The sequence below is a fragment of the Mauremys mutica genome, chromosome 3 (assembly GCF_020497125.1).
Source record: "Mauremys mutica isolate MM-2020 ecotype Southern chromosome 3, ASM2049712v1, whole genome shotgun sequence".
NCBI classification, from domain to species: Eukaryota; Metazoa; Chordata; order Testudines; family Geoemydidae; genus Mauremys; species Mauremys mutica.
The window spans coordinates 177,078,015-177,150,103 of NC_059074.1; the positions used below are offsets into that span (position 1 = coordinate 177,078,015).

Below are 72,089 nucleotides of genomic sequence, written 5' to 3' on the forward strand. Positions count from 1 at the left end.
GTGTTTAGACATCAAATAGCCACGATGTTCAGACTTGTTTAATAAATCTTTAATTTCTGGGTCTTGTAGTTGCAGCTGTACAAGATCTAGCTGGATGTTCACATCTGATGACTGGACCTTACAGATTATATTATTGGATTTATCCCACAGGCTTTCAGGTCCTAACAGGGCAGCTTCTTTTGCAAGCAGATCCACCTTGTTGTTCCAAATAGAAATTTCTGCTTGGTTCTTTCTATGCGCATGGACTTTAAACAGGTAAGTTCTTCCAGTTCTTTTCTCTGCCAAACACCGTGCATGCACTAAGTATTTGACATATGTGATGGGCTTATTATCCGCTGACATCATCTTAACCAAATAGGCATCCAATTAATTAATGCTCAAATTACTCAATCCGAGTCAGAGCAGATTAATAAATCTATGTCCAAAGATGCCTCATATAAGGTGGCTAACACAGCAAGAACTTCTGTTGCTTGAGCAGAGCTTTGCATTACAGTCCCTTGGAGCGTTCTTCCCGTTCTTATTTGGAGAGAGGCATACCCTGCCCATGGTTTGCCTTCATGGAAGTGGCAGCTCCCAACTACCACCCAGATATCTCTGTTGAGTTTTTAGCAGCTTCATAGGCGGTCTCTGATAAGAAAGGTGACTTGCTCTCATTTGTGTCTTTTGATAAGGGCCGGCTCCAGGCACCAGCTAAGGAAGCAGGTATTTGGGGCGGCTAATACAAAGGGGCGGCACTCCGTCGGCTATTGGGGCAGCCTGTCCGGGTTTTTGGCGGGAATTTGGCGGTGGGTCCCTCAGTCCCTCTCTTCCTCTTTGAGCAGTCGCTGAAGTACTGCCAAAGAGGAAGAGAGGAAGTGAAGGACCCGCCGCCGAAGTGCTGCCGAAGAATGGAGTGGCGCGATTGAGCTGCTGCCAAAGTGCCGCCGATTTTTTTTCCCCGCCGCTTGGGGCAGCAGAAAACCTCAAGCCAGCCCTGCTTTTGATAGAAGAGGACACTCGTGGTCTCCAGATGTAAACAGGGAGTATGGAATTGTGGATGAGGACTGAGCTTTCTCCACTTGGACATCTTTATTGAGCAGGCTCAGAGTCCAGTTTGTCAGCCGTGGGTTTCATTTATTCTTCCAGACAGGACATGCCTGACTGGACTGTGTATTGTTCTCAGGACTATGGAGACATCCTGACTAGATATTCCCAGTTATTAATTGACCAGACTAGAGCTAAAAGCTCTCGTTCACATGGAGAGAACGCTTTTTCCACCTCACTCCAAGTTTTAGAGCCAAAGGTGACTAGTCTAAGTCCTGTGCCAGTGTCCTGCATTAGGACTGCACTGAGTCCATTCTTTGTTGTCACAGTTTACAGAATAAAGGATTTCCCTGGTTGCGGGCACATAAGTGCTGGTGCTTCCGTAAGGGCTTGCTTTAATTTACAAAATGCCCTTTTTTCTGCATCAGTCCAAGTCCACTCTGTCCTTTTTCTTCAACAGATTATAGAGGGGCTGTGCTGGTTCAGAATAACCCTCTAAAAAATTGTGAGAAAATCCCATCAGCCCGAGAAATGAATGTAGCACAGTAATGACCTTGGGGGGCAGGTAGCTTGCTGATCAACTCAACCCTTCCAGCATCTGGACGAGGGCCTTGAATGCCTAGCTCCATTCCTAAATAGGTTATCTTCTGCTGGAGCATCTGCGCCTTGGTGGGACTGATTAGGAATCCCATCTCCTGAATCCTTTTCAGGATGGCCGCTAAGATTTCCCTTTCTTGTAGGTGTTGCACTAAGGATATTGTCCACGTAGCTTATTATTTTGTCTTTACCTTCCAGATGTTCCCACATTTTTGCTACATTTTTGTGGCAAAGTGAGGGTGGGTTATTTTACCTTTGTGGGACATGGGTGAGTGATAGCTGCCTGTTACCATAAGTGAACACAAACTTATATCAGCTGCCAGGATGGAGTGGGATGGCAAAGAAGGCATTACTGAGATCAAGAATGGTGAACCACTTGGTGCCTGCCGCAATGGCCACCATTATCTCTTGGAATTTGGCAACTATGGGAGTCATCCTGGGTGTTACTCAGTTGAGCTCCTTATAGTCTACCGTTAACCGCCAGTTAACTTTATCAGCTTTTAACATGGGCCATATGAGGGAGTTACATACACTTTCCAATTCTACAAGTACCCCTTGACCTAGGAGGGATTGAATGGTGAGTCTGATCCCTTCCTCTGCCTCTCGGGAGTACGTGTATTATTTCTGTGGTTGAGGGTCCGGACCGACCACCACAAGTTCAGTGCTGATTTTCAGACATTGGAGTTTGTTCTTTGCAAAGGAACCTTGAGTATTTGTTGGTAATGGTGATGACAGCTGGCTCCCACTCAGGGATGGTTAGTCTTTCACATGCCTTCAGGGTAGCAACTCGGTGTGAGGCAGGTATTACAGTTCCTCCTCCTGTGTCAAAGGCTTGTGTTAGCACTTTATTGGGCAGGTCAATGATTACATTCAGCTTTTTAAAAATGTTGATATCCAAAATCCCGTGTCCGTCAAGTGTACCCCAAAAGATGTTCTTGTGGTCCGGCTTCCCACAGTACACTGGATCAGCTGAAGAAATGGTACAGCACTCTCTCTGCCACTATATCCCTCCAATATCTTCATTTCTTGAATCAGAAAATTCATGATTTCTGGAGCTTCTCTAGAACAAATCAACGAGAGTGCAGCACCCCACCCCTTTAGGTAGATTCTTTACCCACTGGTATCTATCATCCAGGCTCACTTTGAAATTCAAAAAAAGGAAAGGAGATAAGGGTGTAAACAAGTAAGGGGTTTATTAAGAAGGGAAGCAAGATAAACAGACTAAAATAGCTCGGTGGTTTATCTCTGATGGGCCTAAAGCCCAGATCCCACAACCCCCTTTACAAAACTATGGGCATAAAAACAACAAGAGTCAACATTACTATTCTGAAGGACAGGACCCAGGTGGTATGGCATGCTGTTTTAAGGTTTGCTTCTGTCTCTCTCCAGATCCAGACCTACTACTGTGATGCCACTTGAAGTGGAAGCACAGGTGGAACTCGGATCCTTTTGGAAGATGGAGCTGAACCATGTAAGATACAGATGATGGTGATCTCCTGCTTTCCTTGGCCTTGATGGTCCTCTTGCCTCTCTCAGACTGCGCAAACTGAACGAACATGGGCTGCCTCTAGGACAGACAGCCCTGAGGGGAGGGTGACTTCCCCTTAAATAGCCTGGCTATCTCTGGGCAGATCAGCTTGAGATCAGGTGATCTTTTCCCACCTTTGTGGGTTATCAGGTAAGTTAAACCTACATGGCAACCAATTAGAAAAATCATACTACAGAAATGGCGCCAAACTAATTGGAGGAGATGGAGACAAACATGGAGGGAAAACAACAAAGTAAAAACAAAGATGGCTAAACACCCAACAACCCCTTCTCCCCAGCTGCTTCCTGAATTTGCAGCCCTTTCCCCATTGTAGGGAATAATTTAGCTTTAGTCAGTAGTAGTGAGGTAGAGGATCCTGGGAGAGATCTGGGAGTTTCAAGCAGTAGGAAGAGTCAGTTAACTAGTGCAGAGTATGAGCTGAAACTTCTCTGTTAGTAAAATCATTGTGTTGTTAACCCAGCTGTTGGAGTGAGTTGCCATCAATATGATAACATGCCAATGACAGTGTTTGTACAATGTAAAACATTATTGCGCCTGCAGACATCTTAGACTCCATTTCTGTAGAAGTTCCCTTTTCTAGATAGTAAAAGTATCTCACAAATTTAAATCCAGAGCTATTGCAATTTATTTTTAAAGTGAATACAGATGTTCATGAACAGTGTGTGTCAAACTGACAGCACTAGAGCCTGGAGTACTCTGCCACACCATTACTACTGAATAGGCTATGATAGAAGCTTGCAATAACCGTTGTCCCGTTAATATGTATATTCTGTTCTGTAGGGATGATCATAAGGATTTTATCTTTGTCCTCTCTGTTGAAACTGCTTCACAGGAAATCAATTGCTAAATGTTTTTGTGTGTGTCCACTATATGTCCATTGGAAATTGAACTGAGTGCATCCAAACCTTTCAGATAGTAATAACTTTCAGTCATTAGCAACTGTTTTGGAGTCAAATAAGTGACCTAAAGAGAAACAGTCCCTACTATATTCTATTACCAGAGCAGTGGCTTTGTTGCATGGCAGCACAAATTCTGTAACGTCCCACTTAAAGGGAAAAAAATGGCATTACTCGCCTACTGCTTATTCTTAGGAAATGCAACTGGGAGCTTCACTTTAAGGTGCCTCTCCCCAACTTTGGGAAATCAAATCACTTATTAGGTTTCTTGGTGATGGGGCTGTGGGAGGAGGCATAACACTTGATGATCTGAAAGGGTGAAAAGGCAGAGCACCTGAAGTGATCAATGGCTCCATGTCTAGTTGGCAGTCGGTATCAAGTGGAGTGCCCCAAGGGTCTGTCCTGGGGCTGGTTTTGTTCAATATCTTCATTAATCATCTGGAGGATAGCGTGGACTGCACCCTCAGCAAGTTTGCAGATGACACTAAACTGGGAGGAGTGGTAGATACGCTGGAGGGTAGGGATAGGATACAGAGGGACCTAGACAAATTAGAGGATTGGGCCAAAAGAAATCTGATGAGGTTCAACAAGGACAAGTGCAGAGTCCTGCACTTAGGATGGAAGAATCCCATGCACTGCTACAGACTAGGGACCGAATGGCTAGGCAGCAGTTCTGCAGAAAAAGACCTAGGGGTTACAGTGGATGAGAAGGTGGATATGAGTCAACAGTGTGCCCTTGTTGCCAAGAAGGCTAACAGCATTTTGGGCCATATAAGTAGGGGCATTGCAAGCAGATTGAGGAACGTGATCATTCCCCTCTATTGGTGAGGCCTCATCTGGAGGACTGTGTCCAGTTTTGGGCCCCACACTACAAGAAGGATGTGAAAAAATTGAAAAGAGTCCGGCGGAGGGCAACAAAAATGATTAGGGGGCTGGAGCACATGACTTATGAGGACAGGCTGGGGGAACTGGGATTGTTTAGTCTGCAGAAGAGAAGAATGAGGGGGGATTTGATAGCTGCTTTCAACTACCTGAAGGGGGGTTCCAAAGAGGATGGATCTAGACTGTTCTCAGTGGTAGCAGATGACAGAACAAGGAGTAATGGTCTCAAGTTGCATTGGGGGTGGTTTAGGTTGGATATTAGGAAAACTTTTTCACTAGGAGGGTGGTGAAGCACTGGAATGGGTTACCTAGGGAGTTGGTGGAATCTCCTTCCTTAGAGGTTTTTAAGGTCAGGCTTGACAATGCCCTGGCTGTGATGATTTAGTTGGGGATTGGTCCTGCTTTGAGCAGGGGGTTGGACTAGATGACCCCCTGAGATCCCTGCCAACCTTGATATTCTATGATTCTATGGTGCATTTTCCATGGCTGGGGCTGGTTGATACCCACAAGCATCTAATGGCAGACTTTCCAAATGGTTCACTGACCCTCACCAGGAAATCTGACTTGGACATGATGCACAGAGTCCCAGGACAAGCCTGTGATCATGTTTAAAGCTTTTTAATATGGAGTCACTACCTTATTCATTAACAGTCCCCTTCCCCATTACAAGATCAACAGTAGTGCCCATACAATTCAAATATTAACCGTCTCCTCAGTTAGACAAGGACATCTTTAAAGGTACCTGAATTAAAACTGAGCAACTTCATACATTTCCATTAATGTAGACATGCAATTTCTTTCAAGCTAGCCATCTGATGCAGTCTAGCATTTACACTACAAATGTCACCTTCATTTGAAATCACTACAAAATATTCTTCTTCATCCCACATGTTATTCTCTTGCTGCTTTTGCACAAATCAGATCAAGCTACAATTTTTCTCCAAATGTCAAGAGTCTTCTTACAGAAATTCCTCTTCTGCTTTGAGGTTCTTGTCCAACTAATTACAGAGCTCTTGTCAGAATTAGGCACTTATGCCTTGCCTTCAGCACTATGCAGGCATTCTCAATGGTCAACTTTTCCTGACATGCTTCATACTAATTTAGAGATAGGTCAGAACTGATCTCAAATCCAGCCCCCTTTGCTGGGGAGGAAGTTCAGATTTGAAGCCCCAGATATGAACTTTTTCCAGTGTTTGTGGTTTTCTGTGAGATTTGGCATTTGGAAGAAGCTTATTTTCATTTTTCAGAGCTCATGCTGGGGGTAAACTAAATAGGCAGCTGCCTAATTTTTATTGATGGTTCCTACCCATATGCCATTCCTCCCTCCACCTCAGATGCCCCCTTGCACCACCATCTGAGCTGGGAGCTATCACTCCGGCATGGCTCTCCCTGGGACAGCTTCAATGGGGGACACAATCTGGCTCATTAGGCGCATGCCCTGTGCCACCAGGTTGTAGTGGCTTGAGGCGTAGATTTGTGCCTAATGCCTACCCTGTTCATGTCCTGGTTTGCATGCAGCTGAAATCTTGTGGACTTAAATCCCTAGTAAAGCCATTCTCCCAGTACCAAAAATCTCAGAGGATCAGTTAGCCAGACGTTAACATAGTCAGATGTGACTCGTAACCCTGCATGAACCTCAGACCCACACATCAGCTGCAACATGATCTGAACTCTGCCTCCTCAGTGCACAAAATAGAGGCAATTGTTTCTCCTGTGCCTTGAGTGAGTCCAGGCCTCCTTGTTCTTCAGCAGGATTTTTGGTATGCACCCCTAGTGACAGCAACACTTTGGCCTCCTTCAGTTTGTAAGTAAATTCTATTTACTCTGTTTTCTAAAGCATCATTCTTTATATATTGGTTACAGGTGTGGGCTGAAATTACTAAATGATGCACATTACGTAATAGTAAAGGACTGATAGCTGTCAAGTCTCTGTCTGTTGGATTTGATATGTTGTACCTGTTAAAATGTATTTGAATGCCGTTCTCTGCCAGATTAACACTTGATGTCATTGGACTTGATTGACTGCAATTGAGAGCAGAACTTGGGCCATTGTTTGGAAAGTGGCAGTCTCCTCCCCCTCTGCCAAGTGAAAGTGCTCTTGAATGTAAGTTAAGGGTATGGCTACACTTGCAGCTGTACAGCGCTGGGAGTTAAACCTGTCTTTGTACAGCTGAGTAGGGAAAGCGCTACAGTCTGTCCACACTGACAGCTGCCAGGGCACTGTCGTGGCCACATTTGCAGCATTTGCAGCGGCGTTGGGAGCAGAGCATTATGGGCAGTTATCTCAGCGTTCAAGTGGCTGCAACGTGCTTTTCAAAAGAGGGGGTGGGGTGGGGTGTGACAGGGAGCGTGGGGGGAGAGAGAGTGGGTTTTTGGAGTGCTGACACTGTGTCAGCACCCTGCCTTGCAAGTTCCGACCCGCCTCCCTCCTCCACCCCTCTCTCACTCACTAAAAGCAAACAGCAGCTGTTTGTCTTTTTCTCACAGACCAGATAAGCAGCCCCTCACCAAAACGGACCCCCGCCGCCTCTCTCTTCAAGCAAACATTAGCTGTGGGCGTTCCAAAGGGAGCCCCCCTGCCTGCCTCTACTCATTCACAGCAAACAGGAGCTGTGGTTTTTTTTTTGATAAGCAGCTCCCGGAGCCCGGAGTTCACAACAAAACAAAGAGAGGCATCACAACAAAACAAGGAGAGGAACCTTCACTTAAAAGGATTGTGGGGAGTTTCCGGAGGTCAACCACTGCGTAATAAGGTTATTCCCCGTTTACACTGGAGCACCAGCATCTTAGCCACTCCGCAGCAGCTGTTAATCCTCTCGTGGGGGTGGAGTACCGGCAGCACTGTAGCCACGGAGATACAGCGCTGTATGTGCCTTGCCAGTGTGGACGGGGAGTGAGTTACAGCGCTGTGGGCGGCTTTATTGCACTGTAACTCTCAAGTGTAGCCAAGGCCTAAGAGTGACATCTCTGGAGCACAAAGAGCTCTATAATCCCAGCATTAATTCAGCATGGACAGTGGAAATGCAAGTTTCCCCACATTATGCCACCACTAATAATAATTTTACATATCTGTAGTCCAGTACTTTTAATCCCAAGCAATCCTAAACCACTGTGCAAATTGTATAGTACCAGCAGTAGCTTTACTCACCAGTGAATTCCAGCTGTCTCCGGAGAGGATTGTGGCAACCAGATTAACATCTCACAGGAACACTCCATAGCAGTTTAGAATGGGAAATTAAGGCTAGCCTACCCAATTTAAATTGGGAAAATTTACTATCCCTTTTGTAATTATAAAAAATTGCATAGGACAACATGTACAATCTTGACTTTTGCATTTTCTAACTTTACAGTGCTTAACCATACATCCTTGACAGTCTTCTCTTACTGTATCTTTTTGAATGGACTTCCCTAGCTTGTTTGTTGTTGTTTTTAAAGGGAAAAAATACCCATGTCTGAGGCTTCAAAGCCCTGCATGCTTGCAGATCAGAGTTTGACATTTATATTCTGGAACTATTTGGCTAAACACCACCTTATCCCAGCTGCTTTTGAGTGAGGTGTCGATCAGAATTTCTCATTTATAAACACCCAGTGAATATGGGTAAGGAATGGTGTCCCTAGCCTCTGTTTGTCAGAGGATGGAGATGGATGGCAGGAGAGAGTTAGGTTCACTGCCTCTGGGGCACCTGGCATTGGCCACTGTCAGTAGACAGATACTGGGCTAGATGGACCTTTGGTCTGACCCGGTACGGCCGTTCTTATGTTCTTATCAGTAAATTACTTTGCATTAAACTTATGTTAGGACTGTCACAATTAAGGGACAGTCATAGGCTGAGGGCTTCTCTAGCTGGGGTGCCACGCACTAGCTGGTGCTCACTAGAAGTTCCCTCGTGTGCACTGACCTCCCATTTCAAAGCAGAGTAGATCAAAGTGCATTAGGAGCTTTTAGTGTGCGATAGCAGGGTTAGGGTGACCATATGACCCGTTTTGGCCAGGACAGTTCCTTTTCTAAGCCCTGTCCCAGCCGTCCCAACTTTTTTTTGGCATTTGTCCTGTTTGCTCTTGCCAACTGATTTGTCAAAAATATGGGGTGCAGTGCAGAGAAATATGCAGGAGGTAGGTTGGGCTGGATGGGGGGCAGGCAGGGTTCCAGTGAACAGCCACAACCTTGAGCAGGGGGCTGGCAGGGTTCAAGCGACCAGTGACAGCCTCAAGTGGAGAGCTGGCAGGGTTTGAGTGACCAGTGACAGTGGGGGAGGGGCACCTTGGTTGAGTGGCTGGGGACAGCCCCAGGAGTGTGGGGGTTGGGACAGCCCTGCACAGAGACTGTCCTGTTTTCCCTTTGGGAAATATGGTCACCCTAAGCAGGGTCCATATAGATACATAGTGCACAGCAGGCTAATGTATTGTCGATGTACACTGCAGCTTGCTATGCACTAATTGTTCACCTAGACAAGCCCTAAATCATTTTTCTGGAGAACATCCAAAGAACACAATAACACCTCCCATTGACCAGAACGTGCTGTAATATTTTACATTTATGTAGAACTTGTCAATCTAAAACATTTTACACATAGGCTAGATTGTGGCTGGTACATGTGCGAAGTGCAGAGGGGAGAGAGAGAAAGCAAGGAGCCCTCCAGGTCTGTTCTGACCACAGTGGCCGTCTCTCCATTCTCCTGAGCACAGGAACACCCCCTCCCGTGTAGTGCTAGCCAGGCAGACAGGTGGGGAGAGGCAGACAGGCTCTTGGTGCCTTGTGCATGGGAGAGTATACAGAATTATAGATGTATTTCCTCTGCATGGTAAGGAGCTCCAGGAGGCACTGGGCTGCCTTGAGGAAGGAGCTGTTTTCAGCGATTTGAAGCTATTTTTCTGGGAGGCACTTCAGTATAATAACTGAGACATGGGTCTTTCACCCCAGAGCTGGCTTCTGTCCTCAACCCTGCCACAAACTTCCTGTGTACCATTAGCAAGTGATTTACTCACCTCTCCATGCCTTATTTACCCCATCTGTAAAATGGCAGGAGAAAGGGTAGAAATTCGGTGCAGCACTTCCCATTGGCCCAGCCCTGAAGACACAACCCAGGAAAAGGGGGTCAAAGATGAGTAAGCCTCCTTTGTTCTTTCAGCATTGTGGGCTGCTCTGGGGCCAGCATAATACTTGCTATACATCAGAGCAACCCAGGGCTGCTCTAATTTACATAAGCCTTTCAAGAGTTGCTTATGGACTATCTTTGCAGTCCAAAGCAGCTCAGGATCATCCACAATTTTCTGCCCCATGTTCCTGTCCCCTGCATCATGGCTTGTAAGGGGACCAAAATATGGCTGCTTATGTCAGCCCTATGCTGTGCCAGAGGAATTTTCTCCTAGAGTCCCTTTACAGAACAGTTCTGGTCCCTATATATAACTGGAGTGGCACAGAAGGGCTAGGCTGGGAGGCAAAATCTGTCCAACTGATATGTACCTATATCCTAGGGTTGTGTTGGGAAGCTTCAGTAAATAAAAATCTAAGTATCAGGAGCCAAACTGTAGCCTCAGTTACACCGTGCTCAAGCAAGTGTTTATTAGTTCCTAACTTTCAGTAGCACTAAATCCACTCAGACATGTATTAACAGTAGCGGGGAAAGAAACTACGATAACTGCATCATCATAAAAGCCCCCAAATGTCCATTTTGTTCAGCTTCTGACCCATTTGCTTAACTTGCCAAAAATGTGAATAGGATAATAAGGACGAGGTATAAAAGACACTCTGAAAAAATTGCACAGTGTATGGCACACCGATAGATATTCACAGATCAAATAAAACTTGGCATTGTGATTTGAAGTCAATGGACTGCAAAATTGTATTTGTTCTAGCTGGGTAGCACACTTGCTGAGTTCCAAGCTACTTATCCTTTACTTAGGAGGATGGTTTGTACTGCAAACTGCTAGGACGATTGTGTAATAAGATGTAGCATTTCCATTTTCAAAATAATTTACAAATATTAAAATGAATCTCACAATGTCCCTGTGAGATACAAGTAGTAGTATCCCACTTTTACACATGGGAAAGCTGAGCCTGAAAGATTAAATGACGTTTGAAACCATGAACTGAGTCAGCGTTAGAGCAAGGATTCGAACTTGTAAATTCCTAGCTGCCAGTCCTGTGCTCAGACCATTAGACCACACCTGTCTCAAAAAGACTTCTCAGTATTTGTATTAAAAAGCAAGCAAATCAGTGGGGTAGGATAACAAGTATAATATAAGTGCACAACTAACCTCTGGTCCTCTGGTTAGTTGAACCTCTTGGTTAACCAAAAGGTCAGTCACATCATGGAGGACAATGAACACCATGCATTGTTCCTCCCTCTTGCCCCAAGCCCACTTTCTCAGAGTGGTTTCTCTCTCTCCAGAAACCCTAGGAAAACAAGAGCTACACTGTAACGCCATTAGATTAGTCTATTTCAGCTGTGCTATGTGGAATAATGAAAAAATATTGCTATTATGAGTATCACATCACAGTCAAGAAGTCTATGAGATCTTTGGCTGAGTAATAAGATAAAAGGCAGATTCCGCCCCCCCCCCATTCTGTGATGTATTCATAATGAATGATTCATATTACTGATGTAAACAAATAGTTTTTATGTAACTTGTCATTGATTTACACAGTATATATTAACTATACAAAGGCCCAAGCTCTAGATCTACTTGTGTGAGTTGAGTTTTGCAGGATCAGCCTCAGCATTCTTAGAATGTTTTTATTCAGTTTCACCTCAGTTCAGTAGTTACTCAAGGTTTAGACTCCCCCCATAAAAAACCCAATCATAATGCCCTACATAAAAGCAATCCTATTACTTTCAGGGAAAAAATATTTATGAAATGTAAGACAAAGAACTAGGATGGGGTGGCCCTTCCCAAGCCGCATGCCACAATCTTTAGAAGTTCAAGAGCCAGGGCGCACCTGCTAGGGCTTCAGCCCCATGTGGAGGGGGGTCTTGGGGCTTCAGCTCCATGGGAGGCACCTGCTGGGGTCAGGACTTCAGCCTGTGGGGAGAGGGGTTTTAGGGCTGAAGCCCTGAGTCCCGTGGGAGGCACCTGCTGAAGCCCCCAGCACTGGCAGGTGTGTCCAGTGGGGCTGAAGCCCTGAGACACCCCTCTCTGCTTGGCAGAAACCCTGAGGTCCTCCCCCCACCAAGTCTGGTAGGCAGAGAATGGGAGGGAATGTGGGGAGCTTCGCAAGCCAAGCTTTAACTGCAAAAGAGCCACATGCGGCTCGCGAGCCTTGGTTTGGCCACCTCTGCTCTAGGAAGTAAAGGAGAAGTACCAGATAATGACAAATGCATCAGATGTATTATTTCTTCTAATGTTTTATTTCGCTATTGAAAAAAATGATTTATCCTTACAGGAGTAAAAGACCCTGTTCAGATTTGACTCGCATTAGCACTTGCAAATCTACCTAAGCCTTCACCACATTATTCTTATGCAATTGACCTGTACATTAAGGTCAAGATCCTGCTCTCATTGAAGTCAATGGCACATCATCAATGAGAGCAGAATAGAGCCCTAATTTTTTTATGTACCTGTCTGACTTTTAGATAAATAAAATACTACATGAACTTAAACTCAAACAAAAACTCATCAATTTAGCGATAAGAATTTTTATTATACACTTACATTGATTTAGAAAACTCTACTGTTATATTATGCTTCACAAGTATAACTGATTTCAAGGGATGTCATTCACTTTAGTCCTCCAGATACCTATATTCCATACCAATGTGGGGTCCCCTCGCTTTTTTTGATTAAACTCTCTGCATCAGAAGTAAAGAATGAAACTGTGCTCATAGAAAGTTACTGAAGGAAGAAATCCCACAGAATTTAGTTGTCTTGTTTGAATAATTTTTTTGTTCCTTATTTTGGGACCTTGTCACACATCATGTTCCATATTTGGGCCTTTGCAGATATGAGTAACAGTCTTTAAAAACAGTCAGTCTGTATTCAACTGAACACTTTTCTGGTTGACCACTGCTGCATTCAATGCACATTATACAGGTAAGATAGTGACATCTAAACTGAGCACATTTTCCTTGTCTTGATTTGAACACTGATCCTTGCCAGTTTTGGTTGGATGTATTCCTGGAGGTTTCATCACATAACATAATCTTTAATTAAAGACTAATCTTTAATTTAAGGCTGGCAACCCTATGCTTGAGGTCACACTGTGGTAACCAACTTTTTATAATGTACTTGTCCAACATACTTCTGAGAAGGAGAGCCTGCACTCGTGTATTTAAGTATTGTAATGTCCTTGGAGGGTCTGTCCACATCCCAAAAGGTGCTCATTTTATCTGCCACTACTGTCCAATTTAAATGATGCAGTTTATGGAAATAACTCTCCAAAGTTATGCCTTAGGAAGGGTATGCTACAGGAAACAATTCTTAGAAAATAAATACCAGCTCTCTCATTGATTTTACTGTAGGAGAAATTTGAACTACTGGAATCAAATGTGAAAAAAAAGATGCTACTATTAAATATATATGCATATACATTCTTTTGATTGTGGAAATTATCAGAAGAGTATTGAATGTAATTAATTATTTTGTGACTTCATCTCTTATAAGTGAAACTGATTAAACAGTAGAGGATAAAAATCTATCATTGACTATTTAGTCTTGCATTAATTTCCATGTTCTTTACTTAAAAGAGTTCTTATTTTAATGTTTATAGTATTACTCCTTTTTAGCCAGAGTTAGCCAATTTTCAGTCTTGAGGGTTGTTTCAATTAGGAGGAGAAATTGAGGATGGAGGTGGATATGTCTTTGGTGCAATCCTGTTTATTTACAAAGAAGGAATCAAACAGCAGGAGACAGTTTATTTTCTCACATCTCAAGCCTCTTCCAGACAGCACTTTACTCAAAAGCTCTTTCTCAGCTTTTTCTCAAGGTCACACTGCCAAGGCATCTCTGGCTGTGTGTGGGGCGTCTTTGTTCCTTCTCTGTGTTCTCCTGTGATGTTCTTGCTACTTTTTACACACACACATAGAGGCAGATTAAGATTTATTGGGGCCCTGGGCACAAAGAACATTTGGGCCCCCCACATTTCCCCCCACCATGGAGCCCTGTCGCCGGTTCCTCCCATTCCCTCAAGGCCTGGCCAGAATCCAGGCCATGGTAAGAGCTGCCTAGGGAGCCTGGGCTGCTGCAGAGAGCCCTGGACCCTCCACCTACCCTGGGTGGTGCACCGTGGGGGGCATGGACATGGGCAGGGGGCTGCTCTCAGCCCCCCCCCGGTCCTCCCACCCAGGGCAGGTGGAGGGCCCAGGGCTCTTCCCTGGGCTCCTTGGGAGGCTTTTACCACAGCCTGGGGCAGTGGTCCCCAAACTGTGGGGTGCACTGCCCTGGGGGCACTGAGGAACACTTGGGGGGATGCAATGGGGCCAGGATCAGCTCCCATGGGGGTGGGTGGGAAGGGAGCACCACTTAGTCCTGCTGTGCCCCCAGCTCTGCTCTGGCCCCACCTCCAACCCCACCCGTGGCTCCGCACCTGGCTGCGGTCCCAGCCGCACCACCAGTCCCACTCCCAACCATGGCCCCTGCTCCACCATGGCCCCTGGCTCCTGCTTCCTTCCCTGGCCCCACTGCTGGCCCCAGCTCCCAGTGGGGCATGGAGTGGCTAAAGGGGGCCGTGACTGAAAACGTTTGGGGACCTCTGGCCTAGGTTAACCATACATCCCATTTTGGCCCCAGACATCTTGACATTTTTGGCAAAACTGAGCATTTGTCCCATTTGCTCTTCCCAGCTGATCACCAGTTGGCAAGAGCAAATGGGACAAATGCCCAGCTTTGCCAAAAAGAGCCTGGGGGAGGGGAGTGTGAGGAAGAGGCTCAGGCCAGTTCAGCGCAGCAGGAGGGGAAGAGAGCCTCAGACCAGCTGGGGAAGGGGGGTAGGGGCTCAGGCCAGCTCCATGCAGGTGCGTGGAGTCAGAAAATGGAGAAGGCCTTGGGCCAGCTCGGCACGGGCAGGAGGGGTGGTGGTGGAGGGGAGGGAGAGAGACTCCAGCTCCATGTGGTACAGGAAAAGGGAGACGAGCCTTGGCCAGCTCTGTACAAGAGGGGAAGGAAGAGGGGCCTCAGGCCAGCTCCGCATAGGGAGGCTGGGGGAGAGGGAAAAGGAGTGGGGGTTGGGCGACTGGCTCTCCTATCTCCGCATGGGGAGGGTGGGAAGAACACACTATCCCTCCCACATCTCCGTCTTCTGGCCTGGCGGGGAGCCCTCAGGAGAAGAGGAGCAGGGCAGGGAGGTAGGCGAGGAGGGGCAGGGGGCGGAGCCAGAGTTCCAGTGCTCCAGTGGGGGTCCCCAAATTGGCTGGGGCTCCTGTCAGCCCATGCGGTAATCCACCACTGCACACGCACTCCTTAGATTCAGCCCATCGTGAAACCCTCTTCCCACCACATAGTTCAGAGTCCTAAGTGGCCTTACATGTGGCCTGTGTTTCAGGTGATGGCTCCTGTTGTTTCTGCTCTCTCTCAACAAAGGGGCATTTAATTGTTCCCTCATTTAGCCTGAATGGAAAGCAGGTGTTACACCCACCAGCTTCAGTGAGGTTTTTCCCAACCCCCAGCATAACATGAATATATTCTGGAAAAACAACAAAAATACTTGGTTAGAGGAGTTTTAAATTCCACCACCACCACTTTCTCTGTGTTGTGAACTTGTAACCTGGAGATTGTTGTTTTCTTGTTATGCACACAACAGTTGGTTCATATGCATCATCAGCATGGACTTCTCCAGTACTTCAACAGTCTTCTTTGAACTGAAGTCACTACCTTTTGGAACGAGAGACGTATCAAGTTGTCCTGCAGTTGCTCAAGAGCATGAATACCAACCTCAGGGCAGATTGGTAAGAGACAGGGCACAAACCACAAATTGGTTGTGAGTTTTATCCTTAGATTTCACCAACCAACCATCAAGTGTAAACTTGGGCACTGTAACAGCCTTAACATGGAGTCACAGACAACCTCCATGGGTACTCTGATCTGTCTTGCGGTTGCCACCTAGGTAAGCCTATCTTTGTGATAGATGGTCTGTTACAGCATGAATCACAGCAATATTCAGGTTACACCCAGTCCCATAGGATCAGTCACTTACCCCAGATCAATGGCTCTTTAGATCTCACACTAAAGACAGCACTTGCATTCAGTCCTATAATAAACGGTATACAGATTTATTAAATAGGAAAAGGAGCCATGGGTTATTTACAGGGTTAAAGCAGGTGAACATACACACACAAATGAGTTACAATGTTAAGTTTCAAAAAGTAATAGACTCTTCTATAATAAGTTAGCTCTATATGTCCTTTAGGGCTAACCCAGGCTAAACACAGGGGGTTCTCTTGTTTATGCCTAGAGCACCTTGCCCCTCAAAGTCCATGCAGCGTGGCGATACAGTTCCTTCTTTACCCCGAGGCATTCTGCATCAAAAAATTAAGAATTCTGCACACAATATTTTAAAATTCTGCAAATTTGTCAAAACACTACATAATCACACCCATTTCAATCATTTGGTAATTTATTTCAAAATACCTGTCAACAAGTATGTCTGTAACAATACAGACACACACAAAATTTCCCCCAGGAGTAGAGAGTTAAAGAAACCCTTATGCCAACCCAGTTTCTGTTTCTCTGCACCCCCCCCCCAAACCACAGCAGGGGGGGCAGATACCCACAACACCTCCCCCCGCCCCGAGCCCAGCCATGGTGGCCTCCCCAGCCCAGACACCTCCCTACCCCCTAGACCCCAGGGATCCAGAGGGAGAAACAACCTGATGTCTGGTCCCAGGCTTGCACAGAGTTTCCTGTGCACCGCCCTCTCCTTCCCTCAGGGCATGCTGGGAACTGCAGCTGCCAGGAACCCTCTAGCTCCCTCCCCATCCTCCCGGCGGTGTCTAAGGGCTAGTCTACACTTACGAGCCGGGTCGACGCGGTGAGTTCGACTTCTCGGAGTTCGAACTATCGCGTCTAATCTGGACGCGATAGTTCGAACTCCGGAAGCGATAGTTCGAACTCCGGTACTCCACCACTGCAAAAGGCGGTGGCGGAGTTGACCTTGGAGCTGCGGACTTCGATTCCGTGGTGTCTGGACGGGTGAGTAGTTTGAACTAGGGTACTTCGAATTCAGCTACGCTATTCACGTAGCTGAATTTGCGTACCCTAGTTCGACCCCGCTTCTTAGTGTGGACCAGACCTTATATGTGCAAGCTGGGCTCTGCCGGGTCCAGTGGTCCCTAGTGGCAGCCAGCAGCACTGCAGCCCATTTCTGTGGGGGAAAGGAAATTCTGCGTGCACGTTCATTTCTGCAAATTCTGCATTGTGCAGTAGCTTAGAATTCCCCCAGGAGTACTTCTTGTTAGGGGCTTTTATTCCCTTCCCCACTTGCACTCTGACCTCCAAACTCAGCTGATGGGAGGAATTCGCTTGCATGACTCATCTGTATGGCATCTGGTCTGCTAGCATCACAAGGAGTTCATTCCTATGGCCTATTTGGTCTTAGACCTCTTCTCTGAGCGGACTGCATTTGCCCCCCCCCAGCACTTGCTACATGAAATAGCTGTTTCATGGCAACAAGTGCTGGGAGCTAGGGGGGAAAAGCAGGCACACGGTGTGCTCAGGGGAAGAAGTGGAGTGAAAGCAGAGGTGAGCTGGGGGGGGGGAGGCGGGGAGCTGCCGGTGGGTGCAGAGCACTCACCAATTTTTCCCCATAGGTGCTCCAGCCTCACGGAGTCAGCACCTATGGCTCCGGCCCTTCCGCCCATGCCCTCCTTATGGCCGGAGCCCCGAGGTCCCCTCTCTCCCCATGGCCGGAGCCACAAGCCACCCCCCCACCCTGAGCATCCCCCTGGAGGAGCCCCAGGCTGGCCAAAAGCCACACTGTGCCTCCCCTCCCTGGACCCAACCCATGCAGGGGAAAAGCGTCTAGAAGGTGCTTTTGATATGCCCCATGCAGGTTCCGGGGTGGCTAAGGAGGTGGCATGTGCCTCCTCAACTGCCCCAGAACCTGCATGGGGCATAATAAAGCAAAAACTTTGCCACCAAACTCTGCAACTGGGGGGTCCAGTGGCTGCAGCAACACTGGCCTATTATACCCGCCACCCATTGTCACACTTTTCTTTTTGTTTTTTTGGCTTAGTCGCATCCTGTTCATTAGATAGATTTATGTCTATCGGCAACATGTACACAAAATTTCTTTGTATTTCAGTGAAAATTCACCAGCTGGTGTTTTCTGGGCCAGATCCTCTGCGGGTGTTAATTGAGAAGGCTCCACTGATGTTTCCATAAATATGCTACATCCTTGGCTCAAAAATAACCAGAAAATTGCTGCAAAGATCAGAAGCATCAGTGTGGTAAGAGTAAAAAGGGTCACTGAAGCCAAAACAGTTCTACCAGTTTACACCAGCTAAGGCTCTAGCCCTCTCTCTTTTCACATGGAGCCTGACTCTCTGTTGCCCTGCACCGTGAGTAGCCATTTGCACCAGTGCAAAGAAGTGCAAATCACATTTGCTATTCACTTGGCAAGGCAAAGGAGAAATTGGCACATGGTAACTTGGAAAGAAGAGAAAATTGGTTTTTGCTTGATGGTTAATAGTTTTCCCATTGTTTTACCAAACATTTTACAGCTGGAGAAAACAATAAATACCCAGCTTTTACATTGTGCTCTTTGTCAGTAGATCTCAAAGCATTTTGCAAAGAAGGTCAGCATCATTATCCCCTTTTTACAGATGTGGAAACTGAGGCACAGAGTGATGAAGTGACTTGCCCAAGGTCACCCAGCAGGCTAGTATCAGAGTGGGGAATGGAACCCAGGTCTTCTGAGTCTCAATCCAGAAATAAATAACTAAAGAACTGGCCTCCATTCAGCACTTGCACACTCAGCTCTGACCACAACAGAGACATTTTCTAAACATTTCTGGTGCAAACAGTAATTCTGCTCCACCAGCATTAGCAATATTGGCGAGTCCCCGTGGGTTGCTGCCTGAACAGGTTTAGATGACCATGTTAGAAGTGCCAGTGGCAGCCAGCAAACCATCTACATTAAGGCTCCCAACGTTTTGCGGATACAGACTAACACGGCTGCTACTCTGAAACTAATACAAGTGCATCTGGACGGGGATTAACAACAACAACGGGAGGTTTTTTAGAAAGTGATCTTTGTCTCAACAGGAGCATAAGGGAAACAGACAGGAAAGAGAGAAAGATAGACAACACCACTACAAACCACAGAAAAGGTGCTCCATATTGTCTGGCAGAAAGGCAGAACTGTGGGAGATTAGAGAGATACAATGTCTGATAGTAAACAGTCAGTATGAAAGTTTTAGAGTTCACTTAAATAGCTGAAAGCTAAGAAATAAAAATGATGACACAAGATGACAAAGCGCCAGGTTTAATTTTTAAAGCAAATTTTACTTAACAGGCAAATTTCCGTCTATGCAGAGCCATTCCCTTCTATGGTGACACTGAATACACTTTGGGCCCGCTCCCCTGGCCGAAGCCCCGCAACCCCGCGGTCCGGCTCCTCAGGCTGAGCGCGGCAGCACCCGAGGCCCCGCTACTCCGGCCAGAGCTCTGCAACACCGCAGCCCCGCTCTCCCGGCCGGAGCCCCGCAACCTCGCGGTCCCGCTCCCCCGGCCAGAGCTCCGCAAACCCGCGGTCCCGCTCCTCAGGCCGAGCGCAGCAAGTCCCGAGGTCCCGTGACCCCTGCCGGAGCCCCGCAACCCCGCAGCTTCGCCCTTCCGGCCAGAGCCCCGCAACTCTGCAGCCCCGCTCTCCGGCCGGAGCCCTGACACCCCCGCAGCCCCACCCCTCTCGGCCGGAGCCCCGCAACCCCACGGTCCCGCTCCCCTGGCCGGAGCGCGGCAAGTCCCGCGGTCCCGCTCTCCCGGCCGGAGCCCTGCAACCCCGAAGCCCCGCTCCCCCGGCCGGAGATCCGCAACCCCGCGGTCCCGAGCCCTCGGCCGGAGCGCGGCAAGTCACGAGGCCCCTCTACCCCGGCCGGAGCCCCGCAACCTTGCGGTCTCGCTCCCATGGCTGGAGCCCCGCAACCCCGCAGCCCCGCTCCCCCGGCCAGAGCCCCGCAACCCCGTGGTCCCGCTCCTCAGGCCCAGTGCGGAAAGTCCCGAGGGCCCGCTACCCCGGCCAGAGCCCCACAACCCCGCAGTACCGCTCTCTCGGCCGGAGTCCCGCGACCCCGCAGTCCCTCTACCCCGGCCGGAGCCTCGCAACCCCGCATCTGCGCTCCTTCGGCCGGAGCCCCGCAACCCCGCTGCCGCACTACCACCGCCTGAGCGCGGAAATCCGAAGTGCCGCCCGGAGAGTACATGCCCCACGAATCGGGCCGCACTGGCTAAAGCCGGCCCTGCGTCTAAGGAATGTCCGATACGTCCTGGGTGTGCCAGAATGTGAGACCAGGGAAGGCCAGTCAGTCTTTTGCGTTCTTCTGAAGTTATTCAAAAGATCTGAGATTCCTCTAAAGAACCTGTTGTGTTTTCATTAGCTAGTGCATCTTCAAGGACTGGGGAAAGCTCTTCTGACATGAATAAAGTCTAATGTTTTTACTATAGCCTGTCTATGCCATTTGGCTGGTCCTTGCACCAAGCCATGAATAAAAAGCTGTTTTGATGACAGTTGAAGAATTTATGAGACATGTGAGACATTTGCTGCCATGTTTCCGCACTGCACAGAGAAGACATCACCTGTTTGTAATGTGAGTGGATGCAGGGCTGTTAAACATGATAGCATGCTGCAGGGCCATGCAGTGATGCAAGACTGAATCCTACACTGTGAGCCTGGTTCTCCTTTATATTACAGCCCCTTTTTAAACAGCTTTACAGTGTGAAGGTACTTTGAAGTGGGCATACATTTAATTTACACCCACCTTAAGGCCTTTTTACAGTGTCAGAGTGGTGTAAATGAGCCTTCACATAAATCAGAATCAGGCCCTATGACTTATTGTCCTGGCTAGAAAAAGTTGTGGGTGTCACAAGTAGCACTGGGATTACTAATGAACAGTTACTTAAAGTAACTGTGGCTCTTCGGGGTGGCTTCTACATGTTTATATCTTTGGGATCTGTTCCCTGGCCCTACTGAGCTTTGGTTAAGACATATTCCCTGCGATGAAGAAGTTACAATCCATGGTAAATAAGGAACCATGGAACAACAGCTCAGACAAGGAAAGTGGGGAAAAGTTATTGATGGAGAAGGAAAAGTAGGAAGGATTCCTGAAAGAGTGGGTTTTTAGGATGGATTTGACAGAAGGGAGAAAGAGTGTTTGACAGATAGGAAATGGGAGACTGATCCAGGTGTTGGGACAACATGAATGAAGATGCAAAGCTGAATGTGGGAGAATTCAACTTATTCAATCAAGTTTAAATGACTGTCAAAAGAAGAACAGGCACATGGTATGCTTAAGTTGCTAAAAGAGCCAATGCAGAATTTATCTGGCAGAATTGCAAAAACCACCACCCTATGGTTATCTTCTTGTTATCTTGGAATGGAACATAGACTCACTGTTCACTGTCCAAACTTATACCCTTGCTGGGCTTTGCCTTCAGTGGCAACTTGAGTAACAAAAACCAGCCATAAATGTCAGTCTAAACTGTCTTCCCAGGTTTACCAGCTCCTAATGTTTTCTTTGCAGGACTTCCTTTGCCCAGAGAGGCACTCTAACTTTTCCTTTCATCATATCTTAGTTGGAGTTGGCCAGATGCACCTGCTACTATGACTCAACAATAATTACCCTGCATCTTCATGTAGAGTTCAAGCATCGGACACTGGGATGACTCAGAGGAGCCCTGTATCCCCCATGCTCAGACCTCAACTCTGTTACCCTGTTACAATGTACTTAATATATGTGAAATATATTCCATATATGCTAAAACCCTCATAAAATTTCAAACCAAACAAGATTTAATTATGATACTTCAGAGTCACATCTACAAGAGGCTGCAGAGCCTATTTTTGCCAACAGATTGTTGAACCAAGAAGCTGGAAGAAATTAAATGAAGCAGAGTAATAAACATTAGACTGTAAAGAGAATTCTATTCCCCAAAATGAGATCCAGAGATAATTGGGTTTGCATACATGATCAATGCACTGGCAAGTACCCATGGACAAAGAGTGACAAAGACTGCATGGTTTCCAGTTAATGTGTCAAGCAAAAGATGCTTTGAAAGTTTTCTTTAGCGAAATCAGTTTTCGGGAAGTGTGATTAATAGAAATGGGTCAGAATAAAATACATTTTAAAAATATTTGAACATAAGAACAGCCATACCGGGTCAGACCAATAGTCCATCTAGCCCAGTATCCTGTCTACCGACAGTGGCCAATGCCAGGTCCCCCAGAGGGAAAGAACAGAACAGGTAATCATCGCCCATTCCTAGCTTCTGGCAAACAGAGGATAGGGACACATCAGAGCATGATTTTGCATCCCTGCTCAACCTGGCTAATAGCCACTGATGGACTTATCCTCCATAAACTTATTTAGTTCTTTTTTGAACCCTGTTATAGTCTTGGCCTTCACAACATCCTCTGGCAAAGAGTTTCAGAGGTTGACACTGCATTGTGTGAAGACATACTTCCTTTTGTTTGTTTTAAACTGCTACCTATTAATTTCATTGGGTGACCCTAGTTCTTGTGTTATGAGAAGGAGTAAATAGCATTTCCTTATTTACTTTCTCCACACCAGTCATGATTTTATAGATTTCAATCATATCCCCCCTTAATTGTCTCTTTTCCAAGCTGAAAAGTCCCAATCTTATTCATTTCTCCTCAGATGGAAGCTGTTCCATACCCCTAATCATTTTTGTTGCCCTTTGCTGAATCTTTTTCCAATTCATCTTTTTGTGATGAGGCAACCACATCTGCATACAGTATTCAAGATGTGGGTGTACCATGGATTTATATAGGCAATATGATATTTTCTGTCTTATTATCTATCCCTTTCCTAATGATTCCCAACATTCTGTTTGCTTTTTTGAATGCCACTGCACAGTGAGTGGATGTTTTCAGAGAACTATCCACAGTGACTCCACGATCTCTTTCTTGAGTGGTAACAGCTAATTTAAGACCCCACCATATTACACGTGTAGTAGGGAGTATGTTTTCCAATGTGCATTACTTTGCATTTATCAACACTAAATTTCTTCTGACATTTTGTTGCCCAGTCACCCACTTTTGTGAGATCCCTTTGTAACTCTTCACAGTCTGCTTTGGACTTAACTATTGTGAGTAGTTTTATACCTTCTGCAAATTTTGCCACCTCACTGTTTATTCCTTTTTCCAGATAATTCATGAATATGTTGAACAGCACCTGTCCCAGTGCAGGAGGGACACCACTATTTACCTCTCTCCATTCTGAAAACTGACCAGAACTGACATGGCACTCCTAGTACAATTTTGACACTGAGTAGCTTTGTACAGTGTATCTGTGTTACCAGTCTTAGACTGGTAGTGTAGACATGAAACCAAAACACCATTTTGCTGTTGCAATGGAGAAACGAACAAGTTAGGCCATGTGCTACAGCGTAAGAGTTATGACCAATGTCTAAAGTAAGTGGTGGAGCTGGGGCTGACAGTTATATAGTGGCCTCCCTGGAAAAGAATTTCTGACCGAGTCAATTGACTGAGCAATTTGAAGAGTTTCCCCTCACTCAGTACATTCATTCTGGTCCCACCACCCCAGTAGTTCATCTGCAGTAACTCCCACCACTACTTCCCTGTTCCTCCTGAACATGGGGAGACAGGCCCCCCTGCCTTCCCACTCCTCTGGTCCTGCATACCCTCTCCATCACTGGGACTCAGGCTCAGCCTTTCACTCCACATCATCAGCTCACAAGCCTCTACCCTGCTAACAGCTTGCAATCACAGGATGGCCAGCTTCTCGCTACCTCTTCCTCAGCCTTGTCCCGCTTGAGCCCAGGTGTTACTGCAGACACATGATCTATGTGCTCAGGGGACATCTACTCTCCCACAAATCTGCTTTAGCTCCAAAGAGGGCTGAAAAGGCAGACTTTGAGTTTGCTCTGGCTGCAGCCCTACTGTGTACAGTAAGTGGAGGTGCTCTCAGAGACCAAAGGTCCATTAGCCACATCTGCTCCTCCCTCTCCTACCTGCAGTCTATGGCAGGAGTGGGCAATAATTTTTGCAGGGGGCCACTCCACGAATTTTGGTAAGTCATCATGGGCCTCACATTTCTACTATATTAATGGAGGGGGTGTAGGATCTGGGAGGGAATTTGGGTGCAGGAGGGAGCTCTGGGCTGGGGCAGGAGATTGGGGTACACGGTCTGGGCGGGAATTTGGGTGCAGGAGTGTGTTCTAACCTGGGCCAGGGGTTTGGAGTGTGGGAGGGGGTGCGAGGTGCAGGCTTTGGCCAGGAGGCGCTTACAACAGGCAGCTCCTGGCCGGCAGCACAGAAGGGCTCATGCAGGCTGCCTGCATGCCATGGCCTCATGCCGCTCCCGGAGCAGCTGGCTGCTACTTGCACATCTCTGTGCACCCCTTGGGGGATGGGGGGGGTCTCTGTGTGCTGCCCGCGCCTGCAAGCACAGCCCCTGCAGCTCCCGTTGGCCGGTTTCTGGCTAGTAGGAGCTGTGAAGACAGTGCTTGGAGAGGGGGCAGCATGCGGAGACCCTCTGCCCCCCTCCCCCATGGGGTGTACAGAGACATGCCAGCAGCAGTTGGCCGCTTCCGGGACCAGCATGGGGCCATGGCATACAGGCAGCCTGCCTGAGCGCCCTGCTGGGCTGCGGGACTTTGAGTGGTCTGGAGATCGGAATGGGGCAGCCAAAGAGCCTGGTGGGCTGGACACAAATGTTAGCCGGGCCGGATCTGGCTCACGGGCTGTATTTTGCCCACCCCTGCTCTATGGTGCTGTTGCCCTGAAAGGATTAGCAGTGTCTGTCACTGCCTTTCCTTTCCCAGATATTGCACTATGTAGCAGCACTTAAAGGACTAGTACCTGCCAGCCCCATCTCTTCTGCTACTCTCCTGAATGGGCCGCCCACTCCCTGTAGTTTGCGCCATTGAGCTATTGGAGAGAAAGACACCATCCCTCAAAGGCTGGTTTGTTTAAAGAAAGACAGGAGGGAGGATTTAATTAGTGGAGGCAGAGCCCTGGTAGCCCCTAGTGACCAGCAGCCACTGTATTCTACATGGTCCAGTAGCCCATAAGTGAAGGCAGGCTCCAAACACCTTTATAGAAGGTAGGTCTTTGAATTGCAATCCGCTTTTAGCATTGGAGGAATGAAAGTTATCAGCACTTGGAGGAACTGATACCTAAATAAGTGAGAGTTCTACACAAGACACTGTTATTTACAAATAATAGCTAATCTATTGTATTGAAGGGGAGGTCGGGAATACAGGGGAAGAGGCGTGTCTTTCGCTCAGGACACACACAGGCCCTCTGCATGCCATGCAGCACAATCCCAAAGACTCCCTGCACATCAGGATGGAATAACTGGTTGCAGAGGAACTCTCTGGCTGGGGAAAGAAGAAGCCTGTCCCTTCTTGATCCCTGAAGAACATGCTAGAAGCAGCCCAGTTCCTTGTTGTGTCCAGTATTTGGTTCCAGGTATGTACAAGGCATGCTTAAAAGAAGATACTAGGAGAGTAGTATACTAACATTGAGAAATAGCATTTTCCAGAAAAACTTTCTTGATTTCAGCACAGTCCTCTCTGTTAAAGCAGGTTTCACTTCTTCCCATTGAAGATGGCTGCAGGAGACAAGGCACTCCCTCATCCCAGAGGCTGAGGATGCTGTATAACAAACGCCACCTTTTGGCCCAGGCAGCTAGGACCGGGAGTCAAATCCTCTTAGAGTCATGCAGAACATTACAAGGTGGTTGCTCTAAATAACATTTTCCCTTGGGAGGATATGGGCAGGGCAGGCAATACTTTGCTTCTCCAGTGATCTCCCCACACTGAGGCCCAGATATCAGAGTCACTATCCCTCTGGCTGAAGGGGACAGGAAAAGACACCCTCCAGAAACAATCAGGGCGCACTGCCTCTGTGTCCTTCTCAGCCCTCGCTGGCTCAAGGGCCAAGATACAGGCTGAAATGCAATCTGAGTCTCATGTGGCAATGCAGAATGTTACCAGTAGGCTTGCCCAGAAATAGCATTTCTAGCAGAGTAAAAATACCCAGTTTTGACAGCCAGCACAACAGTTTGTGTATGTGTAATTCATTGGAAGTGTTATACATCAAGATGAGATTACATTAGCAAATTCCTTTTTAGATAATCTATCAAATGAGGTCATACATAATTTTAGCAATTTATCACTTAACAAGCCATACAACTGTTGAGGATGAGCACTTTGCTTCAGCACATTTAAACCTAATTGTCAGAGGAGAAAAGCAAGCAGATCTCAGAGGTGAGTTAGAAGAGCATCCTTATGAGGATGATGTCTTCACTAAATCAGTGGTGCAATGCAGCAAGCAGAGTGGAAAAGAGACTCCTCTGGATAAAGGTACAGAAAGCTGCTAGAAAGAGCTGTGCTGTCTGAATACGGTGAAGAGACACGGGCCAGGGAAACCTTCCTGAATGTAAATAGCTGTACCCTTAGGGGCACACTAGGTTTTATGTTTGATCTAATATTGTCTTTTATTCTTGTCATGCTGTTTTAATTCTACTTCACTGTCATGCAAACAGGTTTAAAATCTCTGAGACATTGAAAAAAATCTCTAGCCCATATTACAGCAGGTAACCAGTTAACCCAGTTATAATATTTTTTAAAAAATCAACCATTAATTGTGCTCCTCTATGTTGCCATCAAACATTTGGCTTTTATTTAATAAAAGTCACAGGGCTGAATAAATTAAGAGCTTGTTCTTCAGTTCTTCATATAACACCAGAGCTGTAAGACAATTCAAGGCTAATGAAAAGTCCTGTTCTTGTAGGATCTGATCAAATTTGTGATAAAACAAATGCCTTTATATGGAGGTGGAAAACTGCCATTTTATTTATTTACTGTCATTTCTATAAGAGTAGGATCTGTGTGACAATAAATACGATAGCATTTTCACTGTTCAAAGCTCTATACACTCATTACACCTTCCCACAGCCCTGTGGGGTAAATAACTATTTGTGTACCCATTTTACTGATGAGAAAACTGATGGAGAGATGTGAAGCAATTTACACAGGCCACACTGAAAATCCTTGGTAGAGCCAAGATTAGAACTCAGAACTTTCTGACCCTCACCCTGTCTCCAGATTCCTCCTTAAACTTAAACTCCCTCCTTAAGGTGAATTGCACTAAATTCATGGCTTTGCCCAGGAGATGTAATTGTTTTTCCAGGGAAAATAGTTCTTTATGGTAGAAGTGGCAACATGTGACACTGCCTCAAATTAACAACTAAAACCATTAGCTTTGTGAGCAAAAGCATAAGAAAACAGTTGTTAATTCTGTACAGCACTACTAGTGGGTACCCATAGTCCTGATCTGCAACTCTTATTCACATGAGTAAACAGTGCTTGGGCCTGGGCAGGAGCTACTGTTTGTCACAAGAGACAGAATCATTAGATTGAGAAAGTTGTAAAGCCACAGGAATTGGACTCAGGGAGGGACATTCTGGGTGGATGGTAATTCAGAATGGTGTAGTGAGGAACCTCACTTAGGCCTGGTGTACATTATAAAGTTATGTTGCACTTGAGGCACATCTGAATATTGTTATGCCTACCCAGGATTACCCCTTCCTCACTCAAGTAGTCCGAATTCACATCAATGGGATTGTTTGAATGAGGATCAGGCCCTATACTTGTAGGTTTAAAAAACCACAAACATTTTGCATGTGGGTGTAAATACATTGTTCACAAAACAAATTCAATGGACCACCCTAGAGACTGGAGTGCCCTATCCATGAAACAGGAACATACCAAGTAGCAACAGTATCTTCTGCCCCAGCTCTGACATGGAGAGACCTCTTCAGGGGTAAGAAAATAATTCAAACTTCATGCCCATTGAAGTCTGTGGCAAGACTGTACCTAGACTGCCAACATGGATGTGAATTGATGCCAACCAAGGTGGTAGGTTTTACAATATGGACACCTGTCCACCAGGAACTGGACTTGGATCACCAACCCATTTTGCATGTTACTGAACAACCTTCAGATTATAACTTTCAATCGCTATTGACCTGATCTGGATGCAAAGTGGTGACCTAGAGGTGTCATTATCACTCCTAAGCCATCCACTTGCAAAATTTAACCACTGACATTTCCAAAGAATTCCCAGCACAGATGCACAGAACTGTGTGATGTAACATACAGCAGCCAATAAGAATTTATTTACATATCTAATTTTTGTATCTTCATTGCAAAGTCAGCCTGACAAGGTAAAATATACTGCGGTTCATTGCACATATTACTTATATTGATCCTAGGCTTGTTGGAACATTGCCCTGCTTTGGGAAACATGAGAGACCTACATCAGGACAAAAGAGAACCTAGAGGACAATAAAGTTGCTAGGAGAAGCTTCTGCCTTCTAACATTTAGCATGATTTCTTTAGTACAGTTCTATTACAGCTAAATGCCCTTCACTAGTACAGACAAATCTTGCCATGTACATTAAGTTTGGCCATCTGATTGGTAATGGATTAGGAGGCTATATTTTTATAACAATTTTTAGCCAAAAATATCTTCCGGAAAAAATGAAACGTGAAGCAACCTATTGAGATATCTGGTACAACAGGCAAAGGGATCCAGCCATGCCAGAGAGAGCCTCCTACTGTAGAAATCAAAATGTTAATTAAATAGGGTCAGCATTCCTAGAAGCCTAGGACGAAAATGCAGAACAGAGACTATAGCTAGAAACTGCCAACTAGTAAAATATTCCCCAAAGGGGCCAGAGGGAATGTGGTGAGGGCAGGGCTATGCTGAACCAGCATTTCAGGAGCACATGCTGCACCCTTTCAAAGGCTGGATTTCCCACTCCAGCGTGCATTTTCTCTGAACCTGTGAAGAAATTGTGGCTGAGTCAGCCAGAATTCTGGACATCTCATGTATAAAAGTCCTGTAGAATTTAACAGGGCTAGAATCAATGGGGTAACACAGACATTCTATTCTGTTCAACCTATATAATCTATCTGGGTATTTAGCTGCTCAGACACTAGAGTGAAAGGAGCTATATAAAAGTTTAATAGAGAATGAAATCCTTTCTATAGATTTTTTGAACCACCTTAGATAATTCTATGACAGGGACTGAATGTTTCATTAAATGTTATACAATGCTCCAAAAAGATATCAAATGTTTATCATTTCATTCTAAATTCTATAGGATTTTTCCAGAAGGTCTCCTGCTGTAGTGCAGGTCCCTCTTCATTCCCATACCCTACCAGTGATTTAGAGCCACAGTGAGTATGTCTACAGTGCAATTAAACACCTGCAGCTGGCCTGTGTCAGCTGACTCGGGCTTGCAGGGTTCAGGCTGCTCGGCTGTAAAACTGCAGTGTAGACATTCAGGCTCAGGCTGGAGTCCAGGCTCTGGGACCCTCTCCTCTCTCAGGGTCCCTGAGTCACAGGTGTTTAACTGCAGTGTAGACATACCCAGTTTGGCCCCAGAGTTGTACATCTGAATACCAGAAAGACATGAAAGGCAAGAGTTAATGTTCTGGTATTAAGAGCTCAATTCTGCTCATGTTAAAGTTGGTGGGACTTTTGCCACTGACTTCAATTGAAGGAAGATTAGGCCCTTATTCTGCTACCTTGTACATAAGTACACCTCTACCCCGATATAACACTGTCCTCAGGAGCCAAAAAATCTTACCGCATTATAGGTGAAACCACGTTATATTGAACTTGCTTTGATCCACCGGAGTGCACAGCCCCCCTGAGTGCTGCTTTACCACGTTATATCTGAATTCATGTTATATCAGGCCACGTTATATCGGGGTAGAGGTGGAGTAGTTTTGGTTAGTGGCTAGACTATTAAATGTATAACAGAAGATACAGTATATGTAACATGACCAAGTTAACAGTGCTGTGTGAACCATACATTTTACAAGTCCTGTGTTCAAATTTGCAGTCTTAATGTTGCATTAAACACAATTTTTGCATTTAATGTTGAAATACTGTAATATCTCAGTACATCAGTATGAAAAAGGAAATTTGTACTTGTAAAGGACAGCTCTCTGCTTGTCTTAGTAACCACAACACTACATTTTATCTTAACAGTTGCCTGACTGTTTTGTAACTTTATCTTTACATATCATAAGGATATATGTAAGAGTCTTACATAAGCATATGCACCAAGAAGCTGCTGCTCAGCTAACGAAGAAAAGGAATGTTTGCAAGGTTGGAATATCTAGAAATATTTGTATGCCAAACAAATTTTTGGCCCTGTCTACATTATATAAATAACCTGGGACCAGATCCTCAGATGATGTAAATCAGTGTAGTTCCATTGAAGTCAATGGAGTTACACTGCTTTACACGAGCTGAGGATCTAACCACATGTTTAAACCTGTTAGAGAACCAGGTTTTATCGTCGGTATCTGACAGCCTCTCAACATGCTTTGCTAACATGGAAACAAGTGGAAACATTTTAGAGATGTCTGTTGACAGGCTGTCATATTGCTGCTAAAACATGGGCTAACAGTTATAGATATCTCTCAGCACAGGCAAGAATATACCATATTCTCCGACTCAAAGAATACTTCCAGGACAACACTGAACAGTGCACTGATACACAGTTACCCTCCCACCAACAGCACAAGAAGAAGAACTCCACATGGACTCCTCCTGAGGGTCGAAATGACAGTCTGGACCTATACATTGAATGCTTCTGCCGATGTGCACAGGCAGAAATTGTGGAAAAACAACATCGCTTGCCTCACAACCTAAGTCGTGCAGAACGCAATGCCATCCACAGCCTCAGAAACCATACTGACATTATAATCAAAGAGGCTGATAAAGGAGGTGCTGTTGTCATCATGAACAGGTCTGACTACCAAAAGGAGGCCGCCAGACAACTCTCCAATACCAAATTTTACAGGCTACTTCCCTCAGATCCCACTGAGGAATACACTAAGAAACTGCACCATCTACTCAGGACACTCCCTACACTAACACCGGAACAAATCAACATAACCTTAGAGCCCCGACCAGGGTTATTCTATCTACTACCCAAGATCCACAAACCCGGAAATCCTGGACGCCCCATCATCTCGGGCATTGGAACTCTCACTGAAGGACTGTCTGGATATGTAGACTCTCTACTCAGACCCTATGCTACCAGCACTCCCAGCTATCTCCGTGACACCACTGATTTCCTGAGGAAACTACAATGCATTGGTGACCTTCCAGAAAACACCATCCTGGCCACCATGGATGTAGAGGCTCTCTACACAAACATCCCACACACTGATGGAATACAAGCTGTCAGGAACAGTATCCCTGATGATGCCACAGCACAACTGGTTGCTGAGCTCTTATCCTCACACACAACTATTTCAAATTTGATGACAATATATATCTCCAGATCAGTGGCACCGCTATGGGCACCCGCATGGCCCCACAATATGCCAATATTTTTATGGCCGACCTGGAACAACGCTTCCTCAGCTCCCGTCCATTCACGCCCCTTCTCTACCTACGCTACATTGATGACATCTTCATCATCTGGACCCATGGGAAGGAGACTCTGGAAAAATTCCACCACGATTTCAACAGCTTCCACCCCTCCATCAACCTCAGCCTGGACCAATCTACACGGGAGGTCCACTTCCTAGACACCACGGTGCAAATAAGTGATGGTCACATTAACACCACCCTATACCAAAAACCTACCGACCGCTATGCCTACCTTCATGCCTCCAGCTTCCATCCCGGACACACCACAAGATCCATTGTCTACAGCCAAGCACTGAGGTACAACTGTATCTGCTCTAACCCCGCAGACAGAGACCAATACCTAGAAAATCTCCACCAAGCATTCTCAAGACTACAGTACCCACATGAGGAAATAAGGAAACAGATCAGCAGAGCCAGACGTGTACCCAGAAGCCTCCTACTGCAAGACAAACCCAAGAAAGAAACCAACAGGACTCCACTGGCCATCACATACAGTCCCCAGCTAAAACCCCTCCAACGCATCATCAGGGATCTACAACCCATCCTGGACAATGATCCCACACTTTCACAGGCCTTGGGTGGCAGGCCAGTCCTCACCCACAGACAACCTGCCAACCTGAAGCATATTCTCACCAGCAACTGCACACCGCACCATAGTAACTCTAGCTCAGGAACCAATCCATGCAACAAACCTCGATGCCAACTCTGCCCACATATCTACACCAGCAACACCATTACAGGACCTAACCAGATCAGCCACACCATCACCGGTTCGTCCACCAGTGTAATATATGCCATCATATGCCAGCAATGCCCCTCTGCTATGTACATCGGCCAAACTGGACAGTCTCTAAGGAAAAGGATAAATGGACACAAATCAGACATTAGGAATGGCAATATACAAAAACCTGTAGGAGAACAATTCAACCTCCCTGGCCACACAATAGCAGATCTTAAGGTGGCCATCCTGCAGCAAAAAAACTTTAGGACCAGACTTCAAAGAGAAACTGCTGAGCTCCAGTTCATCTGCAAATTTAACACCATCAGCTCAGGATTAAATAAAGACTGTGAATGGCTTGCCAATTACAGAACCAGTTTCTCCTCCCTTGGTTTTCACACCTCAACTGCTAGAACAGGGCCTCATCCTCCCTGATTGATCTAGCCTCGTTATCTCTAGCTTGCTTCTTGCTTGCTTATATATACCTGCCCCTGGAAATTTCCACTACTTGCATCCGAAGAAGTGGGTATTCACCCACGAAAGCTCATGCTACAAAATGTCTGTTAGTCTATAAGGTGCCACAGGATTCTTTGCTGCATATTCTGAGGTGTCTTTGTCACAACCTTGTTTAATCCTGGTCATGGCAGTTTAGATAGCTAGTCCTATAATGCAATAGCAAGGGCCCAATTTGGTAAGATTTGCATAAATAAGGTATGCTGAATAGGGCCCGTATAAAAAATATTAGTATATTCTGAAATGTAATCTTCAGCATTGCCACATTTTTTCCACTCTTCAATTCTGGTAAAGGTTGTCTTCCACTGCATGACCCACTGATGCAAAACGCATCAATACTATTGAAGTTGGCATGTAAGCTTAAAATGCCAATTAAAAGAATGGCTGAAAATGTCCACAGCTGCTGTGATTTCCATGGTGGCAGAGGAATGTGATCAAGTAAGGGCCAAGATCTCAGCTCACCAACTGTCAAGCAATTTGTTGCAAAACACTTCAGTCACCACTAGTATTAGAAATTAATGCTGACAACTGCTGCATGAGCCAAAGGAACAACTGTCCTTTGCAAAGGGTATATTTCCAGCTTCCACAATTAAATGTAGAACTGGAAAGGGTTTCATTGTGGCAAGAAAAGATATTGCAGGGGCCCCACCAGCACAGTACCACAAAGCAGAATTAACTGCAGATCAGTGGAATCATGATTTCATCCCAGATGTTTGTTGTCAATGGAAGCGTTGCCATTTCAGGATTTCACCCCTAGACTCTCTCACCTTGAGCCAATTAAGGCTAAAAGGTGTGATACCAAGCTGCTTCCTTTATTAAAAACAAAATCTGACAGTGCTATGCAGCGTAGTCAGAATTGCTGCAGTTTCCTATAGTGTCACTGCAGTATTTTTAAGCCATTGGTGGGGGATGTTATACCACTTTTTATAATAAGAACATAAGAACAGCTATACTGGGACACACCAAAGGTCCATCTAGCCCAGTATCCTGTCTTCTGACAGTAGCCAATGCCAGGTGCCCTAGAAGGAATGAACAGAACAGGTAATCGTCAAGTGATCCATCCCCTGTCGCCCATTCCCAACTTCGGGCAAACAGGGGCTAAGGACGCCATCTCTGTCCATCCTGGCTAATAGCCCGTGATGGACCTATTCTCCATGAACTTATCTAGTTCTTTTTTGAACCAGAGCAAGGAGTTCCACATGTTGAATGTGCACTGTGTGCATAGGTGCCAACTCCATGGGTGTTCTGGGGCTGGAGCACCCACGGGGAAAAATTGGTGGGTGATCTGCACCCATCGGCAGCTCCCCACCCCCCCTGCCTCAGCTCACCTCTGCCTCCGCCTCCTCCCCTGTGTGTGCCGCATCTCCGCTTCTCCCCCTAGCTCCCAGCGCTTCCTGCTGCAAAAGAGCTGTTTCGTGACAGCAAGCGCTGGGAAGGAGAGTGGAGGAGGGGGAACACGGCATGCTCAGGGAAGAGGCAGGGCTGGGGTGGGGACTTTGGAGAAGGGGTTGGAATGGGGGTGGGGCAAGGGTGGGGGGACAGGGGGGTTGAGTCAGGGCGGGGCCGTGGTTGTGTGATAAAGTACTTCCTTTTGTTGGTTTCAAACCTGCTGCCTATTAATTTCATTTGGTGACTCCTAGTTCTTGTGTTATAAGAAGTAACTAACACTTCCTTATTTACTTTCTCCACACCAGTCATGATTTTATAGATTTCAATCATATCCACCCTTAGTCGTCTCCTTTCCAAGCTGAAAAGTCCCAGTCTTATTAATCTCTCCTCATATGGCAGTGGTTCCATACCCCTAGTCATTTTTGTTGCCCTTTTATGAACCTTTCCCAATTCCAATATATCTTTTCTGAGATTGGGCAACCACATCTGCACACAGTATTCAAGATGTGGGTGTACCATGGATTTATATAGAGACAATATGATATTTTCTTACTTATTTTCTATCCCTTTCTGAATAAGTCCCAACTTTCTATTTGCTTTTTATGAACTGCCGCTGCACAGTGAGTGGATGTTTTCAGAGAACTATCCATGACTCCAAGATCTCTTTCTTGAGTGGTAACAGCCAATTTAGACCCCCAACATTTTGTATGTATAGTTTGGATTGTGTTTTCCAATGTGCACTACTTTGCATTTATCAACATTGAATTTCATCTGCCATTTTGTTGACCAGTCACCCAATTTTGAGAGAACTCGTAGCTCTCAGTATTTGAGTTGGACCAACCCTCTGGGTTTCTGCAGTGATGCAGCTAAGTACTGGAATATACTGGAGACAATCCAGACTAAGGTAGATGAAAGTTCTATTATGCATCAGCTGCTCCATTAAGATGATGAGAGCCCTCACAGATATAGCATGCCTGGATTGGACAGCAGGCAAAGGAGACTTTATGGTTGAATACCTGTGGCTCTCTGCGCAAAACAAAATAAAATGTAAAGTGAAGATATTCCTTGATTTGGAAATTAGGAGCCAAATTCTGTCTGTCTTTGCATGAGTGCACTTAAGAGAAGACACAAGAAGCCCCATTTCCCATGCACTCACATGCAGGAATGAGGCCCAGTTTGATTTCTAGCAGTGAGGAGTTCAGTGAGCACTTCCATGCTGCTGCAGAGTTAACTAGGTCAGAAGGAAAAAGTGCATGTGGTAATATCTTTTATTGGACCAGCTTCTATTGGTGAGAGAGACAAGATGATTCAATAAAAGATACTACCTCACCCACCTTGTCTCTCTAAAATTCCAGGACCAACATGGCTACAACACTGCATAGGTCAGAAGGAGTGTGTCTAAGCCAAACGGGAGCAGAGCTATAGCTCATAGGTGTCAACTCCGTGGGTGCTCCAGGTCTGGAGCACTCACAGAGAAAAATTAGCGGGTGCTTAGCACCCACAGGCAGCCAAGCTCCCCTCCTTCCCCCCCACTCCTATCTGCCGGAGGCTCCCACCAATCAACTCCTCCTCCTCCTACCCAGCGCCTCCTGAACATTGCAGTACAGCTGTTCCTCGGCAGGCAGGAAGCGCTGGAAGGGAGGGGGAGGAGCAGGGACAGGGTATGCTCAGGGGAGGGGTCGGAAAGAGGCGGGGAAGAGATGGTGTGGGGTTGGGGCCTTGGGGAAAGGGTGGAGTGGGGACGGGACCTGGGGTTGAGCGGGGATTGAGCACCCCCAGGGGTAAATTAGAAACCGGCGCCTGTGCTATAGCTCTCTCTCATGAATGTAGATAACGAAACAGCATACATCACCCTTCCTACAAGTGTAGCCAGCCATGCTGCTTAATAAGATTATCATGTCCCTGGTGTACTGACTTCCGCACTCATGATGCCTCCCTCCATCACATAAGGTGCTCCTCATCCTGAGCAGCCATGCTATAATTTAGCCCTTATAAGCATTGCAACCATCCAGGCAAGGAAGGACAAGGGAATATTATAAGTTGAACATCCAAAGAATGTTCAGGAATCTGCTATAAAAGCTACAATTTAATGTACTAGGGAACATCCATCAACAAAGTGCATCCAACACCACTGAAAGACAATGGGATTTAGGCATTATATTATGCAGCGCATAACTGTATAGCGATACATACTTACATATACTATACATCTATTTAGCATATGTATCTACATACACATATACAGGGTATTGATACTGCACAGGATTTATATTCTTTTAGGGAAAGTATTTATCGAGACCAAAGCAGATTGACAGTCTCTGTAATTCAGTTCTACAAAATCAGACTGTTTGCATTTTTTAAATTATTTATTCATTATGTCATTCTTAAAGTTGCACTCAGCAGCTGAAATTTTCCAGAGAGGTATTATTAATTTAAACAATTATTACTCTGCAGCATAAATTATAAGGTGCAGTCAGTCAAAATGAAATGGACAATATCTCCAGCCGCACAAGCGTATAGGAAGTGTAAATAAACTGCGTTTTTTAAATTAACTTGCTCACCTTGAAATTGGTCAGCATGGCCCAGCAAGGAATCAGCTAATGCATTATTGGCAGTGAATGTGGGTTTTTTTTCTGTAAGATATTAAAATTTATATCAGTGGTTGGCAAACTATGGACTGGGGGCTGCATTCAGCCCTCCAGATGTTTTAATCTGGCCCCTGAGCTCTCACCGGGGAGTGGGGTCCAGGGCTTGCCCCGCTCCAGTGCTCCAGCCAGGGAGCGGGATCAGGGATTTGTCCCACTCTGCACAGCTCTCAGCAGCAGCAGCATGTCTCCCCTCTGGCTCCGACACATAGGGGCAGTCAGGAGGCGCAGCATGCTGGCCCCATCCCAAGTGCTGCCCCTGCAGCTCCCATTGGCCGGGAACTACGGCCAATGGGATCTGCAGGGGTGGCACCTGTGGACAGGGCAGTGTGCAGAGCCATCTGGCTGTGCCTCCACATAGGAGCCAGAGGGGGGACATGTCGCTGCTTCTGGGAGCTGCTTGAGGTAAGCGCCACTCGGAGCCTGCACCCCTGATCCCCTCCCATGCCCCAATCCCCTGCCCCAGCCCTGATCCCCCTCCTGCCCTCCAGACTCCTCTGTCCCAGCCCGGAGCACCCTCCAGCATCCCAAACCCCTCATCCCCAGCTGGAGTCCTCACCTCTCCCACCCCCTGCACACCAACCCCCAGCCTGGAGCCCCCTCCCGCATCCTGAACCCCCGATATCTGGCCCCACCCCAGAGCCTGCACCCCCAGCCAGAGCCCTCACTGCCTCCCACACCCCAACCCGCAATTTTGTGAGCACTCATGGCCTGCCATACAATTTCCACAACCAGGTGTGGCCCTCGAGCCAAAAAGTTTGCCCACCCCTGATTTTTATGCTCTTGAGGATTTGTAAAACAAAAAGTGTAAAAATGAGTGGCACAGAATATTTTTAAGGTAAGATATTAACCGACATAATGGGCTAGATTTTCAAAAGCACAATTTGGAGTACACGCTACTCTCAAGTTGTACCTGTACATTGGGACGTCGGCATTCACAAAACTGTGCCTTTGAAAACGTGGCCCCGTATCTATAGTAGCAATAGGAAACAGCCAAATCCTGCAGACTCTTACTTCAAGTCATTCTTCCTCAAGTGACTAGTCCAGGCCAATCCACTGGAACTGCTAATATGAGACAGACGACTTGCAGCAACAAGAATGTGCAGGATCAGCCCCTAATATAGTATATTTCCTGTATTTCATACCAAATAGATTGAGTATGCTGAGGTGATTTACTCTTTTTATTTTATGAAAAAGAGATGGGTTTACCACTAACCCACTGAGCCGTGCACCTGAAACATTAAGTACATCAAGTACATATAAGGTTGTTACAAGGAGGAGGGAGAAAAACTGTTCTTCTTAACCTCTGAGGATAGGACAAGAAGCGATGGGCTTAAATTGCAGCAAGGGCGGTTTAGGTTGGACATTAGGAAAAACTTCCTAACTGTCAGAATAGTTAAGCACTGGAATAAATTGCCTAGGACGGTTGTGGAATCTCCATCACTGGGGATTTTTAAGAGCAGGTTGGACAAACACCTGCCAGGGATGGTTTAGATAATACTTAGTCCTGCCTTGAGTGCAGGGGCTGGGCTAGATGACCTCTCGAGGTCCCTTCCAGTTCTATGATTCTATGATTAAGGAAGTTCACAGCCACATATGGATTTGGCACCACTTATTAGTCATTTGTATTACAGTAGTGCCTAGAGGCCCCACATAAGATTGGGACCCCATTGAGCTAGGCATGTTACATACAGGGGCGGCTCTATGTATTTTGCCACTCCAAGCATGGCAGTCAGGTGGCTTTCAGCGGCATGCCTGTGGGAGGTCTGCCGGTCCTGCGCCTTCGGCGTACCCACTGCCAAATTGCCGCTGAAACCGTGGGACCGGCGGACCTCCCACAGGCATGCCGCCAAAGGCAGCCTGACTGCCGCCCTCACGGTGACCGGCAGGGGAAAACCACCCTGTTACAGTCCCCCATCTCACTCATTTCTACTCACATCCAATCTAAAAGTGCCAGTGGTAGTAGTGCCTCCTTGTCTGGCCAAGGTAAGAGTACCCTGCCTCCCTTCTCTTCCCCAGGGACAGTGTGTGTTGCCTGCACTGCATTCTTATTTCAGAGCCTGAATTCACATCCTCCTCCATATGGTAGCATGCTGTGTTGCCACTAGACTGGCCTGTATTATAACTAACAAATTGCCTTTATTTTCTCAGTAGGGAGTGAAGTAAATTAGTTAGATTTCGTTTTCCATGATCCTTTTGGTAATTTAAAAATAGTTTCCTTTTGAATGTATTTTTCCCTAAACAATCAATTTTGAATTAACACTTAGTCCGTAATTTTGTGCTGACACATTTGGATGTAGCACGCCAATTTTTAACTAACTCTCATGTTATTTACTTTAAAAAAGTCTTGTTTTTGTTTAACAGATTCTTTCATAAAATGCTCTGCTCTTTTTCTAATGTTGTGTAATGCACGTAGTTTTGTTCTCATAGGACTGTTGGATTGTTGTACCATAAGCAGAGATAGGACTGAGCGGCAGTGCAGTCTAGAGCAGTGCTTCTCAAAGCTGGTTCGCTGCTTATTCAGGGAAAGCCCCTGGCAGTCCGGGCCGGTTTGTTTACCTGCCGCGTCCGCAGGCTCGGTGGATCGTGGCTCCCACTGGTCATGGTTCGCCGCTCCAGGCCAATGGGGGCTGCGGGAAGGGCGGCCAGCACATCCCTCGGCCTGTGCCACTTCCTGCAGCCCCCTTTGGCCTGGAGTGGTGAACCGCGGCCAGTGGGAGCCACGATCTGCCGAACCTGCGAACGCGGCAGGTAAACAAACCGGCCCCGACCGCCAGGGGCTTTCCCTGAACAAGTGGTGCCCCGACTTTGAGAAGAACTGCTCTAGACTGCACTGCCGCTCAGTCCTATCTCTGCTTATGGTACAACAATCCAACAGTCCTATGAGAACAAAACTAAGTGCATTACACAACATTAGAAAAAGAGCAGAGCATTTTATGAAAGAATCTGTTAAACAAAAACAAGACTTTTTTAAAGTAAATAACATGAGAGTTAGTTAAAAATTGGCGTGCTACATCCAAATGTGTCAGCACAAAATTACGGACTAAGTGTTAATTCAAAATTGATTGTTTAGGGAAAAATACATTCAAAAGGAAACTATTTTTAAATTACCAAAAGGATCATGGAAAACGAAATCTAACTAATTTACTTCACTCCCTACTGAGAAAATAAAGGCAATTTGTTAGTTAAAATACAGGCCAGTCTAGTGGCAACACAGCATGCTACCATATGGAGGAGGATGTGAATTCAGGCTCTGAAATAAGAATGCAGTGCAGGCAACACACACTGTCCCTGGGGAAGAGAAGGGAGGCAGGGTACTCTTACCTTGGCCAGACAAGGAGGCACTACTACCACTGGCACTTTTAGATTGGATGTGAGTAGAAATGAGTGAGGTGGGGGACTGTAACAGGGTGGTTTTCCCCTTAAGACCTGGGGCTAGCTAGCCCACCTACAAAATGAGTCACACCTGAGAGAGGTCAGGCTGATTGCCCTATGAAGAGCAGCGGGCAGGTCAGGAAAGTGCAGAGTGAAGGACTCTGCAGGGAAGTGGAAGGGGCCTGTATGGAAACCTGGATGGAGTTTGGATATAGAAATTGGGGTGTGAGGGTGGCAGAAGGCAAAGCTCCAGCTGGATGGATGGGACAAAAGAAGAGCTTTGGCTGTGAGAGGAGACACCAGTGTTAAGTATAAACTGTAGTGAAGGGAGACTTTATTTTTTATTGTTAAATCAGGCCCAAGCAAGGGGTGTTCTTATCCACATGAAATCCTGTGTTCTGTTCTTAGAAGTCCTGCAAGAGAGGGCTAACAGGGGCAGAGTGCCTGCAAAGTGACCCCTGGCAATGAGGAGGAGCTCAGTAAATGACAGGACTCTTCCTCAAAGTAAGTTACACATTTAAAATATCTTGGCGCAAGTTCTGCTCCCAATTACTCCTGTGCAACCACATTGAAGCCAGTGCTAAGCACAGTTATTATTGTTTAGTGAGGCTACCTAGATGGAACCAAGGTCCTGGTTCCTTGGAGTCAATCACTTTTAAGATTGGCACATCTATTGTACTTGTAACTATTGCCTTCTCCAGGATGCGCAGTATCACAAAGAACAATGCAGAGTGAACAGTGGGGATTGTTCCAAGAAAGCTGAGGAGATCTTTCATTATGGGACCTAAAACACATGGAGCTGGCACTATGAATCCCATATTCCTTCAGTGCCTTTTTTCTTTGGTCCCTCATGCTACTAGATTATTTATGCATCTTAGGGACTGAGTTTTCAAGAGCATTTCTGACTGCAGGTAACCAATGGGAGTCACCTGATTTGCGGAGGTGCTGGGCACCTGAAATTCCAGCTGAAGCCAATGGAAGCTGTGGGTAATACATGCATGATCCCATTCAGTTCCCTTCAACTTTGTGAGCAATATTCCCACCCCTTCAAAATCCACAGCTCAGCCTGCAGTGCTACTAGTGGTGCTTTGATTGCGCAGTGTGCAGAGTTGAGGATGTGGGAAACCTACGCAAACATTTTTTTAAATTAGATAAGAGAACTGATTCATTGAGGCAAAATCTGGGTGACAAAACCACAGTGTCCATTATTACAAACCATTTCAGAGGAAGGATGAGAAATATGGGCCTGATTGTTAAGTGCTAACAGTATACATGGCCTTCACAAAATTTTCACAAGCCTTCCTGCACATGAGGGGGAAATTCAGGACATGGTCCTCTGACCGGAAGACGGAACAGTTGGATATCAGCATTTGCCAGTGATTTTGAGCCACCTAAAGACTGGTATGGCCTTTGAAAAAGTGAGCGTCATACACCCATTGGCCATCTTCTTTCAGGAGGCTCTTCCAGAACCTATATCTGTTCTGCACATGGCTTATTCCAGAGAGACAGAGATGTGTTGTTATCTTCCCCAGCTAACAGGAGTGGGAAGTACCTGAAGAGCCAGTGGGAGACAGTTAACTCCTATCCTGCAGCTCTGACCAAGGGCATGGGGAATGTTCACCATGCAGGTGCTCCTGCCTCCATCATCTCCTTGGCTTTTTGGAATCCATGGATGTTGGCCTAGAAGTTGAACCTATTTTTGCACCACACAAGGTAAAACAGGGGTCCTCTGCTTTTTCATTTGGTACATACAAGTGAGAAACTGTCCTGTAAGAGTCAGAGGTTAAGGTCAGAAGGGACCATTTGATCATATAGTCTGGCCTCCTGTATATCACAGTCCATTAAATTTCACCTAGTTACCCATCTACATTATGGCTGGTTTCTCATTTGAATTTGTCTGGCTTCATCTTCTAGCCATTAGCCCTTGCTGTGCCTTTTTCTGTTAAAGAGCCCTTTAGTACCTAGTATTTTTTCCCCAGGATAGTATTTATACACTAATCAAGACACCTCTCAATCTTTTTTAGTTCAATCTTTCATTATAAGACACTTATTTTATCCAGCCCTTGCATAATTTTAGTGGCTCTTCTGTGCATTCTCTCCAATAAATAGACAACTGACACATCCATTCTAAACATGTAACAATGTGTCTCAAACACAGAGAAAAGAAATCGGAGAACTGTTCAGCAAGTTCAGTGCTCTACCCAAAACACAGTGCTCTTGTCTCAGGTCTAGACTTCAGCTGTTTTACTTTTTCCTTACGGCCAGATTCTGGACCTGCCTTGCACGGCCACATGGGACCAGAAAAGCAGAGGAACCACTGTCTGGTCACTCAATAACAGACCTGAGGGTGGCAATTTTGCAACAGAAAAGCTTCAAAAACAGACTCCAACGAGAAACTGCTGAACTCAAATTGACATGCAAATTAGATACTATCAGCTTAGGCTTGAATAGAGACTGGGAATGGCTGAGCCATTACAAACATTGACTCTATCTCCCCATGTAAGTATTCTCACACTTCTTATCAAACTGTCTGTACTGGGCTATCTTCATTATCACTTCAAAAGATTTTCTCTTACTTAATTGGCCTCTCAGAGTTGGTAAGACAACTCGCACCTTTTCATGCTCTCTGTATGTGAATATATATCTCCTCACTGTATGTTCCATTCTATGCATCCGATGAAGTGGGCTGTAGCCCACGAAAGCTTATGCTCAACTAAATTTGTTAGTCTCTAAGGTGCCACAAGTACTCCTGTTCCTTTTACAGTTCCATTGTGGAGGACAGAGTCCACAGCCGCCATGTGCTACAGAGCAATGCTTGGCCACGGCACGTTCCATGATAGTTCTCAGAAGTTTGGGTCTAGAGAAGTGGCAGAGGCATAGCCACAGTCCATGACTACATGCCTCCACTGACCACTATCCCTGCATGGAGGGAATAGGGTTGGATGGAGGCTCCTATACAACCCATGGGATGTAGTAAAGGCCAAGGGAATCCTGGTGCTGGTGCTCCACATCCTGCTGCCAGGTTAGAGGAGTAATCCAACCCCTGCATAGGTCACCTCTTTATTTTGGCCAAAATGACTAAGGACTGGTTTTCTATTCTTGTTATGCTACCACTGTGCAGAGCTTTTTATTATTTTAATACCAGTGACATAGCAGGAAGTAGCTAAAATAGCCTCTTTTTTGCCCTTTCCTACCAGCACAAAGAAAGTCATATATAAGGCCTTACAACATGTCAATTTTAATATCTATTTAAAAGTGATCAAATCATAGTAACAAGGCGCATCCTAGGAATGGTATTTATTTTAAAGAATGCCAGTTTCCAATTACCAGAGATCAGCTTCAATGACATTACACTTTGCAGTTTACAATCTGTTGGGGCTCATATCAAAGAGGTTTGTTTAATATTTTCTTACCATAGACCTTCAAAGTGCTCTGATCTACTGAAAAAGAATGGGTCTTCTGTACAGAACCTCATTACAATGTAAGCCAACCAACAAAACTAGGGCCAAACCCCAGACCTCACTCAGGTGAAATTCACATTGAAGTAAGGAATTGAGGGCCACATAATTTGTTTCATGAAGGAACCCCTGATCTTTTACTAATAGATATCAGTATGGACCCAATTCTCAAGTATGAGCACTGTAAAGAGACATGTGAATCCTACAGTTGGAGGCTTATGCATATCAGTCATCATTTACTTTCCTCGAAATGCAGGATCTGTACATCCCATTTAGGTTTTCCTCTTTTGAAAAGTGGACTCACTAAGGTTTATAGTGTAATGAATACGGTTGCTCAGTGCTGTGGTGCACCAAGCCTCTCTGGGCATGCCAACTCTGCCTGCAGAAGTGAGCCTCCTAGCCCAGGTTGGCTTGGGCTGGAGCTTGAGATCTGAAGCCCACCCCTATCCCTAGGCTTCAGAGTCCAAGCTCCTTCAAAGCGCTGTCTATGCAGCTATATTTAGAGCGCTAATATAGACTAGCCCAAGTCTGTTATCCGGCACTGGGAGGTATGCTTGCACAGACTCTGTAGTCAGACCCTTAAGGTACTTGAAAGCATGCCACGATTCAGAGGCAAGCACTGACGCCTTACGGCTGCTAGCCCTGATGTGCTTCAGTAAGCACCCATCAGCCCTGCTAAAGTGAAGCAGTATTTTACTAGGACTGGGAGGAAATTGATGCATTGCAAATATCCTAGGTACAGTGACAACCAGTTAACATTTGAAGTGCAACACAGTGATTCCTAGCTTGGCCACTGGGGACACTCCAATAGAGGCCTATTTCTTGGTGTACCCACTTCAATACACTCTGCCGCAGAAGGCAAGCCTGTAACTCTAGCCACAATCAGTCTGTGATGTCTTGTTGCGGGGAGGCCCTGCAGCGCTTCCTGCACCCCTCCCAGAAGGGGGCTATTCCAAACACATGGCAGCTAGGCTAATGGGAAAAGCAGCATGAAACCAAAGGTGTGGGAATGTCAGCAGTAAGAAAAGCAGACGTGTCGGTGTTTAAAAATGAGACCACATAATTCTCAGAAAGAGACAAGGTGGATGAGGTAACATCTTTTATTGGACCAACTTCTGTTGGTGAAAGAGACAAAATTTCAAGTTCCACTGAGGTTTTCTTCAGGTCTGGGAAAGATTATTTTTTTGATCATAGTTGACATGCAAGTTCCCATAAAAAGGCTATAGATCCATTAACAAGCGAGACCAAGTTTGTCTAATGTTTGTGCAATTGAATTGGTACCAACAGGAACAGTTTCCATTAAATCTTAGTCATTAAGAATGGAGTAGTTAATTTTAATTAACACATGCTTACATGGGCAGTTGACCTTACATTGTAGTTGTTTAACCTACTGTATAATTGTGACGTTCCCCTGGTGTTATCCGGACTGGTGATCTGCTAGGTCACTCCTATCCTCGATTTGGGAGCCAGCCTTACCCTGCTCCGCTGTGAGAACCCCCACTCCCAGGTTGTTCCTGCACAGCCTCTAGCACAGTGGTCCCCAACGTGGTGCCCGTGGGCGCCATGGCGCCTGCCGGGGCATTTATGGGCGCCTGCCTAGTGCCCAGCAGGGGAGAGAAGCCACGGCCCCGTGCCTGCTGGGGACAGAGAACTCCGGGGCTGCAGGCGCTGGTGTTCTCGGTCCCTGGCAGGTGCGGGGCCTTGGCGTAAGCCGGAGAGAAGCCGCAGCCCCGCGCCTGCCGGGGACAGAGAACTCCGAGGCTGCAGGCTGGGGGCGCCGGTGTTCTCTGTCCTCGCAGCTTCTCTCTTCTCTCTGGATTCATATATTATGTTATATTAAATATGATGTTTTTCGTATTATTTAATGTACAAATACAAAATAAGCCTTGAAAAATTGTTGGCGCCCGCCACACTCTTCTGAAAACATGAATGTGCTACTGGCCACAAAAAGGTTGGGGACCACTGCTCTAGCATGTAAGCTTCTCCTTTGATTGTGCAACTGAATGTCACTAGCCAATATTGCTGGTGCCAGACACAACCCTCTAGGAACCTCCGTCTTGCAGTGTCCAGTTATGCCTGCTGGATGCTGCAAGCTTATATAAGTTCATCAATTTAACAGAGAATTTGATATGTACCAGACTTGTTCTCTCCAGGGGAGTCTCTGACATGCTTCAAACCAAACGCACTGCTTCAGGTAGAATAAACAAACATATTTATTAACTACAAAAGATAGATTTTAAGTGATTATAAATCAAAGCACAAGAAGTCAGATTTGGTCAAATGAAATAAAAGCAAAATGCATTCTAAGCTGATCTTAACACTTTCAGTGCCCTTACAAACTTAGATGTTTCTCACCACAGGCTGGCTGGTTGCCCCTCAGCCAGGCTCTCCCCTTTGATCAGCGCTTCAGTCACTTGGTGGTGTCTGTACATGGAGATGGAAGAGAGAGGCAGAGCTTGGCAAATGTCTCTCCCTTTCCTTCTTCCCTCTTGGCTTTGCCCCCCACCTTCAGGGTCAGGTGCGCATTACCTCATTGTAGTTCCTGACTGACCAAAGGAAGGGTGGCGACTAACTTTTTAGTCCAGCAGATCCTTTGTTGCTGCCTAGGCCAGTGTCCTTTGTTCCTGTGAGGCTGGGCTGGGTTTGTCCCATACCTGCCCTGATGAGGTGTGAACTGCCCCTCTGTTTCTGAAGGGTTTTGCCTGGGCTTGTTTTAAGACTTGAGGGCACATTTTCAGCCTCATAACTACATACATGAAATTATAACCTATAACATTACTGTAACAACAATGCTCAGTGCATCATGAGCCTTTTGAAGACATCCGACATGACAAACTTTGCACTGGATACCACACAATCATATTATAAGGATGAACATGGAGGTGCCGGGTATTCCCCTGAGATACAGTGTCACAATAATGGTGGGCTGCACAATGGAAAAATGCAGTTAGAGGTGGATTGCTGCCGTTACTGATTTTGATTTCACCCTTTGATAAGAGTGTTTTCCTGTGTCCAATTTATGTTCACGTCCTATTACTACTGTGACCTCTTTTCTCTTGTTCCTGCATTTCCCTTTTTTCTTTTTAACTGGCCTTTTTGGGTGTCAAGAAGTATCTAGGTCAGTTAAATAATATTTCTTTTCTTGTTTTCCTGATTCAGAAGATGTGGTAGAAAAAAGGTATTTAGTCACTGTGTTCCTGTTAAAAATGAAATAAAGGGGATCTCCATGAGACAGCCTAAATCAGAACCTTTTCACAGCAAGAGAATGGAGTCATAGTCAGGACTGCATCAGTGCTAATCCAGAGGCAGAATGGGAGCCAAGTCATACAGCAGACTGCAATCTGAAATCCAGATTAGAAATGGGTCTCAACTGACCCTCATAGCTCAAAAAAACAACGATGAAAGGCAGCCAGAGCAGATGGACATGAAATTGTCATAAATGACTAAAAATGGCTTATGGTCCGGGAGGAGTGGAAAGAATTACAGACTACTAAATGAGTTTAGGCAAGTCCAGCTGAAGTGGCGAACGAAAGGAGGATTGCATATAGTTATGTACATAACTTGGGCAATGTTTGAGCTCTGTTTTCTGTGCACTACACCTTTAAATGTTTGGTGTAAATCCTCAGCTGGTGTAAACGTTCATGATTCCATTGCGTCATCACCATTTACACCAGCTGAGGCTGTGCCCTGTGGAGGTTCTCTGCCTAGTGATTAGAGGCAGTACTGGGTGTCATTTCAAGGAAGCTGGTATAGAGTGAATGATACACGCTATGTGGAGGCCTATACTTGTTTTTACAATTGCATTCCAGCACCAGTTCTTTTTGCCGTGTTTCCTCAGACACAAACAGCAAAACAACATTTCCAAGACAGAGTGTTACCCACTTTGGAGTAGCCATAGCATGGCCTCTCAGCACACAGCCACCTGACATTTAAAGATGCAGTATACAGAAGGGGGAATTAATCTCTCCTGCATTGAATTGCTACACACCCCACAAGAACACTTTGACACATCTAAGGAACAAAAGGAGATTAGAGCCCCCTAAAATCTAGCTGGGATAATTTCTGATATGGTGAAGTATATGGGAACTAACCTTTTGGGCCAAGGAAAGTTGTGGAAGAGCTTGAATACAGAACAAGTATGATTATGCTGCATGCTTGGTGGTGGAGGAAGATACAAAGAGCTTGCAAAGGTAGACGCTGCATATCATAGAGCAGAGCTCCACAGGGGACCTTCACGGAGGAGTGCAGGTGAGCCAGGGGAAAGAGAGGGCAGGGTTGTGGATTCACAGCTATGCAGATTCTCCCATCAAGCCACCTATGTAGGGGAGGTGCAGCTGAGCAGCCACAGTGATTGTAGAAGAAGGGATCCAGGGAAGTTCCACCAAATGGACGGTGTGTCCACTGGCCTTTGGCAGCCTGGAGGAAAATGCTGAAAGCACTACTGGGGTGAAATGAAGAGAAACTAGGCATTAACTAAGCTAGGAGGAACAACAGTGGTGTCAGATTTTTTTAAAAGGAACATATATAGATTACGTATGTATTTAAAGAAAATGAAGAGCTTGAAGTGTTACTTCAAAGAGGAGCCAAAGGAGTTGGAAACTGCAAGCTTCCACCGATGAAATGTGAACACCAAAACCTGGCATGAAGCTGGCTTTTGTAAGAAAAAGCTTTTTCCTCCCACTGAGGCAGTCAGCCAAGAAGCATGCTGGCTCTGGTGAGCAAAGGTTGGTCGTTGACCCGAATATCTTTAGTTATCAGAAACTCTGTTGGGAACAAAGGCACTGGCACTACAATTGAGAAAAATCACATTTACAGAGGATTGCTGCAGTCTGCATTTCAACTGTTAAAAGAGGTAACAGGCAGCACACTTCAAGGGCCCTGCAGTGCATCAGCTTGTCTGATATTTAACAGCAGCAGTAAGAAAATGACATTCCCTTATTGGCAGCCTTGCAGGCATTCTCTGAGGCCAAGGACTCAATGAGAATGGAGGTGTAACTATCCAGAAGTGGGCCGGTGTGGGGGAAGCTTGCGCTTTTACTGCCAGTGTTGTAATAGGTTTTTGATAAGTAGAGGACTTTGGTTTCCAGTTTCAGGGCCATCAGTCTAACACCACTCTACAGAACTAAACTCAGAAGAAAACATCTTAACCTTTGCTTCAAAAAGACCCCAAATTCCTAGCGATGGAGGTGACATTACCCTAAGTCTTGGAAAGTGACTTCTGTCCACACTTCTCCAGGATTCCTCATTTGAGTCTCAAGGGCACCCACATGTGACAAAAACCTAGCATTCCCTCACTTTCGTTGTTGAAAATTATTCACACTGTCTATAGAGAATCATGCACTTGAGGTCACAGGAAGAGGTATTTACATGGTGGAAAGGAGTCCCATAGCATTTTACATATCCTTTGTGAATTATTGGTTACTGTCCCTCATTTTGAGCCCCAGCCACACATTGCTTCCCATGTCTGGGCAGGTTGAGAGGTACTACTGGACTTGGCAGTTGAATGGACTCTGAACAACTGTTCTTATTTAAGCTGCGGTGCTGAGTTCCCACAACCCCCACTGACTTCAATGGAAGTTGGCAGGAGTATTCAGCACCTTGCAGGATCAAGCCCTGGATGAACAAGATTGTATTCCTATCTACAAAGGTTATTTTCTGCAAGTCCCATAAAGTCAAAGGGCTTTATGAAAAGTAAGTTTATAGTTTAGCCCATGTCTGTGTTTTTGTGCTGGTAACTCTGTCCTGCCACATCCCATGCATGTATCATAAAGCTAGCCAGGAAAGAAAGGTTATGGTAAAGCACAGTAAGGGAAATGATAACATTATATCCATGACAGAGGCCCAAGCCGTGCATATGAACTAAAATGAAGCTGGAGAGCACTAGAAAAAAGCAAAACAGCAACTTACTTATCTATGGGTGTGGTTAAACTCATGGGTATTATAGCAAACAAAACCTCTCTTCACTGGTATGAACAATGGTCTGGACTGAGTATTATACAAAGCTAGTGATGAAGTTATGAAACAGGGAAGTTATAATGAAGTAATACTGTATTTTTACTGTAATTGAAATTCACCACTGTGCAGAGGGCCGGCACAAAGTGTATGCACACTTAAAGCTCACTTCATCTCACAAAATAAGACTTAAGAGGAGCATGCTGGCTCTGCGCAGGAGTGAATTTCACCCTATATGAGGCAGAGAATAACTTTGGAATGAAGATCGTATTTTTTTAACAAAATAGATGCAATATTTGCTTAATAAAACTCTGGCTCACAAGTTGGAGAACTGCTGCTCAAGATACTTCATAGGCTTTTTATAAGTGAGACATTTATTCTTATTTCTTCCAATCTGTGCAAGCCCTTTAAAATCATTCATCGGGCCCAAAGGAATGTGCTATGCCTTGAAAAGGAATATGATAGAGTAGGGTGGAGTACATAGCCTCAGATAATCCAAAACGTCTGAGTACTCAGCTTTCTCCAAAGAGAAACACGTTTGGTTCTATAACAACTGATTTAGAAGCCCGGCTAAAATACTCTGTTGTGAGCCATACTCGTAAAGCCTGCAAGAAAGATTCCAGACCAGCATACAACTTATTTTCTTCTTAGCAATTGATACTCTGGTTGAAGTTCTGAGGGTATATGTCTCTTGTCTTTCATTCCTTGAATGAGGTTGAACACAACATTGCTCAGCATGCAGAAAACATTATATAATTTATATCTAATGCAAAATTCTCAATATCACATACTATCTAAGTATCCGATTTAGCAATAAGCTCCACATGGGAGACTCCTGCACCTGTACAGAGCCCCATTGACTTCAAGATATACATGGAGCATCCTTGACTTCAATGGGGTTCTGTGCAGGTGTCTGCTTCTGTGGAGCTCATTGCAGGCTCAAGGCCTAGAAAAAAAATCAAAGTATAGTGTAAGTAAAAATATGAAAGATGAAATCTGCAGACAATCAGGTCCCGCTGAGAGCTTTGACTCACCCTCAAATTGTTATTGCCTTAGGCCAGCAGAAAAGGCAGCCCCTTCCTCCTTTTTTAAATGTGTTGATGCTGATGAGAATGGCTTTTGTTGACAAAGCTGTTTGTATGGCACCATCCATTGGTGTCCTATCGGGATTACACAAAACAGCATCAAGGGGCCAATCCAGCACCAATCTGTCAATGGAAAGGCCCCCATTGTCTTCAATGGGCACTGGATCAGGACCTAAAGCTATTGACGTTAGATTTAAAAATATCTAAATTCTATGCTATATTCCTTGAAGAATGTCTTTTAAAATATGGGTTTAAACTTTTAGCTCTTTTACCTAGGTTATGGGGAAAGCTATAGGCCCACAGCTACTAGAGTAAAAGCAGGGACAGTAATCACTCATACATGTCCCTGTGAACAAGACCCCCAGCTCCTCCTACCTAACACAGCAAGAATGATATATATTAGGCACCAGAAACTCAACAAGACATACAACATCGCCACACATATTTTACCAGGACAATAAGGATCAGCAAATTATGAGTTTTCAAATGGTACATCACAAGGCATACTTGTCCAAAGATGATTACAATAGTGTGCCAGTGGTGAATACAGGGCTGCAGACCATCACAACATGGCAGATATAATGCATGATTTCCTATCTCCATAGATATTTGACCACCATAGTTGATCAATACTAGTATTGGTTGGTGTTCAGCTCTATGCCACCAACAGCTGCCTCCCCAAGATTATCCATCAACCAGTCTGCTTCAAGAACTTGAATGGACATTGACATTGTCATTCATGTTGGTTCAGTTTGGTGAATCACTGTGTTTTATGGCTGAACTAGTTCTGGCATAAAGCAGAACACATTGGTCTGGTTATTAATCCAGATAAAACTAAGTTTCAGGCCATTACCATCAAACAGCCTCCAGATCCAGATTACAACCAGCTCAATATTAAACCTGTCCAAATGGGACATCAGGCTGGTGGCAGCTGCCAAATATTTGGGCAGTGTCATAGACAGTGCAGGAGGATGCTCAAAAGATGTGGATGCTTGGTAGCAGCAGCTGCTGCCATGTTTTGGGTCCCTCAGTGGTCTCTCCGGAGATGTCACAACATCAAGCTTGTCATGAAACTGTCAATCTATAGAACCACAATTATACTAACTCTGTTGTATGGAAGTGGAACATGGGCACTGAGGAAGGCTTGAAGAACACTGGATTAACATATTTGATTCTCATTGCCTCTGTCAGCTGCTCCATATCAAATGGCAGGACGAGATCAGAAACAAGGATATTCAAAGCCAAACCTAATAATTGCCTCCATCAGCACTGTTTCAGTTTTGGCTGCTTTCTTGGTATGAACATAAAATAATAGAAGACCAACAAATACTAAAAGGTGTGTATCAAGGAATGCTGCTACATGGTCGGCAGTCACTTGGGCACCGAAAGCTTCATCGGCATGACAAAATTACCAGTATGGGCATAAACTGGATATCCAGCCAGACCACCTTGCCAGAGACTGATCTGGGTGGCACTCAATTTGCAAGGAGGCCAAGTCAGTTTGGGATATGCCATAGAATCGGAGGATTGGAAGGGACCTTGAGAAGTCTAGTCCAGTGCCCTGCACTCAAGGCAGGATTAAGTATTATCTAGACCATCACTGATAGGTGTTTTTCTAACCTGCTCTTAAAAACCTCCTATGATGGAGATTCCACAACCTCCCTAGGCAATTTATTCCAGTGTTTAACCATCCTGACAGTTAGGAAGTTTTTCCTAATGTCCAACCTAAACTGTCCATGCTGCAATTTAAGCCCATTGCTTCTTGTCCTATCCTCAGAGGTTAAGGAGAACAATTTTTCACCCTTCTCCTTGTAACAACCTTTTATGTACTTGAAAACTGTTATGTCCCCTCTCAGTCTTCTCTTTTCCAGACTAAACAAACTCAACTTTTTTAATCTTCCCTCATAGGTCATGTTTTCTAGACTTTTAATCATTTTTGTTGCTCTCCTCTGGACTTTTTCCAATTTGTCCACATCTTTTCTGAAATGTGGTATCCAGAACTGGACACAACACTCCAGCGGAGGCCATATCAGCGTGCAATAGATTGTAACAATTACTTCTCGTGTCTTGCTTATAACCCTCCTGCTAATACTGCTAAAGCCAGTGTTTGCTTTTTTGCAACTATGTTACATTGTGATCCATTAAAATCCCCAGATCCCTGTGACGTTGCACTCCATATGATTTTATAAAAATATGCTAATGAGTGTGAATATAATGTAACTGGAATATGCTTCATGCAAAAGGTCTCTTGTAAGGTATCATTACAAAGCTTATAATCTACTGAGTGTGGTCATCCTATTCGTATGAATGTATCATTCTTGTATCTGAAACTAGAAATATGAAATATAACTTTGAGGTCCTATTGTAATTATGCAAAGTGTGGGCCATTAATGGTGATTTGGAATCTTGATGGCTCCCATTAACCAGGACAATTGACTGTAGATGGCTCTGTTTCCTTGCAAGCCTTCCTGTGAGTCAGGCCGGAAGAATGAAGGCTTGGGGGGGGGGGGGTGTCTCACAGGACATGTGCCCATGTCACCTGGTACTGGAATCAATCTTAAATCTGGGGTTTTTCCATTTAGAAGGAGGGGTGGGGACCCAGAGAGACAAACGATTCCTGCCTTGTGCCAAAGCTATATAAGGGGATGGAACAGAACAAAGGAGGCTGCAGTCATGAAAAGTCCCCTTGCTACCATCTGAGCTGGAACAAGAACTGTGCCAGGGGAAAGGATTGAGCCCAGACTAGGAAGGAGTCTAGTCTGTGAAAGAAGCTTATTGGAACATCTCTGAGGGTGAGATTTTAACTGTAATCAGTTTCTTAGGGTTAGACTTGCATGTTTTGTTTTATTTTGCTTGGTGACTTACTTTGTTCTGTCTGTTATTATTTGGAACCACTTAAATCCTACTTTTTATACTTAATAAAATCACTTTTGCTTATAAATTAACCCAAAGTAATTAATTCCTGGGGGAGCAAACAGCTGTGCATATCTCTCTATCAGTGTTATAGAGGGCAGACAATTTATGAGTTTACCCTGTATAAGCTTCATACAGAGTACAATGGATTTATTTGTGGGTTCGATTCTATTGGGAGCTGGGTGTGTGGGTGCTAGAGACAGGAGCACTTCTTAAGCTGTTTTCAGTTAAGTCTGCAGCTTTTGGGGGATGTGGTTCAGACCTCGGTCTGTGTTTGCAGCAGTCTAGCGTCTGGCTCAAGAAGACAGGGTACTGAAGTCCCAAGCTGGCAGGGAAAACGGGCTCAGAGGTAGTCTCAGCACATCAGGAGATATCCCAAGGGGGTCTCTGTGACCCAACTCATCACAATCTCTTTCTGCAGTACTCTTTCCTAGGCAGTCATTTCCCATTTTGTTTGTGTGCAATTGATTGTTCCTTCCTAAGTGGAGTAATTTTGTCCTTACTGAATTTCATCCTATTTACTTCAGTCCATTTCTCCAGTTTGTCCAGACCATTTTGAATTTTAATTCTATCCTCCAAAGCACTTGCGACCCCGCCTTAGCTTGGTATCGTCTGCAAACTTTATAAGTGTTCTCTCTAAGCCACTATCTAAATCATTGATGAAGATACTGAATAGAATTGGACCCAGGACCAATCCCTATGGGACCCTACTCGATATGTCCTTCCAGTTTGACTGTGAGCCACCAATAACTACTCTCTGGAAACAGATTTCCAATCAGTTATGCACCCACCTTATAGTAGCTCCATCTAGATTGTACTTCCCTAGTTTATTTATGAGAAGGTCATGCGAGACAGTATCAAAAGCCTTACTAAAGATATTTCACATCTACTACTTTCCCTTATCCACTAGGCTTGTTACCCTGTCAAAGAAAGCTGTTAGGTTGATTTGACATGATTTGTTCTTGACAAATACATGCGGACTGTTACTTATAACCTTATTATTTTCTAGGTGTTTGCAAATTGTTTGCTTGATTATTTGCTCCATTATCTTTCTGGGTACTGAAGTTAAGCTGACTGGTCTGTAATTTCCCGGGTTGTCCTTATTCCCCTTTTTATAGATTGGCATTAGAATTGCCCTTTTCCAGTCCTCTGGAATCTCTCCCATTTTCCATGACTTTTCATAGATAATCGCTAATGGCTCAGATATCTTCTCATTTAGCTCTTTGAGTATTCTAGGATGTATTTCATCAGGCCCTGGTGACTTGAAGACATCTAACTTTTCTAAGTAATTTTTAGTGTGTTATTTCCCTATTTTAACCTGAGATCCTACCATTTTCACTGATGTTCACTATATTAGATGTCCAATCACTATTACACTTTTCAGTGAAAACTGAAAAAAAAAAAGCAATTTAACACTTCTGTCATTTCCACATTTTCGTTATTGTCACCCACCCCACGACCAGTGAGTAAAAGGCCTACCCTGTCCATGGTCTTCCTCTTGCTTCTAATGTATCTGTAGAATGTTTTCATGTTACCCTTTATGGCTCTAGCTAGTATGATCTCATTTTGTGCGTTGGCCTTTCTAATTTTGTCCCTATATGATTGTATTATTTATTTATATTCATCCTTTGTAAATTGACCTAGTTTCCATTTTTTGTAGTACTATTTTTTGTTTCAGATCATTGAAACATCTCCTGGTAAAGCCAGGGTGGTTTCTTGCCATACTTCCTATCTTTCCTGTGCAGTGGGATAGTTTGCTCTTGTGCCCTTATTAATGTCTCTTTGGAAAACTGCCAACTCTCTTGAACTGTTTTTCCCCTTAGGCTTGGGAATCTTACCTACCAGTTCTGAGTTTGCTAAAATCTTGAAATCCATTGTCTTTATTGTGCTATTCTGCCTCCTATCATTCTTTAGAATCATGCACTCTGTTGTTTCATCATGATGATGAGGCAGCAGGTAGTCAGACTCTCTCTATCATACTTTATATAGCATCAGCAATTGTAGTATCTGGGCTCTGCCCACTCCTGTCAGACACACTGGAATTCTGCACTGGCTCTGTGTGATGGTTCAGCTCCTATGGTATCCCACTGTGAAGTGCATTGCCAAATTCCAGCCTCAACATCCCAAAGGTACTAGGCTTGAATGGCAAAAAGTAAAGGTTCCATCAGTTGTAATCTCCTGAGGGGAAGACCTTTCACTGGGGATTGGTCCTGCTTTGAGCAGGGGGTTGGACTAGATGACCTCCTGAGGTCCCTTCCAACCCTGATATTCTATGATCGACCTCTTTATTCTTCACATCTGTTGGGCTAAATCCTTCAGTTCCTATTTGGGCAACACTACTGGCTCATTGTGTGCCAGTGAGAGTAAGATGGATAGCATTCAACTTCTGCTCTTTCTCCTCATACTGCATTATTTTGAATGTTTCTATGGTTGCTGTGCACATTCCTATATTTTAAAACTTCAGTTCCCAGTTGCAGTGTACTACATAGAACAATGAATTTGAGGGTCTGTACTCCCACATTTTCTAAACCCATCCGCCTCTGTCACACATCCCCAGCTAAGAAGATAAAGATACTTAACATCTTATCCAAACAGCCACAAATGTGGGTGACATTGGCCCACCAAGGGCTATGATGATTCAGTGTACACCTTACGACCCTCTAGCAGAGGAGTTCCCATGGAGCCCTGAGCACATTTTAAGACTGATCTCAGTAGGTCTGGTTCCTAGTCAAGTGCTTCCCTTGCTTGTATTCATTTCCTGCACCTGGAGAGGTGGGGTAGACCAGGCATAGGTAAGGCTGAATTCCAATCACTTTAGAGGGCCAGCTCAGACTGTGACACCACCCCTTAGTGCACCTCAAGGCACAGAAGCATTTTTCTAAGTGGCAAAGGAGTGTTCTGTCATCTTTTAATTTCCTTATCATAAAATCATAGAAGATTAGGGTTGGAAGAGACCTCAGGAGGTCATCTAGTCCAACCCCCTGCTCAAAGCAGGACCAACACCAACTAAAGCATCCCAGCCAGGGCTTTGTCAAGCCGGGCCTTAAAAACCTCTAACGATGGAGATTCCACAACCTCTCTAAGTAACCCATTCCAGTGCTTCACCACCCTCCTAGTGAAGTAGTGTTTCCTAATATCCATCCTAGACCTCCCCAACTGCAACTTGAGACCATAGCTTCTTGTTCTGTCATCTGCCACCACTGAGGACAGGCTGGCTCCATCCTCTTTGGAACCTCTCTTCAGGTAGTTGAAGGCTGCTATCAAATCCCCCGTCACTCTTCTCTTCTTCAGACCCAGTTACTTCAGCCTCTCCTCGTAAGTGATGTGCCCCAGCTCCCTAATCATTTTTGTTGCCCTCTGCTGGACTCTTTCCAATTTGTCCACATCCCTTCTGTGGAGGGGGGACCAAAACTGGATTCAATACTGCAGGTGTGGCCTCACCAGTGCCAAATAGAGGGGAATAATCACTTCCCTCGATCTGCTGGCAGTGCTCCTATTAATACAGCCCAATATGCCATGGGCCTTCTTGGCAACCAGGGCACACTGCTGGCTCATATCCAGCTTCTTGTCCACTGTAATCCCCAGGTCCTTTTCTGCAGAACTGCTGCTTAACCATTTGGTCCCCAGCCTGTAGCAGTGCCTGGGATTCTTCCTTCCTCAGTGCAGGACTCTGCGCTTGTTCTTGTTGAACCTCATCAGATTTCTTTTGGCCCAATCCTCCAATTTGTCTAGGTCACTCTGGACCCTATTCCTACTTTCAGAGTATCTACCTCTTCCCCCAGTTTAGTGTCAGCTGCGAACTTGCTGAGGGTGCAATCCATCTCATCATCCAGATCATTAATAAAGATGTTGAACAAACCCGGCCCCAGGACTGACCGCTGGGGCACTCCGCTTGATACTGGCTGCCATCTAGACATCGAACCGTTGATCACTACCCATTGAGTCCGACAATCTAGCCAGCTTTCTATCCACCTTATATTCCATTCATCCAATCCATACTTCTTTAACTTGCTGGCAAGAATACTGTGGGAGACCATATCAAAAGCTTTGCTAAAGTCAAGATATATCACATCCACAGCTTTCCCAATATCCACAGAGCCAGTTATCTCATCATAGAAGGCAATCAGGTTGATCAGGCATGACTTGCCCTTGGTGAATCCATATTGACTGTTCCTGATCACCTTCCTCTCCTCCACATGCTTCAAAATTGATTCCTTATGAGTTAATTATAATGAAATGTCATATTTAGAGAAGACCCTGAAAGAAACTGCCAGATACAGACATTCCAATCTGAGGAAATTCAGACCTGAACCTAGAGTCATACTTCTCAGCTAGTCCATGGCTCAATGATGGAACAAATCAAACCAAGACTGGGGCTCTCTTTGATCCAGCAAATCATGAAAGCACATGTTTAATTTTAAACATGAACAGTCCCATTGAAATTGAAGTTACGCGTGTGTGTAGCTCCACTGAATACTCACGTACTTAACTGCTCCGCTGCATTAGGGCTAATGTGACCTAGATTTTGCACCAAACCTAAATTTTGGACGTCGAGTCCCTCATTAGTCACATTACAGAAACATAGGGGGCCTGAATTTTCAGAGATGCTGAATGTGGGCATGTCCAGCTGAAATTAATGGAAACTGCAGAAAGTCTGGCACAATAAATGTAAAGAAAAGTTGCAGCCAAATAAATAACAGCAAATAAAATCAATCACCAATGGGAGCCTGCATTCAGAAAGAAGGCATTAACTGGAAAGTGCAGTTTTGTAAGATGTCTTTATTTGCCTTGTTTCCATATAGGCAGTCAGAATTATTTTTTCAAGTCTTGGAATTCAACACAGGATTTCCAGTCATTAAAACAATGTTGCCGGTTCTTTATTTCCATTGGGCTATATCCCATGCAGATTACAAAGACCCATTGATCAAATCCTCCTTCCCCCTTTTTAAGCAGCTTTTCCACTACTTCCAAAGTGGTGACGTTTAAAAATTAAATTAAAAATTCCATCCGGCTTTTGCTTTCTCTACATTTCTAAAAGTACTGTAGGCAGTGGTGTGCCATATATGTATGGATCTCATGCATTGCATGCCCCGGGACCAGCTGTGCCCCTGGGACAATTACAACCAGGCCCTGAACCTGCATGAAGGATGCCATTTTGTAGAACAAAATGGCGTCCTCCACACAGTGTGACCTTGCATGCAAGGTCATATCTTATATGTGTAACTTTAGCGCCCTCATGGCCAAGATGGAGTCTGCTCTGCAGGTAGCTCTGGCCAAGAGACAGCACGCGCAGGAATGCAGTAGGAGAAATCCCTTCCACCTCAGGGGCACCTGTTCCAAACCCCCCAGAGTGAACACACACCCCCACAGGAAAAGTACAATGGATATAACAAAGGGAGGTATTTATTTACAGAGGAATGAGAGGAGCAATACAACAAGGGGAAATATAAGGGGAGCAGTAAAACAGGGCTGCATCCAAACCAAGGCCCCACGGGCCCAGTGGTAGCACAGTCTGACAGGACAGACACTGAGCAATGTGTCTGCGCACAGAGTTCAGGAGGCCTGAGCAAAGTTCCAGTCCAGTGGTGAGTCTTGGGTGCTCCTGGTCGTCTTCGGCGCCAGTGACCTCTCCCCAGCAAACCCCTCCGGTGTCCTCTTCTGCCGCTCTCTGCAAAGCCCCACAGAGCGACACCTCCCCACTTAACTAGTTACAGCCTCCCTCCTTGTTCCCAGTGCAGAGTCACGAGCCCCAGTACTCACAGCCCCATGCAGCTCTGGGCAGCCGTGATACTGGGTCCAGCTCCGGCCTGTCCTGCTCGGGCGATTCCCCCCGGCACAGTGCTCCTCCTGGCTCCTGTCCTGGGCTGTCCCTGATTGAGCCTGTCCTCCTCAGGCCACAGGCAGGTTCCCCTGCTTCCTTCTCCCTGGGCCTGCAGACTGCCTCTCTCCCTCCCCTAGAGCTCCAGACCCGCCCACTCGAGTTTCCCTCCTTTTTTCTTACTCTCCCCCTCCCACCTGGGAAAAAGATTTAAAGGGGCCATGTTCTCTAAACCCCAAAGGGGTTACATATGAAAGTATAGAATTGTATGCCTTACGAAAAATGTCATGCCACGCCACTGACTGTAGGGTTTGTGAACCGTAAGGTCCTGATTCAGCATTGCCATGTAACTACTTTGTACCAGCAAGTCTAGTGCAAAAGGGAGGGAGACAGGCTCCAGGGAAGATCTCAGGCCCAGAGGACCTTTACATTCAGGCCAATAGGGCCAACTCCAATAGTTCTGCATTGCTTCTGCAACAGCTCCTGGTGCTGAAGACATTCAGAGTGGGCTGGACATGGGAGAAGGAGCGGCCAGGACAGAGCTGCATGTTCCCTGCAAGGACCAAGAGGGTTCACTAAGGAAGGGGTGCAAGTTAGGGCACCCCACAGATCCATGTCAGTTCCTGCACCTGCTGAATAGGGCAAAGGTGCTAACAGGCATCAGCACAGGGATAAACCTGGCCCCTCAATCCAAACACAACCCGTGCTGTGACCTGATGCAAGCATACATGTAAAACACATTAATTTTTTTAAAAGGTTCTATTTCCTTTAAGTATACAGAAGAACTCATCTGCAGGGCTGCAGCTGCCAGCAATAATCTATCTATCTCAGGAGATGAATAGCTAGCCTGATAATGAGATCATATCCACTGAAATGACCTCCCTGCTATTCAATTTGTCCAATGTCAATTCATGAATTCTGCACAAAATGTTTTACGGAAAGCAACAAACCTCTGGTAAAGGAGAGTTGATGAACTGAATTATTTTATGAAAACAGAAACTTAGAAAAGGTCAGTGTTTTAGTTATTTTGATAACACCATATTTAATAGATATTTTTAGAGAGAGCCAGAGTAGCAGATCATTTGACTTTTTAAAATTTGAAATATACTGTACCAAATCATCAACTGGTGTAAATCAGCATAGCTCCATTGACTTCCCTGGTTCTACACCAGTTTACATCAGCTGTGGATCTGGCCCACTGGACCTGACTCACAAAGGGTTACTTCAGTTTCACAAAAGCTTAGCTGTACTGAACTCGGCTATACTATACTGGTGTTGATTGGAGTAAGTCAGTGGTGATTCAGTCGCTTTGCATTTCTGAAAACACACATGAAGCACCTTAGGCAGACAACTCAACCATTTCCCTTTGCATTTTAAGAAGAAAATAACCCACAATTAAAGTCACCCAGCAATAAGTGGCTAAATGGACAGTTTTTTGGCTCAGCAATAGGCAGCCAAGCTCTTGCAGTCAGGTAAGATATTTTTCTGTTGTGACCATTTGTTCAGCCTGTCTGCAGCCTGCCTTTTGGAGCATCACAGTGTTAAAAATATTTTTTCCTGAAGGGTATTACTGAACTGCAGCAGATGTCACTGACTTAGCACTATCGGAAGAGTCTATTAAAAGTAATGTAATTAATTACTTAGGTTGTCATCACAGCACTGATTTTCAGAGGCTTAAAATGGTTTATTATTTAGGGCCCAGTTCAGCAAAATGCTGAGCCCCCTCAATTCCTATGGAAGTCAGGAGGGATCAAGGGCACTCAGCAATTCAAGAATCACTTAGCATCTAAGGGCTTGATCCTGAAAATATTTACTATAGGCCAGATTCTTACTGTTGGACATGATGCCATTACTTCAATGGGACTTTGCCCAGCAGTAAGTATTTGGAGTATTGAGCCCTTTGTTTGTAAGATCTTGGGACAGGGACCATCTCTTTTGTATACTATATGGCTCAACTACAACTTCTATCTCTAATAAAATATAAGGGAGCAAATGTTAAGAAGGAAAAAAATCTATAAGCCTATAGAGAACAACAAGCATGAATAATATACAGCATGGGTGTCTGAAGAGCAAGTCAGAGTAATTTGATTGTTTAACTAGACTTATAACATTAGAGGATGAAAGAGAAGAAGTAGATATGAATGTTTGGATTTTAATAAATAATTTGATACACAAAAATCTTATTCTCAGAAGAAATTTAAATTGGCTTAGATGAAAATGTGGATCAAAACTGCCTAAGACTGTAAACAAAAAGCAATAATAATTATTAACTTGCAAATATCAAAGAGGAAAGGTTTCCAGTGTGGTGCTATAACATCAGTGTTTATTCCCATCTATTTCTCATCTCTGTTAATGGTATGGAAGAGGGGATAAATGGCATATTAATGACATTTGCATATGGTACTAAATTGGGAGTTGTTTCAAACACCACTGAGGGTAGAGGAACATTACAAAGGAATTTAGAGTACTTAGAACTAAGGGTATAACATAATAAATTTACATGTAGAGCCTCATCCAAAGTCCACTGAAGTCAATGGAAAGAGTTCAAGTTGCCATGTCTAGAGTTTGGAAGAATGCAAATTAATCTATCTGAGGAAAGATAATCCAAAACACAGCTATTCCATTGTGGAAATCTGACGAGCAGACATGATGGAAGAGACCTAGCAGTGATTGCAGACAGCAATTTAGGCATGACTGTGCAATGCAGTTTGACGACTCAAAAGGCCAATGCAATAGTGAGCTGCATACGCAGATGCATTGACGTAATAACCCCTCTGTAAAGCTTTGCAGCAATAGGTATCTTATTACCAAAAATACTGATGAACTAGAAGATGTTCACAGAACCACAACAAAAATGATTATTAGAGTTGGTTGAAACGGAATCATTTTGTGGGAATCTATTGATTTTGTCTAAATTTGATAAATTTAGCAAATAGCTTTGTTTCAACAAGGTCAAAGTGCTTTGTTTCATTTTATCATTTTGACTATTTATATTACAATATACAATACATTAGGTCTCCCCACCTCTGGTGGTTATGGGCCACATTGTCAGGCCTCTCTTTACTCTTCTGCTCAGGTTGTGATTCTGGACATGGTGGGAAGAGGAGGAGTGCTCACCTAAGCAAGGAGTGCCCTCATTGTGAGCAAATGGACATCACATCACTCAGGGAACCTACCTAGGCATGTACATGTTGCCAAAATCTAGCTATGGCCCTTAGGATCACTATGCATTGTATAGATAACTAGTAAAGTATTTTATTTAATAGATTTAGCGAAATCCATCCAGCCATATGCTTTAGCCACCCTTGATAATTTAAATACATCTGCTGCTGCAGCAAAATTTAAAATAAGCCACCACCAGGAAACAAACGAATCACACACCCTCCTTGAACAATTCCTCACGCTTACAACCATGGAAGGAGAAGGAGTGGAGGGCAGGGAGAAACGCTTTGCAATGTGTATTGAAAATCAACAGATCCAGGCTATTTGCAGACCAAAGCAGGGAGAGTGAATTCCATAGCCTCTGCAGGTCACAACATATGAACTGGTACTGTGCTCAGAGAATACCAGTTCATTGTATGCACTGCTGAGATTTGACACCATTGACCCAGAAAAGGGTGTGTGTCCCGCTCCTGAAGAATTAAAAACAGGATGAGAGAAGTGTCCAAAATGACTAAATTGGCTCACAGCATTGGAGTGATAATTTGAGCTGACAGGACACAATAACTGTAGTTATTGCTGAGCACTGAAGAAAGATGGGGAGGAGGATCAGAGACTAAAGAGAGGAGACGCACAGATGACAAGAGGATCTTGGCAGAGTCTGAATTGTGGTGCTGCATGGAGTTTAAAGATTTCAAATCAGTTATTTTTAGTAATATTAAAAAAGTGTGTTTGCTAAATGTTAGACTTTAGACAATGTAAGATAATTGTAGGAGGTGCACAATTACCAACAATGCCACCTAATGGTTAGGCAGGGATTCGGCAGGGCACCTCTCCCTTTGAAAGCCCAGTCCAGTTATTTAGTGCCCCTGTCCCAAGGGTTTCCAATCCGTCCCCTTGAGAACAGTCTTTTTGGGGTCTGGTCCTTGAATATCAAGGCCTTTTCCAGCATGTCACTCACCTAGGTAAAGAATCCTGGTGTGGTAATATCCTCTTGGAGTGGGTCCCACCCTCTCCACCAAACTCCAGCCCAGGGCCCAATGTTGGGCAGCTAGACCTGACCCCTGGGTGCTAAGCAGCTGCATTCCCCTGGACCACATCCTACCCCAGTGCCCATAGGTGGCGGGTATAAGAGGCCAGGGGAAGCTAAGCATCCCCAAACAGCCGGCTTGCTGCCTTTGGAGTGTGCCGCTGCCGAAAGGGTGGGCACCCCAGCCATGGCCTTGCCTGCGCTCTGCCCCAAGGTCCCAGTCCTGCTTGTTCTCTTCCCCCAGGACTCTGTCTCTTCCTGTCCCTGCTTCGCCTGTATGGGAGCCACACGGGAGGGGGTGAAGAGGCACTCGCGAGGAGAGGTGAGTAGCCGGCCGGCTTGTCAGCAGGCAGGCAGGCAGGGGAGATCAGTGGGGGCAAAGAGGCGCGAGCAGGGGGCCGGGAGTGAGCTGGCTGGCCAGTGAGCGGGTGGGGGAGGTCTGGGGGAGGAGGCGAAGAGGCACGAGCAGTGAGTGGCAGAGGCAGAGGAGGGAGCAAAGAGGCGTGCATCCACGAGTGGTGAACAGCTGGCCCAGCTTGCTGGCCAGTGGGCAGAGGGGCCAGGGAGGGAGCGAAGAGGCACGAGCGACAAGCGGGGTGGCCGGGAGAGGGGGCAAAGAGGTGCATGTGCACACGAGCAGTGACTGGCCGGTGGGTGGGCAAGCGTAGGGTCGGGGGGAGGGATAAGGGGAGGGAGCAAAGAGGCACAAGAGGTGAGCAGGGGGCCAGGGGAGAAGGTGAAGAGGCATGAATGGCAGGGGCCGAGTGGGCAGGGCTTCAGAGGGAGGAGGCCTCGGGACCGGGCCACAGTCCGGGCGTGCGCAGCTTCCCCAAATGGAGGAGTCACATGCTGCCCAGGTCAGTCCCCCTTTTGTTTCCCAGAGGGACTCACGCTAATCAAGTCTCTGGCCTGTAGTCTCAGTCACCTGCCTCTTCTCCATGGGTTTGCACAGCAGACTCTGTGTTGCCAGGTCCCAGGCAACGAGCTCCTGGGTAGCACTTTCCCTTCTGAGTTCAGAGCAGCTCCCTTCCCCTGCCTCCTTCTGAACTGCTGTGCTCCCCTTTTTGAAGCCCTGCCTCCAGTTTATGCAGGATTTGCAGGTGCGGCTGGGTGGGGTCACCTGGGCCCAGAGCTGTTTCTTAACTCCTTGCTCTCCAGTGTGGAGTTTGTACACCCCATCACAATAACGTATATTGCGTTGGGAAAAGTCTTCTGGCAAGAGAGGATTAAGAGGCTTTTGTGAATGGCAGGAATGCATTCTTGATGCTGAGGCCACTTACCCTATCACATCATTTCACTCTTGCTAAACATTCCAAGAGCCTCCAAAATTGAGCTCCATGCGTGGATTTCTAACCGCTGAGAACTCAAGGGTGCTCTCAGCTAGGGATTGGGGCCTAAATCTCTCAGGACAGCGCCAAGGGTTCATCAGTGTATGACAGCACTGGGAGTGGCTCTATGAATACCATGGGTTCATCAGCGTATGACAGCACTGGGAGTGGCTCTATGAATACCATGGGTTCATCAGTGTATGACAGTACTGGGAGTGGCTCTATGAATAGTAATCTCTTACCCACAAAAGCAGATCTGCTCAACTACTGCAGTGTCAGCCGTCTCCTCAATAGTTTGTCTCTGGAAATCATCATAGAGGAAATAGGACTGGGAAAAAGCACATACAATTGTACGCGTTGTGATCAGAAGCAGTTTTCATTCAGAGGTAGATTCCTACTGCCCTCTGCTGTAGTGTGTTTATAAGACTCTTGAGAAGAGCAATTACTGGAATCTGATAAATATACTGGATATTAAACCCAAAGAACTACATTAAAAATGTAAAAATGTAACTAGAGCCTAAAACACCAGGCTTTGATTTTTCCCTTGTTTACACCTAGCAATCCTTAGAATGTCTTAATCAATTTATTTGCGGTTTTATATGTATGCAAACAATTTTTCCCAGGCTGATGACTTTTCTGCGACATTTCAGCATGAACATTAAAAAAAACCAAACCTTAGCTATGTAGTATTGCAAAGCTAGAGGTTACAATGAAAGTGCTGCCACAGTTTTAACTGGCAAAGTGCCATCTGTTGGCCCTTCTTCCACTCTTGGTTTTGAGAGAAGTTGATCCAAACCTACCCCCTAGTTTTGGATCCAGTGGTCATTTCATAGTTACCAAGCATCTCCCCTCTCTGTAAAATCCTTGGGTAAAACCTACTTCTTTTGTAAGAGTTGCACTTGTACAATTTGGATCAGGCCCGTTCTGATTCAGTACCAATTTATATTCATTTTGCCCAGTTGTAAATGATTATACAGAATATAAGGCACTGGAGAAGCAGATCTTCAGCTGGTGTAAATAAGCCTCATTCCACTGACACTACATCTTAGGCCTGGTCCACACTAGGCGTTTAAACCAGTTTTAGGAGCGTAAAACCGATTTAACGCCACACCCGTCCACACTGAGAGCCCCTTTATATCAGTATAAAGGGCTCTTTAAACCGGTTTCTGTACTCCTCCCTAACGAGAGGAGTAGCGCTAATATCGGTATTACCATATCGGATTAGGGTTAGTGTGGCCGCAGATCGACGGTATTGGCCTCCGGGCGGTATCCCACAGTGCACCACTGACCGCTCTGGACAGCAATCTGAACTCAGATGCAGTGGCCAGGTAGACAGGAAAAGCCCCGCGAACTTTTGAATATTTCCTGTTTGCCCAGCGTGGAGCTCTGATCAGCACGTGTGGCGATGCAGTTAAAAATCAAAATAAAGAAAGAGCTCCCGCATGGACCATGCGGATGTGATTGCTGTAAGGGCAGGCAAATCTGTTCTATCAGCACTCCGTTACAGAAGACGAAATTCAAAATCATTTTTAAAAAATCTCCAGACAGACGCCATAGCAGGGGCTCAGCGCACTGCTGCGTGACAAGCATAACGGAAAGCCAAAGATTCAAATGGACACTCATGGACTGGAGGACTCAAGCTATCCCACAGTTCCTGCAGTCTCCGAAAAGTATTTGCATTCTTGGCTGAGCTCCAAATGCTTCTAGGGTCAAACACAGTGTCCGCGGTGGGTCAGGGCATAGCTCGGCAATTTACGCACCCCCCCACCCACCCCCAGAAGTGAAAGGGAAAAAAATCCTCTCTTGACTCTTTAACATGTCACCCTATCTTTACTGAATGCTGCAGATAGATGCGATGCTGCAGCACTCAACACCAACATCCTTGCTCCCCCCCCCCGCCATGGATGGCTGATGGTGCAATATGACTGGTACCCGTCTTCATCATCAGCCTATTGGCACATGGGGCAGTGCAAAAGGACTGGTAACCATGCCGACTAGCATCAGTTAGGTCAATCAAGGGTGCCTGGCCCTAATTTTTCCTGGCAGATGGTGCAGTATGTCTGATAACCATCGTCATCATAGCAACAGGGGGCTGAGCTCCATCAGCCCCCACCCTTCATGTGTAAAGAAAAGATTCAATTGCCCCTGGACTAGCAGCGCGATGCTGGGCTCCTCTCCTCCACAGTTCTTAATGTCCTGTCTGGACTATCATAGCAGCTGGAGGCTGCCTTCCACTCATTTTTCACTAACAAGTCACTGTGTCTTATTCCTGCGTTCTTTATTACTTCATCACACAAGTGGAGGGACAATGCTACAGTAGCCCAGGAAGGCTGGGGGAAGAATGGAATCAACAGGTGGGGTTGTTGCAGGAGCACCCCCTGTGAATAGCATACAGCTCATAATTTCTGCTGGATCTGACACAGAGCAGCTGTGCTCTCTGGTTCTATGATACAGTGGTTCTCTAGTACACTTGCCCAAATTCTAGACAGGACTGATTCTATTTTTAGATACCAAAAAGGAGGGATTGACTCAGGGAGTCATTCCCAATTTTGGCTTTTGCGCCCCTGGCTAAGAGCAGGCAGGGGCACTTATGACAGCAACAGATGGTGCAGTGCAAAAGGACTGGTAACCATGATCATCTTTTTACCAATTTATGGATTGGTAGATGGTGCAGTATGGGTGGTAACCATCTCTGCTGTCATGCAAAAGCAAAAGCATGCTGCTGTGTAGCGCTGCTGAATCGCCTCTGTCAGCGGCATCTAGTATACATACGGTGACAATCACAAAAGGCAAAACAGGCTCCATGATTGCCATGCTATGGCATCTGCCAGGGCAATCCAGGGAAAAAAGCCGCGAAATGCTTGTCTGCCGTTGCTTTCCCAGAGGAAGGAGTGACTGACGACATTTACCCAGAACCACCCGCGACAATGATTTTTGCCCCATCAGGCACTGGGATCTCAACCCGGAAATTCCAAGGGGCGGGGGAGGCTGCGGGAACTATGGGATAGCTATGGAATAGCTACCCACAGTGCAACGCTCCAGAAGTCGATGCTAGCCTCGGACCGTGGATGCACACCACCGATTTAATGTGTTTAGTGTGGCTGCGTGCACTCGATTTTATACAATCTGTTTTACAAAACCGGTTTATGCAAATTCGGAATAGTCCCGTAGTGTAGACGTACCCTTACACTCAGAGGATCTGACCCTACATCTTTACAAATTAGGTAGTATAATCATAATCTCTGGGCCCAGTTCTGCAATCCTTACTTGTGCTGAGTAGCACTGTCCTATGTGAGTAGTTCCATTGACCCCAATTGGACTACTCATGTGAGGAAATGCTAGTCAGCATGATTAAGTCTTGCAGAGTTGGGTCCTCTGTTAAAAGACTAGAATGTGTTCTGTTTACTGACATAAATGTGCTCTGACAGAGAACCAAGATACAGGAGCCAAAGCTTTCTCAGGCCTTTGGCATTTCTTGAAATAATTCATATACTTGCTCTTTCCTGGGTTAGTAACAGGAGTTTTAGATCAAGCCTCTCAGAACAGCACATGGAGTGGACCCTCAGTATTTTCCCTTTACATAGGAGAGGATGGGGAGAGCAGCTGCTTCTGTGTCAAACCCCTGCCCCATTAGCCTCACGGAAGGCTTTTAGGTTAGGATCTATGCAGGAAAAATGGGCGGGTCTAAGGCTATATCATCCCTCATCTGCCCATGGAGTTTATCTTCTGGCACATGGCTTCTGATTAGGGTTGTCAATTAATTGCAGTTAACTCACTCGATTAACTCAAAAAAATTAATCACGATTAAAAAAATTAATCGCAATTAATCGCACTCATAACAATAGAATACCAATTGACATTTATTAAAGATTTTGGATGTTTTTCTACATTTTCAATATTGATTTCAATTACAACACAGAATACAAAGTGTACAGTGCTCACTTTATATTATTATTTTTGTTTACAAATATTTGCACTGTAAAAATGATAAAAGAAATAGTATTTTTCAATTTACCTCATACAAGTACTGAAGTGCAATCTCTTTATTGTGAAAGTGTAACTTACAAATGCAGATTTTTTTTGTTACATAACTACACTCAAAAACAAAACTGTAAAACTTTAGAGCCTACAAGTCCACTCAGCCCTACTTCTTATGCTGCCAATTGCTAAGACAAACAAGTGTGTTTACATTGACGGGAGGTACTGTTTCCTGCTTCTTATTTACAATGTCTCCTGAAAGTGAGAACAGTCATTTGTATGGCACTTTTGTAGCCGGTGTATTTACATACCAGATATGCTAAACATTTGTATGCCCCTTCATGCTTCAGCCACCATTCCAGAGGACATGCTTCCATGCTGATGATGCTCATTAAAAAAATATGCTTCAATTAAATTTATGACTGTACTCCTTGGGGGGAGAACTATATGTTTCCTGTTCTGTTTTACCTGCATTCTGCATATATTTCATGTTATAGCAGTCTTGGATGAAGACCCAGCACATGTTCATTTTAAGAACACTCACTGCAGATTTGACAAAATGCAAAGAAGGTACCTATGTGAGACTTCTAAAAATAGCTACATCACTCAACCCAAGGTTTAGAAATCTGAAGTGCCATCCAAAATCTGAGAGGGACGAGGTGTAGAGCATGCTTTTAGAAGTCTTAAAAGAGCAGCACTCTGATGTGAAAACTACAGAACCCAAACCTTCAAAAAAGAAAACCAACTTTCTGCTGGTGGCATCTGATTCAGATGATGAAAATGAATATGCGTCAGTCTGCACTGCTTTGGATTGTTATCAAGCAGAACCCATCATCAGCATGGAAGCATGTCCTCTGGAATGGTGATTGAAGCATGAAGGGACATATGAATCTTTAGTGCATCTGGTATGTAAATACCTTGCAACGCCAGCTACAACAGTGACATGCGAGCACCTCACTTTCAGGTGACATTGTCAACAAGAAGCAGGCAGCATCATCTCCTGCAAATTGTAACCAACCTTGTTTGTCTGAGTAATTGGCTGACCAAGAAATAGGACTGAGTGGACTTGTAGGGTCTAAAGTTTTACATTGTTTTATTTTTGAATGCAGTTTTTCTTAACATAAATCTACATTTGTAAGTTCAACTTTCATTATAAAGAGAATGCACTACAGTGTTTGTATGAGGTGAATTGAAAAATACAATTTTTTTTGTTTTGTACAGTGCAAATCTTTGTAATAAAAATAAATATAAACTGAGCACTGTACACTTTGTATTCTGTGTTGTAATTGAAATTAATATATTTGAAAATGTAGTAAACATTCAAAAATATTAAAATAAATGGTATTCTATTGCTGTTTAAAAGCACGATTAATTGCGCGATTAATCATGATTAATTTTTGTAATCGCTTGGCAGCCCTACTTCTGATAGCACAAACAATGTGATGTTGGGTAAGTGATGTAGCCATTCTATCTCAGCAGCAGCATCTAGAGATGCTAAGCACGTCCATTCACCATCAAAATGATAAAGAGGGTAGTCCATGACCAGATGGAACGCAATCTGTTCTTGAGCTCCACAGGGGCAGGATGGGGAACTCAAGAAGCCCCAACAGTAAAGATGTAAATTAAATCACCCAGGCCCACAACAAATCCTGTTGTAATGAAGAAGGATATTAAGGTACATATGGCTGTTCTGAGGGGCACACGAGGGCTGATCTGCAGGCCTTAGGGGACATAGATATGAGTTGTCTATCTGGTAGAATATAGTGTCAGACCAGCTGTTCTGCTTGACAGATTGTGTGAGAGGCTCAACTATTTCAGAAAAAGGGGAATCTTGACTTTAACTGGCATATCTGATGTGTCTTTGAGATGAAATTGTGAAGTCAGCTGTTTTGATAGTTGGCTGCACTCGGCAATGCTGCCAGGAGCTTTTCTTTGCACCTAATCACCAGGGGAGCAATGCCAGCCAGGACTAGAAGATCAGAAACTGGTGTTATCTGGGTCACACCAGTGATGATACAAAGGGCAGAGTTGATCCTTGGGTCTAGCTTGCCACAGTGCAAGATCTCCATGCTGCCACACAGTATTGGGCAGGTGAGGTGCCATAATGATGGTATTGACAGAGGTTCATAAAGTTGCAGTTGCTAGCATTGCTTGACTGGATTTTAGCATGTCTTCTCAGTGAGTAGTCAAAAGGACAGAGTGATAAAGCTTTGTCCCCAAATGAGTAAGATACGGTTCAAAAACGGTTGGTTGATTGTTCAGAAGGGCCTGCAGCTGTCAATGAGCTAATCCATTGGCAAGATGGCAACAAGACGACACTGTCTATAATATGTTCAGTTTAAGTCACCCCTTCAAAAGGTACTTGGCCAAGGTGTCAAGATCAGATGACAATCGGGACTTCAGCTCCTCAAAGCTTAATTTGGGGCCAGGCAGATTTTATCAGTGTACATGAACTTAGTTGCCAAGGTGTATGGCAGGTCAGCTGTGCCGATATTAAAGAGCAGCAGGACAAGTACAGAAGTCCGTTTTTCAGACAGTGTGGGTGACTTGAATCATCTCCACTCGTCAGTCACTGTTCTATGAGAAATTATCTGCATAATAAACTCTAAAAGTTTCATGTCTGGGACCATGGAGTGTAATTTTAGGACTAGTCCACAGTGCCCTGCTGTGTCCTATGCTGGTGGAAGGTCAACAAAAAGAATAACATTTTTTGTCCTACTTCAACGGCATCCTCAATAAAAGATGTCAGTCTAATCACTGATCCTCAGCACAACAACCCTGCATGCCTGCTAATGATGTAAGTACAGGTTTATTAAAGGCAACAGTCATTTAAGTACCAGTCTCTTGAGCACCTTAAAAGTGACACTGATCAGAGTGATTGGGCACTAGTTCTTGGAGTTGTCTGCCTTCCTTCCAGACTTGAAGTGCCACTACATGTGACCTTCACCAGATCTTTGGAACTGTACACCATTCCAGACAAGCATGATAGTGTCTTAGCAGAAAGTTGCTACAGGGTGAACTCATGTGATGTAGGAACTCCCCATGGATGTTGTCAAGCCCAGGAGCCTTGTAAAGTTTTAAGAAAGAATCACTGATTCCAGTTCCTCCATGCTGAACAGGTGGGATACACTGGAGTCTGCTGAGGGGGTTGACTGACTCTTTCTGCGAGCAGAAGATACCTT

General features: G+C 45.3%; 2 long non-coding RNA genes across 2 annotated transcripts; one reads left to right on the forward strand and one right to left on the reverse strand.

Annotated features, from left to right (window-relative positions):
- Positions 1–9,932: 9,932 nt before the first annotated feature.
- LOC123367227 lies at positions 9,933–36,778 on the reverse strand. Its single transcript, XR_006578367.1, has 4 exons — positions 36,728–36,778; positions 16,076–16,129; positions 11,206–11,344; positions 9,933–10,016 (listed from the first exon to the last, which is right to left on the reverse strand). It is a non-coding gene; the product is annotated as an uncharacterized LOC123367227 (long non-coding RNA).
- On the forward strand, positions 15,692–19,278 carry LOC123367228. Its single transcript, XR_006578368.1, has 3 exons — positions 15,692–15,827; positions 18,182–18,326; positions 19,144–19,278. It is a non-coding gene; the product is annotated as an uncharacterized LOC123367228 (long non-coding RNA).
- Positions 36,779–72,089: the final 35,311 nt, after the last annotated feature.